This window comes from Argentina anserina, chromosome 5 (assembly GCF_933775445.1).
Source record: "Argentina anserina chromosome 5, drPotAnse1.1, whole genome shotgun sequence".
Taxonomy (NCBI): domain Eukaryota; kingdom Viridiplantae; phylum Streptophyta; class Magnoliopsida; order Rosales; family Rosaceae; genus Argentina; species Argentina anserina.
The window spans coordinates 10,801,735-10,863,107 of record NC_065876.1 but is presented as its reverse complement, the minus strand read 5'-3'; the positions used below and the strand labels follow the sequence as shown (position 1 = coordinate 10,863,107).

Genomic DNA, 61,373 nt, shown 5'->3' with positions numbered 1-61,373 from the left:
AAATTACCGGATAATTAATCTTAATTTACTATTTAAAATTTATTGTTTCACAGTAATATTATTTACTTTTTATGGTTATGTAAATTCAATTCATAATGAATAAAAAGTGACTAATCATTTAAATATCGTTGTTTTGTATGTAATTTATTACCAAAAACGTGACGAGCAACATGGAATCATGAGATCAAGATTCGCTTAATATGCAGTTTATTTGGCAGACTGACAAGTAAAATCTAAATTAGTATTGCCAGTTTTATTGAATTCCACGCAAACTGAACATCCTTCTTAGTCAACTTGGTCAATGACAATGCAATACTAGAAAACTCTTCAATGAACCTTCGGTAGTAACCTGCCAAACCAAAGAAACTACGAATCTCGGTAGGGTTCTTTGGACGACTCCAACTCTTCACTGCCTCCACTTTTGACGGGTCTACTAATACACCATCTTTTGAGACTACATGACCAAGGAACTTGATTTCTTCCTTCAAGAACTCACACTTCTCGAGTTTGACATACAATCTTGCTTCCTTTAGAGTTTGCAACACCATTCTCAGATGCACCACATGCTCCTCTTGAGACTTGGAGTATATCAGAATGTCATCCATAAACACTACAACAAACTCATCCAAGTACGGGCTAAAGATTTGGTTTATCAAACTCATAAAGATAGCCGGTGCATTTGTCAGACCAAAGGGTATGACAACAAACTCATAATGTCCATACCTGGTCCTGAAAGCCGTCTTTGATATATCTTCTTCCTTCACCCTGATTTAATGGTAACCAGATCTCAAATCAATCTTAGAGAATACCGTAGCCCCACTAAGCTGATTGAACAAGTCATCAATCCTAGGGAAGGGATACCTATTCTTGATGGTCACCTTATTTAATTCCATGTAGTCCACACATAACCACAAAGAACCATCTTTCTTTTTCACGAACAACATTGGTGCACCCCTAGGTGAGACACTAGGTCTAATGAACCCTTGGTCCAATAATTCATCTATCTGCACCTTCAACTCTTTAAGTTCGTTTTGCCCCATTCTATAAGGCGCCTTTGACACTGGTGTCGTACCAGGTACCACATCTATGCAGAAATCCACAACTCTCCGAGGAGGTAAACCTGGTATCTCCTGGAACACCTCACTATACTGATATACTACAACAATGTCTGCAATAGTTACCTTCTGATCTACAGATTCCACATGTGCTAAGACTCTTGCTCTCATGGCATTATCTGACTTGAGGCAACGATAACGAAAAACTAGTTCTCCGGGCTATGGAAAAACACTACCATGTCAAAGCAATCCATCAATGCGTGCTGCGGCCTCAACCAATCAATTCCTAAGATCACATCATAGGTACATTCTAGAATCACTATCAAAGAAGCAGAGAATTATCTACCTCCGATCACAATAGGACAAGCCTTGCAGATTGTCTCCATTTCGAGAGACACTCCAAGAGGTGAGGTGACACATAGAGAGTTTCCAAGAGGTGTAGGAATCAATCCTAACATCTCCACTACCGAACTAGCAATGAAAGAATGTGATGCTCCTGTATCAAATAGTACTCTAGCAAGGTAGTCAAAAATAGATAAGGTACATTCCACTCATGTGTCTCGCTGACCCACTAGAAACACTCTAGCTTGGCTAGCAGGTAACTGCCTATGCTGATGTTCTTGTCTACCTTGCTAAGGTCGGGTGCAGTCTCTAGCCATACGTCCCACTTTCCCACACTTAAAACAACCTGTTTTCTTCGGTTTTAGACAAGTTGTGGTGTAGTGCCCCATTACTGATGCTAATTGTCTAACAGGTGCGGTCCTAACAGATGGAGATGCAGCCTTAACAGGAGTCTGTAATAGGTCCCCTGCCTCTTCCAAGATCCACCTTTCGGTCCCGCTGACCCACTGCCTGAACTGATTGCCTTCCTTTTTCCTCGAGTATCCCTAACTTCCACATCTCCTCCACGAGTCTTATTCACCTGTTCCAAATTAAGGGCACTCTCATACATCAGCTCTTTAGTAGACAAACAAAGTGCTGATATGATGGTCTTGTACTCTTGTTTAAGTCCCCATAGAAATTTCTAGGCTAAAGAGGTCGCACCCATTGGCCTGATAAACCGATACACCTGTGCAAAACGAGCATCATACTCCGTGACGGTCATATCTCCCTGTACTAGATTAAGGAACTCAAGTTCTAATTCCTCTTGCACTGTAGCTGGGAAGTACTTTTTTCGATAGAGTGCCACAAAACCCTCCCAAGTCAGAGTGGACACATTCACAGTCCGTCTTGTACTCTTCCACCAATCCATAACATCATCCTTTAAGAAGAATGTGGCTATCATTCTCTTCTCGATCTACGAGCGCATTACCATCTCAAAGTAGGTTTCCATACTCTCGATCCAATAATTTGCCACCATGAAATGATGGCACTGACAGACTACTAATGTCCTTCATCAACTTTAGCACACGGCCCTCATCTCTAATGACAGCCTTGGGGTCAACCTGCTCATCATGTGGCGCCACCTCCTCATAAATGTTCTCCACATTGCGGACTCGACCTCCAACCCTAGCTCGGCCTCGACCTCTTGCCCGTCCTCGGCCTTGTGCACGGCCCTTCTCCAAATTCATCACCTTGAAACATTTAAACACTTCGTCAATACATGTAAAGTCTTGAACCCAAATAAAATAGATCCAATCATATATTAACTAAGATATTTAGAGAGAAGGTGAATCATCGAAGTATTATCACAACACTTCTATTTAGAGGACCAAAACTTAAGGTCTGGCTCCTAACGCTCTTGCGTACCCAGTGACATATCAATACCGAAGAGCATATGATGGGGGTCCGCTGCAGTTGAACCATCGCTCCTGGATGATATTGATAGATCACCAAATACACAAACTAGGCTGTGATACCAATTGTCACAACCCCGAAATTTCAAGTGTTAAACTCAAAAATCAAAGCCATGAAAAACTCTAAATCAATCTCAAATAAATCAAAATCATCTTATAGTCGCAGTGTGTCGCAACTGATCTCATAGTACATCTCAGTCGATTTGACTACTACAAAACCAGTTTATAATTCAAGCATTATAACAAATGGAAATGTAAAATCCTCTCAATCCTCACCACAAATAGAAATACTGAACTTCGAAATATTCAAAATAGCCCTCTAATTCTGCTAATCCACACATGCAGAACTATGCCCTACACCATCGAATAGGTGTACCGGGATTGTAAACACAAACCTGGTAAGCTTTGCAGCTCGTATGAGTAAATCAACAGTATAACACGCATAGTATACAAGAGAAAATACTGAAAACATGTAATTATAAATGCACTCATAAGTCACATGACGACATCAGGATGTCCAATAATATCTGAAAATAAAGTGCTCATGAGACATTGGGCAACCCATCTGTTTACCCAAATTACATTTATCATACGGGTACTCATAAGACTCATGTACTCATCTGTTACCACTCATGCAGTACGCCGTCAGACACTGGGCAACCCATCTGTTACCCAATATCACAAAAATATGGGTACTCATGAGACCCATGTAACCCATATGTTACCCCACATGCAGTACACCGACAGACAAACTAAAGCTCTAACTGAATCGTAACTGTCACCCGGCCAAGGCTTAGTTCCGATACTACCAATACGTCTGAAGACATAAAACGTTTTAACATGACTCAAAGTTAAAACCACGTACAATACAATTCTCACATGTTATTGTACAACAACCAAGCTTCTCATGCTCAAATAAAATAAATATTGGTGTTGTAAATAAACTCATTTGAAAATAAGAATGTGACAGTATATAATATAGCAACCCATATATATGTATCATATTTACTATTTATATACAACTCACTATATCATATACATGTCATAGTTCCGTTTTTTAAATAAAACGTAAATATGAATCACCGCCTGAGCGAAATTTCCACAATACTGAAAATAAATCCTTCACTTGTTTTGTCGATCACCTAGTTGTATAATAAAGCGGTTAGAGACGTTACGTAAAACCTCAGATGCTGAATCAGTACTACTGTTTACAGTTCAGCAAATTACGGTTTTTACGTAATTACTGTTCACTTATTACTGTTCATGTAAATACTAATCACTGAATTACTATTCAAAATTTTACTTTTACAATTACTGCTCAGAGATCACTTTTATAATTTACTATACAAAATTACTTTTATATTTTTACTGTACAGAAATGACTTTTTACATTTACGGTACAGAAATTACTTTTATAAAAATTACTGTTCAGAAACACTGTTCACGCGCCGCCGCACGTGGGGTTTACGCGCCACCTCCGACAGCCATGTGTGGTGCTCATGCGCCGCCTCAAAACCCGCGCGTGGCTTTCCCACCACCACCTAAAACTTTCTCTTCTCCTCTCCTCATCCCTTCCACGGCCTAATGTCGTCTCTTGCACCACTCACTCTCCCTCCTTCTCCTTGTCCAAAACTCCACAAATCACCACAATCTTCACACAACATGTATATCAAACGATTTAAAATATTTCCATACCTATATCGAACCCTAGAACTGCCAGGAAGTCGTCGGAGAAGCTTGAATGTTGGCGGCGGTCGAATTGGTGAAGGGGTGAGGTGGCGGCGCGATTTGAGCTCCCCAAAGCTTGCAGGTGGCACCAGTGGCGAGGATTAGCGATGATGAGCTAGCCCCCATGCTCTAGTCTCGTCGGTGAAGAGCTTGGACGGCGGTGGAAGTTGCAGGATCTTTGGGTCGTTGCTCGAATTTCACGACGGCAAGGGAGGGTGCGTCTCACCCGGGGGTTGGAGTAGTTGAGCTTACGGCGGTCTTGGGAGCGGCGGTGAGAGCCACGCTGGCCAGAGGCGTGATATTGGCAAAGGAGTTTTCTGGAGAGGGGGTCGGGGTTGAGAGAGAGGGAGGCTGCCGGGGGAGGGAGAGAGGGAGGGGTTTCTGTTTTAGAAAACCGTAGTTTCCTAAAAACTCCTTTTATACTTTTTCCAAAATTGGAAACCAACTTCCGTCGGCGATAACTTCCACATAAGGTGCGAGACGTGTCCATGAACTCGTATCAACAAGCTCTACAACTTTCGTGAATGAAGTTTTCGGAAACGAACGATGAAAATAGAAGTCAACTCTCAAGTCACAAAACGTAACTTTTTCCCAATTTAACTTTCCGAAGACGGTTCCGTTTCGTTTGACATCGTTGAGAAAACGAAACATGTGATTATTCAATTTTCCCAAGTTTAATAATTTCCAAGAATTCATATAGTTCGAACCAAAAAATTCGGGGTATTACATAAATGAAATTATATATGTTACGTGAGTAAAGTTGTCTCTGAAGATCGTGACATGTTATATGCTATGCAGATTTAAATTTATTTTTGATTGCTTAGCATGTAATTGCATCATAATGTTATGATTTATGTTTTACGCATTATATTTATACATGGTCTTTGGCACGAGTACAATAATTGTCTTAGCCTTGTGTATTATGTAACCATGATACATGCTATGCTTATTATTAAAATTTAATTACTTAGCATGTCATTAAATCGTGATGCTATGATTTAAATTTTTAAAGCATTATATATTTATACATGGTCATTGACATGTATCATGAATACGATAATTGCCTAAGTTTTGTAAATTACTTAACTACGTTAAATGATATGCTCTATTAATTTCATATGCTATGTTTATATAATTATGTTATTTAGCATATTATATGAGCATTACTATGACAACGAAATTTCATGAGAATTTTATAATTCAAAAACAAAGAGAGGACAAACATATTCTTATGATAAAGTATTTTCATGAAGCATCGAAAAATACGACCATTTCAATTATTGGTCTTGCAATCCGATTTGTATTTCTTGGAAATTAATTAAATTGTATATCTTTACTGTGATAAAGCAACTTCATAAAACTCCTAAGTGGTCATAATGTATTTTGTATGTTTAATTTCGTGTAAGTCTATTTAAAATTTTAGACTGCGAAACTAATAAGTCTCGTACTCTATTTACAGTTGGTTAAACCAACACAACATATATTGGACTCTAAAGAATTTGAGTACCAACCTTCCCCACAAGCCAACCAAGGCTTAACCATGATCAAATTATCCAAACATGTTTTCCTGCATGTCGCTTGGAAGCATAATTAAAATCTTGAATGATAAAGAAATGTCTCTCAGAAGAAAGAAATTTTCTCAGAATGAACTATGGATAATAAATAAGTAATATCCCTAAAGCAAAGGGTAAATATTATGAACATGTAGGTTTATACAAACTGATAAATGACAATTGATAACAATGTACCGTTTGAAAAATACATAGGGGATATGATATGAGCAATGGAATGCCCTCTTACAAAAAGAGTATAAAATAATGAGAGTACGACAATTTGAAAAAGTATATTCAATATCAAACTACGAAGAGAAAGCTCCTCAATTTTAAGAGCGACACAAATTTATGTCAATTCAAAATGTTTCAGACTTCGATTGCAGTCTGTCACTAATTTCCCAAGAAATAATTGTAATGGCTATTATATATGCCTAACATTTCGGTATTGAAGTACCTTTGGAATGGACAAGACCTTGATGCAATCGTTGACATACAACCAAGGTTATGAATTTTTCTCAATGAATTGAAAATATTCGAATATTAATCGAGATATACAAGGTTCGATTTTAGGGTTCGATTTTCGGGTTCGATTTTTAATATTTGACTTTGCGAAGTACCACATAAAGTAAAACAACTTTACAAAATATTAGTATGACATGAATACCTAAATGTAAAGAAATGCATCATGTGATTCCCTAAAGTAGTAGTATTGAAGAATAATAGTACTATATACGTGGTTAAACCTAATAATATTAATAAAGATCATTAATTTTAATCCTTTGGGATTCACAAAATACATACCTTATGGGATGAGCATATCGTTTTACGATTTTATCAAATTACTCTAAATAAATTGAGTTTATATTCAATTTTTATGTCCAAACTATGTCCATTGGCACTTTATGTAACAAGAGCCAACAAGAGACAATCGAACCCTCATATGTTTTAAATATTTATGTCAACGACTTTCCATATGAAAAGAATAAGTGAAATTACGATTGACATCCTTTGCATTATCTAATGATTAGCGGATGTAACCGCCTATTACAGAAGTTTATATGTCCATTTAGAAAGTATATATGAAATTGCTAAATTGAATCCCACAACATCAAAAGAAAATGAATTTCGGGATCTTGACATATTTGGGCTTTGACATATATGTGTATCTGTATATTTAAAAAATTATAAACAGACACTCATATTTTGGATAAATAGAAGTAAAAACAAACGAAACAAAGAACTGTAAAAATCCTCGAAATATAATTTTATGGAGGAATTGAAGAAATTATTTCATCCCCATATTTCATAGCCCCTTGAGGCTGAATCGTGAAATGTTTGATGCACACATATATGCACTAACATCATATTATGCTTCTTATATTCATTGTGATTACGTTTGTAAAACTAATCATTCAAAGCTTATCGATCTCTTAAAGAAATTTGGATTGAGATCATCTTATGCAAATGACATGTATTGTCAATGTGTTCAAGGATTGAATCAAACAAAAATTATTTGGATTAGTTCAACCAACGTGCGGACACTTTAAATAATTTATGGTGTTGGTTGATGTGTCGACACGCTGGTCATGTGTCATCACACCATTCACTACTAAAACTAATGTTACTTATGCTAGTTACAAACCCACTTGGTCGCACGGAAAATGACTAAAGTACTAGTCTTGGTATTGGTAAATGGTAATGCGCACCAATCTTTCCGTTTATGGTAATGTAATTTTTGCATAAACAACTTATTACTCACTAGTTCTTGGCTATCACCTTAATCATTGTCAAAGGAATTACAATCGATAACATCGAAGGATTGAAATACTTGAGCTCGCCAGGATTGACACGGATCTACAATCCTTGAGCTCAACTAGAGAACCTACGTGACAAATTGCGACGCTACATCGCATAATAGTGAAGCCAACTAATCTGAATAAATGTTCTTACTAGATACGAGCATCCAGATAGTCCACTATATTGCAAGTTTGACAAGCGATCTCTTTTTCCGCTAGATATGTGGAATATCTGTAATACCCCGAATTTTCGGGTTCAAATTGTATGAATTCTTGGAAATTATTAAACATGAAAATTGAATAAATCGCATATTTTTTTGCTTTCGTTGACGATGTCAAACGAAACGAAATCGTTTTCAGAAATTTAAAAGTTAAAAACGTTACGTTTTCGCAACACGGGAGTCGATTTTTACTCCGTCGCTCGTTTCCGAAAACTTCATTCACGAAAGTTGTAGAGCTCGTCAATACGAGTTCATGGACATATCACGCACCTTAATCAGACGTTGTATGTGGGAGTTATCATCGACGGAAGTTGGTTTCCGATTTTGAAAAAAGTATAAAAGAAGTTTTTTTAGCAAACTAGAGTTTCCTAAAACAGAAACTCTCTCTCTCTCTCTCTCTCTCTCTCCCCCGCAGCCATCCTTCTTTCTCTCCCCCGAATCTCTCGCTCCCCCAAAATCGCCTCCGGTGATCTCACGTCTCCGTCCTCCGTGGCCCTCACCGCCTGCCCCAAAGGCATCGCGCGGTCCTCATCAGCAGCCCCTGAACACGACACGCCGCCCCACGCCGCATCGGAGCTCAACCGGCGACTCGAAGATTTTGCAGAAACCGCCGCCGTCCAAGCTTCTCATCCGGCAACACCAGTGCACGGGGATAGCACGTCTCCACCGCTTCTCACCCCCGGTGCCACCTGTAAGCGGATTGGGACTCGAAATCAGCACTTCGTCCTCCATGAAATCGAGCACAGTCGGCGATTGGAGCTCCTCCGGCGACTTCCTGACTGTCCTAGGGCCCGATTTAGGTATGAAAATGTCTACCTTAGTGCGATCTACATATTTGATATTGAAATTGTTGGATTTGATGTGGTTTCAGAAGAAGAGGTGGTGGCGCGTGTGGATGGTTGTGGAGGTGCAGGGAGACGACATTAGACCGTGGAAGGGTGGAGGAGAAGAAATGAGGGAGTTTTTGGCAGTAGTAGGCAAGCCATACGTGCCAGTTTGGGTGGCCGGTAAACCCCACGCGCTGCCACGTGATGCGGCGCGTGAACAGTGTTTCTAAACAATAATTTTTGTTGTAAAAGTAATTTATGTACGGTAAATGTAAAAAGTAATTTCTTGTATGGTAAATTATAAAAAAAATAATTTATGTACATCAAAATGTAAAAAGTAATTTATGTACAGTAATAATATAAAAGTGATTTATGTACAGTAATTGTAAAAGTAATTTTTTGAATAGTAAATCGGTGATTAGTTTACTGAAACAGTAATTACAATGAAACAGTACATTGGTGTACAGTATACGTAAAGAGTATGTACATGAACAGTATTTACGTGAACAGTAATTACGTAAAAACCGTAAATTGTTGATCAGTAAACAGTAGTACTGATTCGGCATTTGAGGTTTTACGTAATGTTTCTAACCAAGTGAAAGATTTGCTTTCGGTATTGTGGAAATTACGCTCAGGAAAATAAGGTAAGTAAATCTCACTATGACGAGTCTACCGTTGGCGGTGATTCATAATTACGCTTTATTTAAAAGACTGAACTATGATATGTATATGATATAGTGGGTTGTGTATGTGTATAAATGGTAAATACGTTACATATATATAGGTTGCTATATTATACACTATCATATTCTGATTTCTAATGAGTTTATTTATAACATCAATATTTATTTTGTTTGAGCATGAGTCGCTTGGATTTTTGTACAATAACATGTTAGGATTGTATTGTACGTGGTTTTAACTTCGAGTCATGTTAAAACGTTTTTTGTCTTTGGATGTGTTGGCATATCAGAACTTAGCCTTGGCCGGGTGACAGTTATGATTCAGTTAGAGCTCTAGTCTGTCTGCCGGTGTACTGCATGAGGGGTAACATATGAGTTACCTGCTTATGAGTACCCATATTTTTGTGATATTGGGTAACATATGGGTTGCCCAATGTCTGACGGCGTACTGCATGAGTGGTAACAGATGAGTACATGGGTCTCATGAGTACCCGTATTATAAATGTAATTTGGGTAAACAGATGGGTTGCCCAATGCTCATGAGCACTTATATTTTTAGATATTATTGGACATCCAGATAGACCGTCCTGTAACTTATGAGTGCATTTATAATTAAATGTTTTCAGTATTTTCTCTTGTATACTATGCGTGTTATACTGTTGATTTACTCATACGAGCTGCAAAGCTTATCGGGTTTGTGTTTACAATCCCGGTGCACCTATTCGATGGTGTAGAGGATAGTCCTGTGACTTATGAGTGCATTTATAATTAAATATTTTCAGTATTTTCTCTTGTATATTATGTGTGTTATACTATTGATTTACTCATACGAGCTGCAAAGCTTACCGGGTTTGTGTTTACAATCCCGGTGCACCTATTCGATGGTGTAGGGCATAGTTCTGCATGTGTGGATTAGCAGAATTAGAGGGCTATTCTGAAGATTTTGAAGTTCATTATTTCTATTTGTGGTGAGGATTGAGAGAATTTTACATTTCCATTTGTTATAATGCTTGAATTATAAACTGGTTTTGTAGTAGTCAAATCGACAGAGATGTACTATGAACTCAGTTACGAAGCACTGTGACTATAAGATGATTTTGATTTATTTGAGATTATTTTAGAGTTTTTCATAGCTTCGATTTCGAGTTTAACACTCGAAATTTCGGGGTCGTGACAATATCACTTTGATGAGACAATCTTCCCGTTGTTCAGGGGAGATAAGAACAAAGAATGTTCAAGTGGAACGACATGAATTGTCGTGCTTTGTCCCCATTGTGTCTCATCTTGATCCCCACTATTGCACAAAGTGATGAGATCACATATATTAGCTGCAAATTGGCTTGCAAGGTTCAATGTCCTAAGAAGAGGACATGACGACACCCAAAAGGAATTGGGCATTGCGTTGCCACCATAGACACCATAAAGTGACATAAATGGTGTCATAGCCCGTGGCTCTAAAAAGGAAGAGGGGAGACCACCTTATGTTCGATATATACTCGATTAAAGGAAGAAAACGAGTTTAGCACAATTGGATCCATTGATCCATAATCTCAAATCCGCCTCATGAGAATTCATGGATTTTGGTTATCACTAGGGGACGCCTCAGATGTTAGAACAAATCCTTGAATATATAGAGATCTCTACCAAATACAAACCACATGAGGATGTAGGATATTGAGTCTTCATATCGAACCATACTTCGTTGAGAAATAACAACGTAGTAATTTTGGCCCAATGGAAAGAAGCGATCCAGCATGAACTAAAGTTCACTAACAAAGAGATAGGTATTTGGGCAGGTGAAGCCGACACCGCAAATGTAAACCCTATCATATATCTTTATTACGATGCGTATGAGAATTAAGAGTATAGACTCACTTTATGACGCAAGGTCTCTCACTAACGCACTAAAATCGACAACGAGGAGATATTCTTTTGTAATGGACCACAAAAAGATATTCTCGTAATGGATGTTATTGCACTCCACTACGTTATCAGTTTGGTAGTTTCCGAAAAACTGACAAATGCAGCTTATGGTAAAATAAGGTATCTCTATGTGGGATCGAAATTAAGAGATATACATGAAAGTCATAGAACAGACTTTATCCACCCAAGAAATGGTTCTAGATCACGTAGCGTTACAAAAGGAATTGAAACGTTCACAAAGTAAAATACTTGATTATGAATAGGGATCAGATGTGTTATGTCATTGCATATTCAATATGGATTTGCAGAGTCTTTTGATGAACTAAAAATATGTCGTCATTACAAATCCTAAGTTGAGAATGAAAAAGATCATTTGGAAGACAGAGTCTCAAAATGGATCTTGAAGACTATAATATTAATGATTAAACCATCAATTGGCTTTTAAGCACTCTAAAGGTTATAAGTGATGCTTCCATAGCTCTCATGATCAGTCGAAATCTTTAAAGATAGATCCGTTTTCATGTAATAGAAAGATGACGAATAAGTGTTGGGAAATGAGATTCCCTATACAAGTGCAAAACACACATTATTACACTTAACACATTAATATACTTGACTCGACCTCTCATTCGTTGTATAGCTTAGCGCCCACGCAACAACAATACCTAAAAGTTTAGGTTTATAGTCCCTATAAAGAAAAGAGAAAACGACATGATGAGAATGAATACTATCTACGTTGTTGCATATTTGGCTAAAGAAATATGTACCAAATAAGATGCATCATTAAATATGCAAAAATTATCAAAATTCTCATGATTAATGTAAAGATCAGGTGGAGGTGCAGACATCAGGGAGAGTCTAGCACATATATGTTCATTTTAAATGTAATAGGTGTGTTGTGCTATTTTCTCCTTCGACCAAGGTTTTATTTTCTCCCACTGGGTTTTGTTACTTGACAAGGTTTTTAACGAGACAACACCTTATGCACCATTATATCTTTAAACTCGGCACAAGGGGGAGTGTTGAAGGAAAAAGACCATTAGTGTGCATTCGTTAAAGTAAATAAGTGAATGAGTTAATGACGTTTATGGTTAATGGATGTAACGGATCAATCACCATTATGTAGCCTTAATTACCATTGTAATTACTATTTATTTTTATTGTAATCTTGACCTCTATATAAAAGGGATTATCAATGAGATGAGTAGACCATTCCATTTTCCCTACAACATGAAAAATTTTCTTGACATATTTAATGATAGAAAAATCAGATTTTTTAGGTAAGATTCTTAACTACGAGGATACGCAAATTCAAAGATAATTGATTAATTCAATTACATGAAAACTTTTTAGTAAGATTATTTTGTTTTGGTAATCAATTATCTCTGAATTAATGCTGAAATCATCTTTAATAAATAAATGATAAAAAATTAAATTATGGGTAGCATAGCAACAAGGTGGAAGGCTCTAAGCGGCGAGGACGACTGGACGAGTGAGATGGTCTATTGGACCCTCTCGATATAGATCTTCGCCGCTATATCATTCGTTATGGGGAAAGGGCTGGGGCGATAGCCGTGGTGAACTAGGCAGAATTGAAGAACTACAGACTTGCACGGTACGCAAGGGTAAATTTGTTCTCAATGATGTGTTTGGAGAGTGGCATTCCATATTTGTATGCAGGCCACATGTTATTGTCGTCCAAGAAATCCAACTTTCTGGGTTATGTTGCGGTAACAATAGATGAAGGAGCCAAAGTGTTGGGGAGGAGGGATGTTTTGATTTCTTGGAGAGGAACCCAATTGGTACATGAGTGGGATGTTGACAAGGAAACCGATTTAGCCTCAGCTTCTCACATTTTGGGAGAGGAGAATGATCCTTTGGTGCACCAGGGTTGGCTTTCCTATTGCACTAATATATATCAATCTTTCGTCTCCCCACAATCAACTTTCTAGTTGCAGAGATCAGGTACTTTTTCTTCTGAGTTCAACGTACTATAGCACAATCAGACTAATGTACTAGTCGCCGTACCATGTTAATTGATCAATACGTACATTGATGTAGTCATGTAGATAGAATAGCTCCAGTAATTTTAGTGCTAATATTATTTTTTTGAGGCGAGTGGTAAAACCACTTCATCTATAACATTTCTTACAAGTTTATGAACAAATTATTTCCAATGTAGTAACTTGGTTCAATTATATATAAAGTTATAAAAAAAATGTGGTCTCTGTTGTCAATGTTGAAATTTGGTACGTTCAATAATTTGTTAATTTGGTTTAGTTAGTTGTAAAATGAGGGTTTGATTATCATCCAAGTACCATAGGCAACCAAGCCTAACTATTAGAGATGTATTTATTACGTATCTACTAACACTGCAACATAATTACAAAATATATTTCAATGGATATATACAATGTAACAATGCACGTAATATTTTTAAGAATGTTCAAGTGCATTTGTTTTCACTTTCTCAGGTTTTAGCTGCACTTGAAGAAGTACTAGATGAATACAAGGGTGAAGAAATAAGCATTACCATCACTGGTCACAGCATGGGTGCTGCCATGGCAACTTTAAACGCCACCGATATTGTTCGTAAAGGATACAATAAACTGGCAGGTGAACCAAATAAGGTCGTTCCTGTCACAGCCATTGTGTTTGCTAGCCCCCGTCTAGGAACCATGGTTTTCGAAATTGTATTTTCCGGTCTCGAAAATCTTCACGTCTTGCGAGTAAAAAATGACCAAGATATAGTTGCCAAATTACCAGATTTGGAGGATTATGTTCATGTTGGAAAAGAGTTAAGAATCGACACTCTCAAGTCGCCGTTCCTGAAAGTAATTCCTGACGATCTTGTCACAGAAAATTTTTGGCAATTTGCACAATCCGGAGGCTTGCTTGCATGGAGTTGCAGGGACACAAGGAATCAAAAGAACTGATTTCAAATTGGAAGTTGATCATGATCTCGCACCGGTAAAAACAAGTTATTGATGGCCTTAAGGATGATCACAATGTAGTGGCTCGGTGGTGGACCGAGAAGAATAAGTGTATGATCCAAATGGATGATGGCTCCTGAGTGCTGGATGATCGGGAGTGTTTTGACGATGAAGCCTAACTATAGTTACTTGGCTTTAAAGCAGCAATTAACAATTGGTCTGTTGTGTTTTGTGTTAATCTTGCTTTCAACATCTTACCGACTTATGTTTGTAAATTGTAACTTTCTATGCTGATATTTTCCGAAAATGTAATGTCTTTAAATATCATTGAGTTTTCAGTTTATTTTTCTTCACAATGAATATGTCACAAATTAGTATATATATACATATCCCTGTCTCTAGATACTGTCAATTTCCCAGATGTTGTGCATGATTGAAGTGAAAAATAGTAATACAATTTGAAAGATTATACACGTAACAACGGGGTGGTGGCGCAGTTGGCTAGCGCGTAGGTCTCATAGCTGAAAATAGTGAGTTATCCTGAGGTCGAGAGTTCGAGCCTCTCTCACCCCATTTTTTGTTTAGAGTTAAAATATATATATATATATAAGGGGAGGGAGGTTGATGAGTGTCCAGGAAATAGAGCAAACTCTTGAGAGTTGTGAACATTTTACTTCCTTATCACAATGACAAAGACATATTTCAGGAATTCTACAGGAAAAGACTTGCTAGTCGTCTCTTGTTTGATCGTTGTCTTAGCAAGGACCTTGAACTAAGAATTCTGACACAGATGAAACAACAATTCGGTGCACCTTTCACTTCAAAGATGGAAGGAATGGTCATGGATTGGACATTGTCTGAGAACACTAAGATGAGGTTTCAGGAATATTTGAAAAGTAATCCAAATGTAAATCATCTGGGGATGGAATTGACAGTGACTGTTCTTACAACTGGTTTCTGGCCGAGCTATATATCATTTGATGTTAACATTCCTGAAGAGATGGTGAGATGTATAGAAGTTTTCAAAGGATTCTATGAAGCAAACACTAAGCACAGAAAGCTTACATGGCTTTATTCATTAGGCTCCTGCAACATTGTTGGGAGGTTTGTGCCAAAAAGTGTTGAATTGGTTGTATCTACCTATCAGGTTGCTCTACTCCTACTCTTTAATTCTACAGATAAATTGAGTTATCCAGAAATTGCAACTCTGTTGAACCTTAACCACGACGACCTGGTTAGAATTCTTCATTAACTCTCATGTACTCAGTACAAGATTCTTATCAAGAAGCCAAATACAATGACTATCTCGCCAAATGATGACTTTGAGTTCAATTCTAAGTTCACACATAGAATGAGGAAAATCAAGATTCCTCTCCCACGTGTGGTGGAAGAAAGGAAAGAAGTAATAGGTAATGTAAACAACGATAGGCGATATGCTATTGATGCTGCAATCGTGCGCATTATGAAGCGGCAAAAGGTTTTGGATCATCGACAATTAGTTACAGAGTGTGTTGAGCTGTTGAGACATACATTCAAGCCTGACATCAAAGCAATCAAGAAACGCATTGAAGACCTTGTCAGTCGTGACTACTTGGACAGGGATAATATTGGGCTTATATCTAATTTTCTCTAAAAATAATGCAACCGAATATAGGTACAATTTGTAATGCAAGTACTGTTGTAGTGTTCATATATCTGTGGATATGCTGCAAGTGCGAAATCATTTATGATACTAGGTGCAGCTTTTAGAGTGTTGTCGTATGGATGAATTGTATGGATGAGGATTTAAATATCTAGGATTTTTGTACATTGCACTATGAAAGCTTGCCATGATCTAAGAAATGGAAGTGAAGAAAACATTGTAGTTCTTCCATTTGCTTCCAAGGTTGTTTCTTTTTTCTTTTTCTTTTGTTTTTCTTTTTCTCCTTTTTTCAGGTTTTGTAGCTATATTATGGAAGGTATATATATTTGAGGCCATCATCAAGTAGAACAAGTTCCAGAGGAAAGTCTGACCTTAAATCTAGTCACCGTCAGACGGTGTTATACCAGCCCCCAATTATTGATTTATCCGAAGTGCTGGTCTTATGTTGGCAAATCTGGCAAGCTAGGAATGAGTTTCGGAATGTGATTATGGTTTCCCGCACCAGCCTCAACGCCATTACTGGAAATCAAGCCGGTGCAATGGTAACCACCAGATGATGATTCTTATGTTTATAGTTAACAGCTGCGTAAAACAGAACCATGGATCTGTCCGTTACTGTTCTTACAACTGGTTTCTGGCCAAGCTATAAATCATTTGATGTTAACCTTCCTGCAGAGTTGGTGAAGTGTGTTGAAGTTTTCAAAGGGTTCTATACTTCAAAAACTAAACACAGAAAGCTTACATGGATATACTCACTCGGCACTTGCAGCGTTATTGGGAAGTTTGATGCCAAAGCGATTGAATTAGTTCTGTCTACCCAGCAGGCTGCTCTTCTGCTACTATTTAATACTGCTGATGCTTTGAGCTATTCAGAGATTGCAACTCAGTTAAATCTTCATCATGATGACTTGGTCAGAATCCTTCATCCGCTGTCATGCGCGAAGTACAAGATCCTCATCAAGAAGAATTCAGATACAATATTGACAATATCGCCGAATGACACATTTGAGTTTAACTCTAAATTCAAATACACAATGAGGAGAATTAAGATTCCTCTCCCATCAGTAGTAAATGAATCTACGGAGGTGAAAGGTAGTGTTAACAAAGACAGGCGATATGCTATTGATGCTGCAATCGTGTGGATTATGAAGGAGCAGAAAATTCTAGGTCATCAATAATTGCTTCTGGGGCTTGTCGAGCAGCTGAGACAGTCTTTCAAGCCTAACATCAAAGCCATTAAGCAGCGGATTGACGATCTCATCGACCGCGAGTACCTTGAAAGGGACCAGGGAAACTATAACTTGTATAGGTACCTTGCATGATCCGATGCTATCGTATGCTGGTCTTCTAAATTTTAGATGTTTGATACATTTTCTGCTAATAATTCACCTGAAGAGTGAGTTTGAAACAAAGAACATTTATACTTTAATTCAGTAAGTTTCTGGCCTTTAATTCTCATTAAGTGACTAAATTGACTAGGACTTAGAAGCGGCTGAAATGAAAACTGCATTTTATATGTTTACAGTTGCCTTTGTTGTTGAGTATACCTTGCAATTTCGACGCGTTTCATTAAAAGAATTTAGTTTATGAGCCTTGTGCTGTAGGCATTTGATTAAAAACTTCTGCCAAATTGAATATCGTAGAGGGATGCACATAATTGACAGCTATAAGAATTCTAAATAGTACATTCAAAAACACTAAAAACTATGCATCGACATATGAAGTAAGTTAAAAGGCAAATGAGTTTCTGTTATGACCTGATCACCACCTCTCAAACATTCTCTTTTACATTTAACTCCCAGGAACAGCTTCATAGCAAAATATCTGACTCAGGGCCTTGTTGAAGTGATGGTATTCTTTAAAGCAATCGGTTCAGGCTGAAAGTGCTGAACTCCGATGGTTTTGTTTTCTCTTTGTATACAGTTGCAGTTTATGTCATCAGAGACAACTTAGGCTAGCCCTGCTATTCTGGTGCGTATGAAGCTCCCTAATGCGTGTGTTCCTAAAAAGCTCCCTACATTTCTTTAAAGGAGGATCTCATACCTAGAAAATATAGTATGCATGACGTATAATATACGGTCAAATCTTAGTTATTGAAAATAATATATATTCATGACTCACTATATATATATTTTCCTCTAATCTAAACTGTTCACACTACACTGAATATACTCACACCATACCTATATGACGTTGCTGTCAAATTCATGTTGTTTTCTACCGGACTCATTTCGTTGTAATTTTATTTTTCTTTAAAAAACAAATAGACAGTGTGAAAAACAACTACTATAATTAATACCATATCTGGAAAGTGACTGTTATGATAAAATAGAAACTACAAAAAAAGCATTCTACAGATGTAGAAAATTCCAATAGTCACTGTCTCACCTCTTCGTCTCCAAAACCCTCTCTCTCTCTCTCGCCTGCAATTTACTCAGACCACAACAACCTCTCCAGTTCGAAAAGGTAAAAATTCCATCTTCCATTTCTTCGTCTTTCATTTCGTCCTTCACAAACAGACTCGCCGATTTTTAGAATAAAATGAAACCCTTAACTGCTATGTAAATATGTAATCTTTGATTTCGTAACTGATGATGATATGTAATCCTTGATTTCCCATGATATTTACTGTTAATATATCACTTCAGTCGAAACTAATTAATTTTAATTGGGTGAAAATTGAAGCACCATGGTGAATTTTGGACAATTTTAACTTGAAATTGTATTCCAGTTGAGAATTTGTGTCGATGGCAATAGAGTACAAGTATATAGAGTTCAATGAAGGATGGGAGTTCATCCAGAAGGGGATTAAGAAGCTCAAGAGGATTGTGGAAGGCTCTACGGAGCCGGATTTCAACTCTGAAGAACGAATGACGCTTTACAATACTATCTACAACATGTGCACTCAAAGACCGCCTTTCGATTACTCGCAGCGGCTTTATGAGAAGTATGGGGAGACTTTCGAGGACTACATTACTTCCGCGGTGCTGCCTCCATTAAGAGAGGGGCAGAATGAGGTTGTAATGTTGCAGGTGCTTGTTAGGAGTTGGGAGAAGCATAAGGTTTTGGAGACATGGCTGTCGAGGTTCTTTCATTATCTGGATAGGTACTTTATTCCTAGGAAGTCGTTGCGTAGGTTGAGTGATGTTGGGAGGAACTGTTTCAGGAATATGGTTTGTCGGGACTTGAGTGTTAATGTGAGGAATGCTGTGCTTGGGCTTGTGCATAAGGAGCGGGAGGGAGAGGAAATTGACAGGGAGTTGTTGAAGAAAGTGATAGATGTGTTCGTGGAGATTGGCAGGGGGCAGATGGATGTTTACATAGAGGATCTTGAAGCGTGCTTGCTAAAAGATACAGGGGAGTACTATTCTCGGAAAACATCTGGATGGATTTTGGAGGAATATTCGTATGCAGATTACATGGTAAAAGCTGAGGAGTGCTTGAGAAAGGAGAGAGAAAGTGCTTCTCATTACCTGCCTCTAAGCAGTGAGCAGAAGTTGGTGCGCACAGTTCAACATGAGCTGTTTGAACCTCTTGCTGATGTATTAATAAGACAGAAAGTTACTGCCGAACTGGCACCTTTGTTTCAACACCTTGAAGATGCTGCAACAAAACAAGCTTCTTCTGTTGGATCCGGGATGCCAGCTCAGGTTCTTATCACAGATTTAGTTGAATTGCATGTTAAGTATACAACATGTGTCAATGATTGCTTTAGAAACTACTATCATTTTCACAAGGCCCTGAATGAGGCTTTTGAGGTATTTTGCAATAAAGCTGTTGTTGGCAGTTCGTGTGCTGAATTGCTTGCTGCATTCTGTGATGATCTTCTAAAAAAGGGTGGGGGTGAAAAATTGAGTGGTGAGCTGGGCATAGAAGAAACACTTGAGAGGGCTATTAAAACGTTGCTTCCCTACATCGGTGATAAGGATCATTTTGCAGAATTGTACAGGAAAAGACTTGCTCGCCGGCTACTGTTTGATCGGAGTGCCAACAAGGACCATGAAAAGAGCACCATAACAAAGATGAAACAGCAATGTGGTGGACAGTTTACCTCAAAGATGGAGGGAATGGTCACAGATTGGACCTTGGCTCAGGACACTCAGAAGAGCTTTGAGGAATATCTCCATTGTTACCCGAATATAAATACTGGAATGGATTTGGCAGTCACTGTCCTTACAACTGGTTCTTGGCCAAGCTATGAATCCTTTAATCTGAACCTTCCTTCAGAGATGAGGAGGTGTGTTGAAATATTCAAGGGATACTATGAAACTAAAACGAAACACAGAAAACTTACGTGGGTTTACTCATTGGGCAGTTGCCACATTATTGGCAACTTTGATACGAAAACAATTGAATTGGTTGTGTCAACCTATCAAGCAGCTCTCTTGCTACTCTTTAATGCAGCAGATAGATTGAGCTATTCAGAAATCTCATGTCAGTTAAACCTTCCCGAGAATGCCTTGGTTAGAATTCTTCATTCACTGTCATGTGGAAAGTTCAAGATCCTTATTAAGGAGCCAACTACAAAGATTATCTCCCCAAATGACACCTTTGAGTTCAACTCTATGTTCACTGACAGGCTGATAAGAATTAAGATTCTTCTCCCGCCTGTGGATCATGAAAGGAAGGAGGTAATGAAAGATGTGGATAAAGACAGGCGATATGCAATTGATGCTGCAATTGTGAGGATTATGAAGAGTCGGAAAGTGTTTGGTCACCAAGAATTAGTTATAGAATGTGTGGAGCAGTTGAGACCTATGTTCAAGCCTGACATCAAAACAATTAAGAAGCGCCTTGAAGATCTTATGACTCGTGACTACTTGGAGAGAGACAAGGAAAACCAAAAAGTGTATAGGTATGTTGTGTAATTCAAGTGTTTGAGTCTTCATAATATCTGAAGATATGCTGTAGATACATGAACATGACATATAGTTTATATTGATATTAGATTGCTGTCAATTGTTGCAGCTAAAACCAATTTTGTTTAGATTGTAGGATATGAACCATGATTGGCTGTATGGGCTTCATTGTAGATTGTAGGGATTCTAGGACTTTAAAAGTAGATAGGGTGTGTTCAGTTTACCACTGAAGCCAGTTTTGTGCAATTCAAACAACCATTATGACGTGAATTTAGTCTTTAAGTGGTTCCATCTTGTGCTGATGAAGTAGAGTTACAATCTTAGGTTTTATTTGTTAATTGAATGGACTGCAATGTTCTTGTTATCTACATGTCCATTCTTCTGATGAGAGCCACAGTTCTGATTATAATTTATGATATGAAATGTTGATATAATGATTGGTGTAAAACCTACCTATTATAAGTCATATATCTGAGCTGCTGCTGATAACTTGATATCAACTTAACTGCTTTAGTTTTGAACCTTTTTGCCTTTCCATTTGTTAGATATCATGTTATTTCCACTGATTATCTCCACTGTAGGAATACTTGAATATTCCGAAATGGGAGTTTCTATTCCATGGTTGTCTTAACCTCCACTGTTCTCACTATTTTGTTTAAACTGTTCGGAGTTATTAGCTGTTCTGAAAAAATTTCCTTGTACGATTTACTTTTTTTTATCTCTGTCAAAAAGGTTAATTATTGTGAGATATTTCATGGCGTGGTATGCCTTGTTTTCCCTCATTTCATTGCTTTCAGTTTTGGCTTGTCTGATTTGATTCTTAGGCTCTTTCCTTATTCCTTTAGCTGTATTGGGAGGCCGTCGTTTTTTTCTGAAAACTAATTTGTTAATGGTTTAGAAATACTCACTGCTATTGTATTTATACTGTACGATGATTGATTTTATGGAAGATGTATGTGACGCTATGTAGGTTGCACCATCTGAAAATTCTTTACTCTAAGAAACAGGACTGATCCAGACTATTAGAATTAGAGTTGTTCATTTGTGTGCCATGCTTTGCTCGCAAGCATTGGGTATCTAGCATGTGTAAGAAACAGAACTGATCCAGACTAATAGAGAGAATTAGAGTTGCTCATTTGTGTGCTGCCATGCTTTGCTCGCAAGCTTTGGGCAAGCGCCATTTCAGGCCATTGAATAGACAACAAAGAAGGGAAATGTGGCTATTAGAACCCATGTCTGTGATGTGGTTTAAAATGCTCAGGTAGCAGCCTATTGGCAGTGTCAAGTGGCAGCGGCGTCGATTGTATAGTATAAGTTGGGACAACACAAGGGACTATGGGGGCATTACGTGGTCACTTTAGATTGCTAGAATACACAACAGCGTCAAATTCACATCGGAAGTGCATGCGACATGGCGTCCTACACAAACAAGTCTCATTCTTGTTAGTCTTCTTTGATGAACTATTTTTACCCATTTTTTAGGCAAAATGAGGCTTATTAGTAGACATTGTTTGGTTTGATTATGAGGGTAGTCAGGCGACAGTTATCGCAGCCGAAATCAGAACACATAACTGTTACGTTAGAGGTAAAATTCATCTTCCATTTGATTATCTGTCGATCTCTACAGTTTTTACTTCAGTCAAGTAGCTCCGAGTTGATCTTAAAGTTTTGGGTTATCTACAATTAGTTATGGAGTGTGTCGAACATTTAAGACACATGTTCAAGCTTGGGATCCAAGCGATCAAGAAACGCATTGAAGATATTACTCATTCACTCGTCGTTACATGAAGAGAGTGTAAAATTATTGGAAATAGATTGGCTTAGATTTGAGTCATTTGGAATTTTATATTAGAAAAAGTGAAGAGTCATCTTTGGGTCATAAGGATTGATACCACACACACTAATGTCGAGGCCTTTTGTGTAAAACCTCATACCCGAACTCCAGGTGACTAAAGTGGGGAAAGTATCGGCATTATTAAACCTGTGTATGTAGGATTGTTGGCTGCTTCCGCACAACAATTGGTATCAGAGCTCAAGTTACACTTGGGACTTGGTGTCTCGTCGATCAAATTGGTAGAGCTCCTAGTTGAATTGGGGTCACAAGATATGGACTTGGATCGATGCTTGTGGTCAAATTGGAGCTATTCGGATCGTGAGATAATTGGTGATTGTAATAACCCTATTTTTCGGAACCAACTATTGGCTTGTTTTAAATTTATTAAATTTGTGAAATTCATTTAAATGACATTCGGTTGCTTGCGACGTTTCGAAACGAAAACGAAAACGTTCTCGGAACGTTTATTTAGAAAAACGTTTCGTTTCTGCGACATGAGTATCGACTTTTTCTCCGTCGCTCGTTTGTGAAAACTTCCTTCATGAATGTTGTAGGGCTCGTCTATACGAGTTCGTGGACATGTTACGCGTCCTAATCGGACGTCGTACGTGAAAGTAGACATAAGAGCTATGCAGACTTAAAGAGGAGACATGTGGAATTTGAGATAGGCAATCATGTGTTCTTAAAAGTGTCACTTATGAGGGGTGTAGTGAGATTTGGCAAGAAAGGAAAGTTGGCTCCGAGGTATGTTGGGCCCTTTGAGATTCTCGAGAAGGTGGGAGAACTAGCATATCGACTAGCCTTGCCTACTAGCATGTCGGGCGTTCACAATGTCTTCCACATTTCCATGTTGAGGAAATATGTACCAGATGAGTCGCATGTGATCGATCATAGCACCAATGAGGTGAAGGAAAATGTCACTTTTGTTATTGAGCCGGTTCGTATTCTGGATAGATCCACAAAGAAGCTTCGAAGGAAGGAAGTAGAGTTAGTCAAGCTGTTGTGGAGCCATCATGATGAAGGTGATGCATCTTGGGAGCCGGCGTGAGGCCGTGGGGAGGAAGAGGGGGAAGAAAGGAGGAGAAATGGAGCGGCGGTGGCGTGCTACTCGCCGGCCATAGGCTCGGCGCGTGGGCCCCACGCGCTGCCACAGTGAGTAGCGCGTGTACCCCACGCACCGCCACGTGCGGCGGCGCGTGAATAGTGTTTTTGAAACAGTAAATTTGTAAAAATTTATTTTTACGTTGGTGAATGTAAAAAGTGATTTACATACAATAATTGTGAATTTCTTTCACATACGGTAAATTACTGAGATAGTATTTACTATTGAATAGTATGTATACGTACAGAAATACGTAAACAATATGTTCTCGTACATGAATATGTAATTGATGGGTATTTGTACAATAATACGTGAATAGTAACTCAGTTAACAGTAATTTCGTAAAGTGGTCCGAGACTGTGCTCCTGGTTTCTCCCCCGCATATGTCAGATCCAGATGAAATAACATGCCCCTCAGATTCCCCCGACTAATTAACTCCCCGGTGAGAAGATCCTGAAATATCACATACATAGGAAACAAATGTCACATAACACTTAGCGTTAGTGTTCAATTGTGGGACAAATATCAAATGATGAGATAAAGCAGGTACATATAGTACATTGTGAATCTCTATTGTGGGAGTAATACGAACTGACCATTTCCCTAACACGGGTAAATCCTCACAATTAGCATTAGTAACATAAGATACTAGTGGAAGAGACAATATGATAAAATAAGATGAGTCATAAGTCATATGATCAGACGCACTAGAATCAATAATTCAAGTATCAAAACCAACAAAGTTAGAAATATTTAAAGGCATACCAATCTTACCACGACCAGCTATGGATGCGGTAGGTGTAGCGCCTCCGGCTGTATGATGATCATGGCCAACCACACCATAAAAATCTGGTTCCTGGACTAATTAAATAGTTGCTTTCGCCTTGGGACGATAAATAGGCCTCTTAGGCCTAAGGTGTGGATACAACTTTCAACAGGTCGCACGAGCATGGTTAGTATCATGACAATAAGAGCAAAGAGGGCGGGGCTGATTCCCGAAGTCTGGTGGTGGGCTTGCTGATGAAGTGTTGCCGAAGTTGCTTGCGGAAGGGATGGTGCTGGAGATCTAGCATGAACAGTAAGGCTGGAAACTACAACTTGTTCCTGATAAAGACTCTCCTACTGAGACTCATCCTTACAGATATATGTGAAAGCGGTGATTAAGCTAGAGGGTTCGATCTGTCTGAGCAATTCTCTTTTCACACTGTTATGCTTTGCATCAAGACCTTTTAGGAAATGGTGAACTCGCTCAAGCTCCTTCTCTTTTTAGTACCAAACAATATCCTCCTTATTCTTGATCATGTAAGGACGTTTCACATCAATCTCAGCCCAAATATTTTTCAGTTTGGTGAAATATTACGCCACCGGTTGCCCATCTTGTTGCATCGCCAAAACTGTGCACATTAACTCATGAACCTGTATGAAATCAAAGTCATTAGTATATAAGCCTTCCAGTGTTTGCCATATTGCCTGCGCAGTGGTACATGCCTCCACCAGATCAACTATCTCGTCATTTATATCTTTCCACAAGACTGACACGACAAAACCATCATTGTTGTCCAACTTAGTGTAGGCAACAATATCATCTTCACTAGGAGCCGTAGTTACTCCGGTTACATGCCACATCTTGTGCATGTCTTGAAGATGAGCGGCCATAATTCTCTTCCATTTACGGAAATTGGTCCCATTGAGTTTGGCGCCCCAAAAGGAACCACTTTCAGAACTTGCGGAATGTTATTGATCTGAGAACTCTATGTGTCGTCTTCAGAACCCATTGAAAATAAAAAATCAGGATTGATGCAGCGAAAACACAAAAACAAACGGATTTGAACCTGTCGAGGGTGCACCTACTCTATCGGTGAACCTATACTGACAACCAAGACCATAAAATTCGGGTTAGGTCAGGCCGAAGTTGTGTCGGCCGGGTCGGGTCGAATATGGGTCAGGTCGGGTCAGGGCAGAAATTTGTCGAAATAGCTGAAAAACGGCCGGAAAGGAGTGGGCGTCGTCGGAGGGGGCGTCGGAAGGCAGAAGCAACGCCGAAGTTGAGGAGAGTGCGGCGTCGGACGACGTTGGAGGGGAGCGCGATGGCGCAAGTGATCTGGGCAGAGGGCAGAGGGACCGTCGAAGAGCAGAGGAGACGGTAGAGGCCTGAGGGCAGCGGCGACGGCGCAAGTGATCTGGGCAGCGCAGGACGAGGAGTCGTTCCTCACCCTGAGACAACTACGTTGGTCGGAGGAAGGAAGACGCCAAGAGAGACGACGCTAGAAGCAAACGTCGACGAGGGCAGCGGACACCGACACGCAGAGCCAGAACCGGACGGGAGAAATCGGATGGGCGGACGGGCACGTCTCGGCAAAGCACCTACGTCGTTGAGACAACAGCGTCGCCAAATGTGGCTGCTTATTTCACGTGATGCAGCAGTTCCACGACAAAAACACAAACCCAAAAAAATAGAGGATGAAAAAAAATTGGCTCTGATGCCAAGTAGAAATGTATATAGATTGTTATATTACTTCATACACATAATTGTTCTATATATAATCTAACAAGAGTATAATTAACCACAAATCACTCATTGAATCACGCCCATGATTTACTCCGTCATTCACATTAACAAACTCAATTCAGCTCATAGGAGTATATGATTCTCTACACCATTGTTTACAAAATGTGTACTCAGGATCCCAACAACGATTACTGTCAAAAGCTTTATGACAAATATCGGGAGACATGTGAGGTTTACATTACTTCGACGGTGCTGCCTTCTCTAAGAGAGAAGCCTCAAGAATCGATGTTGCAGGAACTTGTCAAAAGATGGAAAAACCACAAGGTTATGGTAAGCTGGCTGTCACGCTTCTTTCATTTTCTTGATCGCTACTTCATCCTGAGGAGGTCACTTCCAACTAGGGCTATTAATCGGTTCCGGTTCCTGAAGGAACCGTTGAAACCGAACTGTTTAACAGCAGCTCGGTTCGGTTCCTAGAAAAAAATTGAAGTTATACAGTAGAACCGAACCGTTTTTAAAACAATTCGGTTCAGTTCGGTTACTAGAAAAAAAATATATAGGAACCGTTTGGAACCGTTTTGGTGGAGGAATTGCTTTAAACTAAAGTACTAGTCATACTCCATTTGGTGGAGGACATAGACTATCCCCTGTTTTGGAATTATCTTGTCTCGAATTATCAATCTTCCCTCATTTCTTGTCACCGTATATAAGTATGATATGCTCAAACTAACATCATTCTTGAATTTAAGACAATTTTTTTTGAACCGTTTCGAACCGTTTTGGAACCGGAACCGCCATGGAACCGTTAGGAATCGAACCGTTCGGTTCCTATTCTGAAAAATACAAGAACTGAACCGTTTAAATAACACGGTTCGGTTTACGGTTCCGCCTATTTTTGGCTGTTTTGGAACCGTTTACAGCCTTACTTCCAACCCTAAAAGAAGTTGGACTCAACTCCTTCAAGGATTTGGTTTATATTGAGGTGAATGCCACTGCCAGAGCTGCTGTGATTGATCTGATACACAAAGAACGCGAAGGAGAGCTGATTGACAGAGAGCTAGTGAAAAATGTGGTAGATATATTTGTTGAAATCGGAAATGGGAAAATGGATGCTTATGAAAATGACTTGGAGGCTCACATACTGGAAACCCCTCGCAATTACTATGCTCTGAAAGCATCGAGTTGCTCATTACTTGTATTCAATCAGTGAGCAGAAGCTGGTGAACAGAGTCAAATATGAGTTGCTTCTGGTTTATGAAAGCAAAGACATTAAGTAATGGATACAATTTTATTAGAATGATTCCCTCTGATTCCCAAATCAAGAGTGATTCACCTCTCCTAATTGAATCCTGATTATATGCAATCAACATTAATGTGTTCATCTCAGTTAGGAATGTTATTCATTGTAATTATATTTGCAGCAGTATATATGTGTATCAAAAGTATTCATTCAGATCAATGGAAATTCAATCTTAACATGGTATCAGCCTAAAAATAGATCCTAACCTTTCAAGTTTAGCTTCTTCTGTGTCCTTTCCCTCTGCGTCCGTCTTCCCCTTTTCCATCCTCCATGGCCGAGACCACCCCTCCCTCCCAACATACCTCTTAATTCATAAAGCTGACCGAAACCAATTATCTCTCCTGGCTTAACCAGATTCAACCATATCTCAATGGGACTGACCTTTGGGGCTATGTTGATGGCTCAGTTCCTCAGCCTACTCCTAAAACCACCACACCCTCGCTACCACCACTGAGCCCGCTAAAACCACCCTTCCTCCAGAGTACAAAGCATGGTTTAAGGTTGATCAGAAAATTGTGAATCTCCTTCGCACCACGCTGACTGCAAAAGTTCTCCAGCTCACCGTTGGGTTCAATACCTCCAAAGAGATCTGGAATTTTCTTGCTCGTAATTACTCCCAACGCTCGGCAGCTAGCACCTCCAGTCTCAAGTTGCAGCTCATTGACCTTCAGAAAGGCTCCTAAACTATTGACGATTATCTTCGTCATGCCAAATCCATTGCCGATTCGCTAACCACAATCAATAAGCCTGTCTCTGATGAAGATCTCGTGCTTGCCACCCTTCGAGGTCTTGGATCTAACTACCTTATGCTCCGCACGGCTTTAACTCAGCAAGCCTCTCTTCCTGATTTCACAGATCTCTGGGCTCGCATCCTTGCTTTTGAATCTCAGAAGTTCCGCCAGCCACTGCCATTTTCCATCACAATAGCTCTTCCCGGCGTGATAATCGTGAGTCCCAACCCCGCTATGCCCAGTTTGGTCGGAATTCCAACTCCGGCCATCACACCACTAATCCCAATAACCGCAACAATAATTGCAACAGTTCAGGCTCCTCTTCTAATACCTCACGATCCTATCCGAGTACACAACCTCAATATCACGTGACCCCAACTTCTTAGCCATTTAATTGGGCTTCCCGCCCTCCATGGGCTAATGGGCTTCTTGGATCTGCTCCTCAATGGTGCCCCAATTGTCATTCCAATCAGCATGGTGCAACACAATGTCCTCACCGGTACCAGGGTCCGTCAGCTGCTGTTCCTTTTGCTGGTGCTCATTTCATTGGTGATCCTAACTGGTATCCCGACACGGGAGCTACTCATCACATGACTGCTTTGCCTCTCAATCAGCCTCAACCTTACACTGGTCCCCACAATGTCTACATGGGTGATGGCAGTTCTATGCCTATCTCCCATACCGGTACTCTTCCTCTTCCTTTAAAATCGTATAGTTTTTCCTTATGTAATGTTTCCATATTCCATCTATTCGTAAAAATCTATTGTCTGTTGCTCGTTTCACTGAACATAATCTTGTCTTCTTCTTGTTTGCTCCTGACTTTTATCAGATATATTGTTTACGTTCTAGTCGTTTGTTGTTTCAGGGCCCATGTAAAGATGGTCTCTATCCTCTCTCCTTGTCTTCCGCATCTTCTGCTCTTCAAGCTCTTGCTTCTGTTCACTCGTCTCTTTGGCACAATCGTTTGGGTCATCCTTCGTCTTCTATTCTCACTCGTTTAGGGTGATCTATTGGTTTCAAATTGTCTTTTACTTCCTTTTGTAATAAGTGTGCTCTTAGCAAGTCACAAACATTGCCTTTTGTTGCTAATAATACTTTTTCCTCCAACTTATTCTCTATTATTCATAGTGATGTTTGGATGTCCCCTACAACATCTGTCACTGGTTTCCGATATTATGTTATGTTTACATATGAGCATTCCCGATATACCTGGGTTTATCCTATGCATCAGAAAATGAGGTCCTCACGCATTTTCAAACTCTAATGGCGTTGATCCGCAATATTTTTCTGGATCTATTCAATATCTTCAAAGTGACAACGGTACTGAATATGTGAATCATGCCTTCTCTCAATTCTGTCAGTCTTTGGGAATCCAACAATGCTTTTCTTGTCCATATACTCACCAACAAAATGGACTTGCTGAACGAAACATCGTCACATTGCCACCATTGGTCGCACTCTTCTTCTTACCTCCGGGGTTCCGCAACAATTGTGGGTTGATGCTGTAAATACTTCGGTCTATCTCATAAATCTCCTTCCTACTCTCACACTCAATTGGGACACTCCTCATTTCCGCCTCAATGGCAATCATCCTTTTTATTCATCTCTTCGAGTTTTTGGGTGTTTGTGCTTTCCTCACCTTGGTCAAAATGAATCCAACAAATTCAACAGTCGTAGTCTAGAGTGTATCTTCCTCAGTTATAGTCCCATTCATAAAGGCTATCGGTGTCTCAATCCCAAATCCAGTTGAGTCTATGTGTCGCGTCATGTTTTATTTAACGAGAATCACTTTCCATATAAAGAATTACAGGTACCACCTCCCACGGCTTCTGACTATGTGGAATTCACACTAGTTAGTACGCTGGCCCAATCTACACCTCCACAGGCCCACCTGCCGAGCCCAACATCTCCTCCATATGACTCGGTATCACCATCAAACTCCAACACAGATCCCACGCGCCCAGCGCTTTCAAGCCATTCTCCATCTTCATCTTCTTCTTCTGCTCCGACTCCTCCACCAGTGCCTCCCCCCCCCCCCCCGCCCTGTCATCCTGACCTACAGCCGGCGCCAGTCCGCCTCCAATTTTCACACCGCCGATCCCCATCCCAATCCTGCCCTGTTCCATCTCCCATTCTGTCTCAATCCGGCGAATCCCATACCGCCAATCTACAATCAGCTCCTCCTCCGCCGGCTCCCGCTCCTCATCCTCCCCATGCTCCACCCGCCCCATCTACTCATTCCATGCGTACCAGACTCAAGGACGACATCAGCAAGCCAAGAGAACGTCAAGATGGCACTGTAACGTATCTGATCCCTAAAGCTTTGATTACTACAATTGACTCTGTGGAACCTACTTGTTATTCCCAGGCCTCTAAACATGCAAAGTGGCATGATGCTATGGCTGCTGAAATTAATGCCTTGCTGAAAAATGAAACATGGTCTCTGGTTCCACCCTTAAAATCTCACCATGTGGTCGGCTGTAAATGGGTCTTCAAAATCAAGCGTAATCCTGATGGTTTTGTTGAGCGTTATAAAGCTCGGCTCGTCGCCAAAGGCTTTCACCAGAAGCACGGCATTGACTATGACGAAACCTACAGCCCAGTTATCAAACCCGCCATCATTCGTACAGTCTTATGCCTTGTTGTTTTCCGTCACTGGCCTCTTCGTCAATTAGACGTCAAGAATGCTTTCTTGCATGGTTTCTTGAATGAAGATGTGTACATGATTCAACCTCCTGGCTTTGTTGATCAATCACGTCCTCACTATGTCTGTCGTCTTCACAAAGCTCTCTATGGCCTCAAACAAGCTCCTCGCGCTTGGTTTCAGCGTATGAGTCTCTTTCTCATATCCATTGGTTTCCGACAAAGTAAGGCAGATTCCTCTTTGTTCATCTTTCAGCAGGGTGTCCACACCATATTCTTTTTGCTGTATGTGGATGATATTGTGGTTACTGGGAGCCATGATTAACTTTTACAAAGCTTCATTGATGCTTTAGGCCGTGGTTTTGATATTAAAGACCTTGGCCCTCTCCATTACTTCCTTAGTTTACAGGTGACAGGTGATTCTGGAGGTCTTCATATTAATCAACTCAAGTATGCTCATGATCTCCTTATCAAGCATGATCTGATGCATTCTAAACCTGCTGCCACCCCCATGTCGGCCAAATCAATCCTCACTGCAAATGATGGAGACTTATTTCTTAATTCTACTATCTTTCGTGAGATGGTAGGCTCATTACAGTACCTCACCATCACTCGTCCTGACATTTCCTTCGCCGTCAACTCCTTGTTTCAGTACATGAGTCAGCCTAGAGCTCCTCATCTTGTAACAGTGAAACGTGTTATGCGTTATATCAAGGGCACTCTCGATCAAGGCTTGCATTTCAGTCCACAAACTCATCTGGTACGGCTCACAGCCTATTCTGATGTCGATTGGGCAGGTTGTCAGGATTCTCGTCGTTCCACCTCCGGTTATCTGATATTCTTGGGCTCTAATCTCATTTCTTGGTGCTCCAAGAAGCAACCAACTATTGCCCGCTCTAGTGCCGAGTCAAAATACCGATCACTTGCTCATGCTAGTTCTGAAACCACATGGTTAAGCTATTTGTTGTATGAACTTGGGGCTAAAGTACACTTTCTCATTCTTCTCTACTGTGACAATCTCAATGCCACATACATGGCTTCCAATCCCGTGTTCCATGCTCGAACCAAACACAGCGATCCTGATTATCATTTTGTTCGCGAGAAAGTAGCTCTTGGCAGCCACCGTGTGTGCTTCATCCCTTCACAGGACCAACCAGCTGATCTTCTCACCAAGCCTCTCCTCAAGCCAAAGCATCTTTTCCATGCTTGCAAACTTATCCGTGCAGGCCCGCAATGTTTGAGGGGGGATATTAGAGTGATTCCCTCTGATTTCCAAATCAAGAGTGATTCACCTCTCCTAATTGAATCCTGATTATATGCAATCAACATTAATGTGTTCATCTCAGTTTAGGAATGTCAATCATCTCAGTTAGGAATGTTATTCATTGTAATTATATTTACAGCAGTATATATGTGTAACAAATGTATTCATTCAAATCAATGGAAATTCAATCTTAACACAATTTTTGTTCTATTAGCTTTCCAAGTGCAATAAAGATTTTCATTCTCAAAAGAAAAGTGTAATAAAGAATTTGATTATATCATTTTGTGAAGACTACAATTAAGGACTTATTGGTAGCTCTTTCAGTCTTTCTTTGTACTATATATATAGTTCATTACCTGTATTCAATCAGTGAGCAGAAGCTGGTGAACAGAGTCAAAGATGAGTTGCTTCTGGTTTATGAAAGCAAAGACATTAAGTAATGGATACAATTTTTGTTCTATTTGCTTTCCGAGTGCAATAAACATTTTCATTCTCAAAAAAAAAAGTGTAATAAAGAATTTGATTATATCATTTTGTGAAGACTACAATTAAGGACTTATTGGTAGCTCTTTTAGTCTTTCTTTGTACTATATATATAGTTCATACTTGTTGTTTACAATATATTTAGTATTATAATAACATGGAATTAGATGGCATTACACAAACTCAATCAAAGCAAACATTATAAAGTGAGAGAATTTGAGAATTATAGACCCTCTATTACCGTGTTGGAAAGGTTAGGGGGAAGCAAAGAAAGTGCCCGTAGATACCAGTCTACAAGAAACCTCAATTTCTTAACTGAAAAATCTACCCCAATAAACACTCCACCCAAAAGTCTGTTAAAGATCAAATCAACCCCCATTTCTTTATATTTACCAGGAATTGTTTATTTTTTCTCTCAATGTCTTCTAGTTCTAGGCGGCCAAAGCTTAAGTCTTTAGGTCTTCCCCACTTGGGAGTCTTCTTGTGTATCCTATCCTAGATTTATTCCAAGTTCTGCTTTTTCCGTGCATTACATTTTGTCCTGATATAAGTATTGTAGGAAGCCCTTGCAGTTGTGTTTCTCATTGCCAAGCTATGCATTCCTTCATCTTCTTCATCCTCTTCTGTACTTCCATCTTTCTTAAGACCGAAGCCTCCACTGAAATCTGTGAAACAAAGAAGTGTGCTACTGGGGCTCCTGAAATCCGTTTTCCTTTCCGAGTAAAAAGCCAGCACCCCCAACACTGTGGTCACTGTGGTTTTGATCTTGACTGCAGCAACAACGAAACCACAATCCACATCCCATCTTATGGTGAATTGGCTGTGAAATCTATCTCCTATGATAGCATGAAACTTGAGCTTATTGACCCCAAGAATTGTGTCCATGGAGTCTTTCTTAATCTCAATCTCTCCCTCACACCATTTCAATACTACTATGTCATGAAAGAGTACTCATATCTCAACTGTTCTGTTAGGCTACCGAGATCTTTCACAGAAATTCCCTGCTTGAGTGGCTCTGGATACCATGTTTACACTGTTAAGCCAACATTCGCCGTACCAAATTCTTGCAGGGTAGTGAAAACTGTTCCTATTCCATTCAAGTATAGTCCCTATCTGGCTGACAATAGTTTTGGTCTGGGATTAACCTGGAACTTACTTGGGCATGAAGATTCTCATGAAGCAAAAGTAGGTTCATTGCAGACTGAAAAAGAACAGGAAACGGATTGCTTCACTATGGCACATGTTAAAGGTAAATTACATCTTCCCTTTTCTTTTACTTTTTTTTTGTACAAATGGGGTCGGTCATTAGCTCAAGCAAAAGAAAGTAGAGAAGAAACTAGCCAGAGCTACAAGTCATAAACTCCCTAGCTCTAGAAAGACCAACAATATCATCCAGCAGAAATTTTTTTTCCTTTTCTTTTACTTTTTCAACTCCTTAAAAACTATATAGGAAAATTAGTAATCCACTTACATGTTATTAATACAACTAAAGTGAAAACAAAAGAAATCTAGTTCAACTCGGAAGATTAGAAACCATTACATACTTTTGAGGGAAGAGACTGTATATATGATATCTTAGGACACAACTCACACAAGTATTCACTTTCCAGAAAAGCACATACATAAAACAAAAACAAAAAAGACATAGAGCTAGAACATTATTAGCTAAGGTATAGCACAATCAGTGGCATGTATATGCACATATGATAAACAGGAATATAACGCAGCACTTCAGTATAATGAGCAACAATTTATCGACATGTTGGTTAAATTATCTAAAAGGACATCAAATGTGAGCAACAATTTTCTCATTAATCATCTATCATATGTATAAGCAAAACTGAATCCATTGTACCAGCTACCAGGTGAGAATCTGATAGATGATTCCAAATATTGTAGAATTATGTCCCACCATGTATTATATTATGTCAAGATATCATTTTCTGTAGCTGAAGGTGATTAATTGACAAACTAGACTTTGACTCACTAATCACATATAAGTTATAAACCGAAGGAAACTTCTGTTCTAGTCACTGTGTCCCCCTTCTGACCTTCCTAGCCACCTTCCCAGCCATTCAAGGAATTTTTGTCAGAGTTCTATACTATTCTATAGATTTGTACTTATGCATTGAAATGGTCTCTTATACTTGTGGTTCAATCTGTGCAGTGTGTATTGCAATTCTTATTTTTGTGGCGGCAGCAGTTATCATACGAGTAAACATGAATCAGACCAGAAAACTTCATTATCAGAAACAAAGGGAAAATCAAATTCAGGTTGAGGAACTACTAGGAGAGTACATCGCTAATATGAGTGGAAGATCAGATGAAGCTGACCTTAAGCAAAGCAACAGTCAGCATCAAACAGTTATAGATATTAAGATATTGAAGAACCAGAAAGTGCAAGTATGAGATTTAAAGCAAAACAAATATCTTGCATGTTAAGTTGCAGTTGTGATGTTGATGTTCTACACCACGCCTCCTATGGAAAGAAGATCGGGCCAATACACAAAAGGCATTAATCTAAAAGGATCCGTTGGATAATATATTTTCCGTTGTGTAATAGGATAGAGATTTCAGTACCCTATAGTTTTACCTGTTTTCAGTCGTAATAACCATCCAAAGTTGAAGCAGTCACCCCAGAATTTTATTCCAGCGTGATATGTGTCTGCAGTTAGAGTAAGCATCATCTAATTTGAAACCACAAACTGTGCTATGAGTATATGAAAATGGAAAGAACTACGATGACAGAGAGTATGTTAGGTTCTAAACATAGTGCAAATCCGATCAACAGCAAGCAAACATGATGCAATTGGCTAAAGAGAAAAGTCAATGACAGAGAGTATGTTTATTTTCTACTACTAGTCTTCAATGAACACAAATCAAAACAACAACTGTATGATAAGCCCCATTGGTCCTCCTTAGATCAAATAAAGGTATCGTCCTCTTCTTCATATTCATCTTCCCTGATATATATTAATCTTCAATAGTAATTGCATCACAAGCAACTGCACTTAAGTGGCTACGAAATCTAAATCATTGCTTTTGATTCCCTAATTCAACCATACTGCTATGAACCGAGAGTAAGGGAGAGTGAGCAAGTGACAGTTGGAGGGGAGGGAGAACAGTGCCTACAGATGGATGGATATAATTCATATAATTATTGACACAGAGGTAGTGAATAAAAGAAGTTATGTTGTTACTAATATAAATTTACTAGTTATTAGCTACTATACAAAGGCACATTTCAAAGTCAAGTATATATCAGAAATTGGTCTACAAGGGTCCTTTAGGTACCAAATTTTCAGTGATGTGCCTAAAATAGAGAAATTCTAACCAACCATATACCTTTACCTTTTTCAGGTTGTTTTTGAATAACAATGTATCCAGACATGAAGAATCCACCACTTCATTCATCTAGAAATTGTAGTAGAGGCGTGCAATAACAGCAGCTGTATCTTACAAGAAACAAATTGAGTTATTTCCTCATAAAAATCAGTGACTCAAGAGGTATAGCAGGATATAATCATTGAAATTCATGAGGGAAGGAGGGACAGAGTTGTGTACATCTCTTAGCAGTGTACTGTCTTTCCCATGGCAACAAAGCACGTACACTTTGCATAGCAACATATATTTCTGGCCCTCCTTAATTCAAATCATCTTCTTCAGTTCCAGCATCTGATATAGAGCTTTTCACATGAAACAGCTCAATACCAAATTGCAGTTGAAAGGCTCCCAGTTTGGGATTTCATTTCCAAGTACGAGGCCAATAGCCTCAGGCCTAACAATGTGATCAATTTGTTTATGAGGTTGACTGCAAAATAAAATAAAAAGAACATTCCTATAATTCACCTCTGATCTGGTCATATACCCAATCTTATCAAAAAAACTGAGCACAGTAAAGTGCACAATATAACTTTGTGAATAAGCATCTAACTCGTTTGGCTGCAGTACATCATTCTTACGTAGTGTTCATACTGATGACTCTTGTTTCTCATGCTGAAGATGCAAGATCATGGCCTTCAGGTGCAAATGCTCCATAAGCATACCTTTTCAGTACATGCAACACCAAAATTACATTATGAACAACCTTCAGTCCCCCATTGCGCAATCTACTTACTACCCAATCAGCCAAACCAATCTGACAACCTCTTTGCTTAACACTAAACCATCTGCAATTGCATTTTAAATTTTTAATCAATCAGGGCACAAACTGTTTTACCAGAAACTACACCAAAACCACAATTGGAACAAACCCCATTACTCAGTCACTTCCTTTCCTTATAAAATCAAACATGGGTTATTAAAAAAATGACAACTGAGTTAAATCAACCAAATACCAAAATCCAAGCATTAAACCCAGAAACAATCCTCCTGTACGACTCAAGAACAGATCAAACGACAGCTAACAAACAAAAACGACACACACACTGGACCTGGGTAGATTACCTTTCCAATCCAATACAAACCAACAAAACAAGGACCCTTCAATGACATTTCCAACAGAGAAAGAGAAAGAATTCACCTTTACATGTTTTAAAAGAAGTAAGAAAACCACAAAGCCTTGCGGATTTCCACAGTAAAAAAAACCCAGAGTGACCCACCTGGGTGATATTTGCAAGTAAGAACTTAAGCGTTGAAAACTAAGGAGGTAAAGTTGTTTTCTTTGTTACATGAGACTTGAGAGGGGTACATTTGGTATAACCAAAAAAGAAAGAAACAGTGTATATAATACAAAAAAAAAACTGAAGAACCAGGAAAGAGGGATTGAATTAGGGTATTGGGCACCATTTCTGAATTGGGTTATATTGCTTCTGATTAAGAGAGCTCGTTCTTCCTATATGTCTCATTTGGGATCAATCTGGGTCACAATTAATCACACCCATAATACACAACAGAAGGGATGATGCTTCTTCTTCTTCTTCTTCACCAAAGCAGTTGTAAAAGGTGAGACCTTTACTTTCATCTGTACCAGTTTCCATTGATTTGTGAGTTGAGTATTGAAATGAATCAGATACCCAATTGTTTTGTGTATAAAATTGAGGAGAGTTTCATGAGGATGAAGAACTGGGATTTTGGTGTTAAGTTTGGGTCTAGACTGCTATACGTGATTACGTGTTGTTTTTCTTATGAAATTGATAGAAGTTGGGAAAAACTTCCAGGACTGTAACTTTAGTGTTGATCAACTAAAGTTATATGCTTGTTATGTAGCTGTAGTTATGTGTATGAGTTTTATGCTTGTTATGTTGTTATAATATTTCAGTGAGTATGATAAAAAAGTTGGAAATGTATTGAGGAATTGGGATTTCATATGCATGTGATTAGTTTACGGGCAAAACTTTCATATGTGTTATCAGTATATGATGAAGTGGCTGCCCATTAAAGGTATAGTCTCTATGCATAGAAACTTTCATAGACAGATATTTCTTGGTGAGTCCGGTCACTGCTCTGGAGCCTATTCTGTCCATTTCATTGATGGGGTTGCTGTTGTATGTTTAACACACACACACACACACACACACACACACGCGTGTCTTGAAATACTAGGTAGATGTGAATATTAAGTTATTAACACATTTTGATAATATAGACACGTCCTGGTATGTAGTTTATTAAAGGTTTGTGCTCTGATTAGGATTTTTATGTACAGAGTTTGAAGACAGAAGATTTCTCAAACCATGGCGAGGGAGTCAGGTAATGCTTTAGTAATATCATCTTCTGTTGAGTGTATGAATTCCATTAACAACAAGGAGATATTGTGTAGAACCTTCTTTCATATGATTTACCACTCATAAAAGAATATATTGTAGAATTTGACCACTCATGCTAACAGTTTGTTTTTACGAAAGCATATTCGCTTGTGAACTTGTTACATTTCTCTTATGTGCTATCATTCTAGTTGCAGGATTTGGAATATTTGTGACCACAAAAACCGAACTCGAAGTTATCGAGTGGGATCAAGGATGGGACTATATGCAGAAGGGGTTTACAAAGCTAAAGAGAATTCTGGAAGGATTGTCCGACTCTCAGTTTACATCAGAAGAAAATATGATGCTTTACACAACTATCTATAACATGTGTACTCAAAAGCCCCCATATGATTATTCTTGGCAACTTTATGACAAGTACCGGGAGGTATTGGATGAATACATCACTTCAGCCGTTTTGCCTTCTCTTAGAAACAAGCATGATGAGTTTCTTCTGCTGGAGTTTGTGAAAAGATGGGAGACTCATAAAGTTATGGTGAAGTGGCTATCATTCTTCTTTAATTATCTCGACCGTTTCTTCGTCTGTCGAAGATCACTTCCAAAGCTAAGGGAAGTTGGACTTACCCGCTTCCGTGATTTGGTTTATCGGGCTGTGAAAGCTAATGTGAGAGTTTCCGTTATTGCTATTATCAATAAAGAGCGTGAAGGGGAGCAGATTGACGTGGCACTATTGAAGAATGTGGTAAATATATTTGTTGAAATGGGAATGGGACAAACTCATGTTTATGAGGAAGACTTTGAAGCTCACATGTTGAAAGATACATCTGAGTACTATTCTCGAAAAGCATCAAGTTGGATTCTAAAGGATTCGTGTCCAGATTACATTTGTAAGGCAGAGGAATGCTTGAGAAGGGAGAGAGATAGAGTATCTCATTACCTGCATTCGAGTAGTGAGCAGAAGCTGGTGGAGAAAATGCAATTCGAGTTGTTGGTGGTTTATTCAGGTCCACTGCTTGAAAAGGACCTCTCTGGATTTCATGCTTTGCTTAGAGATGATCAGGTGGATGATCTTTCAAGGCTTTATAGACTGTATAATAAGATTCCACGAGGCTTGGAACCAATTGCTAAGTTGTTTAGAGAGCATGTTATCACTGAAGGTTTAACCTTGGTCCAACAAACAGAAACTGTTTCAAATGACCACTCTTCAAATGGATCAGGAATGCAGGAACAAGTTCTTGTCAAAGAAATAGCCAAGCTGCATGGTAAGTATGTGGCATACGTCAGTGATTGCTTTGTGAACCACTCTTCCCTTCGCAGGGCTATCAAAGAAGCTTTTGAGGAAATTTGCAACAAAACTGTTGCAGGGAGTTCTTTTGCGGAATTACTTGTTGCGCTATGTGATAATATCCTCAAAACAGGTGGCCGTGAGAATTCAAGTGATGATGCTATAGAAGAAACTCTTGAGAAGGTTGTTAAGCTGCTGCATTATATCAGTGATAAAAACCTTTTTGTAGAATTCTACAGGAAAAAACTTGCTCGTCGTCTAATTTTTAATCAGAGTTCGAATGAAGACCTTGAAAAGAGTACTTTAGCAAAGCTTAAGCAGCAATGTGGTGGACAGTTTACTTCAAAAATGGAGGGGATGGTCACTGATTTGACATTGGCTCGGGAGAATCGGACTGGCTTTGAGGAATATCTTCACAGTAATCCAAATGTGAATCCTGGGATGGATTTGACAGTCACTGTTCTTACAACTGGCTTCTGGCCAAGTTATAAGTCATTTGATCTTAACCTTCCTGTAGAACTTGTGAAGTGTGTCGAAGTTTTTAAGGGATTCTATGAAACCAAAACGAAAAACAGAAGACTCACTTGGATTTACTCATTGGGCACTTGCAACATCACTGGAAGGTTTGAGACGAAAGTGATTGAATTGGTTGTATCCACCTACCAGGCTGCTCTCCTTCTGTTGTTCAATAATGCGGATAGATGGAGCTATTCAGAAATATCCACTCAGTTGAACCTTAAACATGACGACTTGGTTAGAATTCTTCATTCTTTGTCATGTGCCAAGTACAAGATCCTTGTTAAGGAGCCAAATACAAACACTATCTTGCCGGATGACACCTTTGGGTTCAACTCTAAGTTCACACACAAAATGAGAAGAATAAAGATTCCTCTCCCACCAGTAGATGAAACGAAGGAGGTGATCGAAGATGTTGACAAAGATAAGCGATATGCTATTGATGCTGCAGTTGTGCGGATAATGAAGAGCCGTAAAGCTTTGCGTCATCATGAATTAGTTGTGGAGTGCGTCGAGCAGTTGCAACATATGTTCAAGCCTGACATCCGAGCAATTAAGAAGCGGATTGAGGATCTCATAACCCGCGACTACCTGGAGAGGGACAAGGAAAACCTTAAGATGATCAGGTATCTTGCATAATTCAAGCGCTGGATTCCTCGTATAACTTTGAATAGAGTGGAAGTTCAGGAATATATGTAATTATAGTTTCTTTGAATGTTAGAATTGCTGTAAAGTATGTATATTAGAAATTATGACTTCACAGGGAGAGTGTACCTTTTTTACTGCCACCTATTACAGCCAGTTTTGTAAGATTAACCCAAGGATATTTACATGAAATGATGAGTCTGTTATTCTTTTTTTGCTCTGTTCTTTGATTTGAATCTGCATGTCATGACATACTCTAGAAGATGCACCCTTATATCAGTTATATGTATGTGCTCTCTGATTGCACCTTGATTTGCTGTTTGAGGCGTGATGTGTTTGTATGACGATTCACGATATTCTTCATGTAATTTTTGATGTTGGGTATTTCTGTTATCAGCTGAAACTGAAGCAAATAATGGAGAAAAACAGCTCCAGATACACTAGGACATGCAAATCTAGGTTTACGTATTCGTCATGTTATGGAGACAAACATTCCATGAATTCGAATCTAGAAACCATTAGCTTACTGGTGTTCCAATCTATAGATAGAAGCTCATAAATAAACTACATCAGTAAAACGTAAACCAGCTAGAGAAACAGGGCACGCGGTCAACTAAGCTAACTATCCAACTTCACGTTATGGATCTTGCATCCTACATTCATACTGAACCAAGACAACATGTTCTGCAGCTATATGACCAAATGTAATTCGGGAATTGTCTATTTATTGTTTACTAGCCAAACAGAGCAATAGAGCAAGCTACATCTTACCCAAGTTAAAACTTTTTAGAATATCTGAGAACTGCTATCTGGTGAATCTGAAATGAAAACTTCCCATGTAAAAAGTTGTGCGGTGGTTGCTCCGAATTTTGATTACAGTGGTCTATAGATCACAATGCATTGCTGTAACTGTGTAACATCGTGCTTAAAAAGACCAATGCATTATCGCTTTGTCATTTTGATTTTTCCATGAGTTAGTGTCCCTACATTGCAGGACATTGCTTCATTTTGAAGCAGATGGAAGCTTAACAACACACGAACCATCTTAATAGTGAACAACATTAACAACATTAATTATTACGCCAATAAATTCCCTTTTCCAAATGGTAATGGGATAGGATATGATAAATACTCATATTTTGACTGAACAAGGGACATCGGCAGTGATTAAATAATGCCGTGAGAGCTATATGGTGCTTGAAAATTTGAATTAAGAAAATATCGGGAAAAAGGGTCGATCTAGTTTTATTTCTTATAAAAAGCACGAGTGCGTTTCTTCTGAGTAAACAAAAAAAAATTGATAATTGTATGTCAGATAGTTGTAAATGTCATTATAAATGGCCACTGCGCTGGAAGAAACTGCTAAAAGGATTGTTTTTTTTTTTGATACAATGCTAAAAGGATTGTTGTAATAGTCAAATATAACTAGATTACAAATGAATCATCTGATAAAGGCTATACATAGAGAATACAATTGTACTACCTACAATCCTATGTACTAATTGAATAATACCACATACATAATAGGTTTGTATCATACTAACTACCTCAATTACATTCCTAAATTATATTCTATGACCTACATTGAATTCTATGAGTGTGTTCTTGTATTCAAGGGCGGAATCATTCATGGGTGAGCCTGGGTTTTTGACACTGGACTTGGAATAGAGTTTTTTGAAGAAAATCAATATAAAAATGGCAGAATCCGGCGAATGTGAGAGGAAGAAGACGACTTGCAGAGGGACTTGAATCTTCTCCTAATATTGTCTCATAAGTTAATCTAGACCGTTCATTCTTCATGGATGGCCGTGATCCCTCTTACTTTATTTTTGGTGGAAATTTTCTCATTCTCGTATATGGCGTCGTTCTCTTTCCCTTTCTCAATTTTGTTCCTTCTTAGTCTTCTGTAGGGTTTTTTGTCAAACACTTCAGTTTTCTTGATCTTTGTGTTCATATGCTATCTCAATCGGAAGTCAGATTTCATGGGTATTACAAGATGGGCACTAATCTGGGTAATCTCCATACCTTCAAAATGTTTAATTCAGAAATTTGGGTTTAATTTTGAACTTGGGGGCCTCCCATATGGGTTATTTAGTACTCTTGCTTCGGCCTCCCATTCCCACATGGGTTGTTCATCAGTCATTTGAGTTCGTTTGTGTTGATGAGCATTAGGAGTTCTAAGTCTGATTGGTACATATGAGTGAGTGAAGTTGGTATTGGTACATGTTGCAAAAAACAAATTGAAGTTTTGGGACATATGAGTGAAGGAACAAGGATGGAGGTGAGAGTTGGAGGTGCGGTCTGAGACTACTATGGAGGTGGAAGTGAGTTTATGGGGGAGGGGGTCAGGAGAGCTTCTCTTGGGAACGTAGAAGGAGATAAATCAACAAATTTTCTCTACAATTATCAAATGAACATTTTTTTTTCCTACTGACCAATTTTGCTGGATCTGGCATTGTACACTACCACGTACAACACCATAAGCTATACAATTGGAAGAACCATGTCTCTTGCATCAGTTGCATGCCATATTGCCATTGACAGTGACCTATGACAGAATCATATATCACACCTTTAACTACGTACGGACCTTGACATGCCTTAGTCCAATGCCCATACTCAGCAACCACCTTAAGCCCAAACCACAGTCGAAACCCTCCTTGCAGCTCGGTTCATGCTCTTCACAACGTCATCCCCCACTTAAGCTAACCCTCTACAAAGTGACAAGCTTGAAGTCAGGTCTGGCTCAAAAAAAAGGAGGAATAAGCGTCGTTGCGAGGATGAGTCTGTCAAAAATTGTGTAATGGTCTTGTAGTAGAGCCACACCGGCCTAGACGACATGGCAATGTACAACGAGCTTGTGGTCGGACTTATATATGACGAGGAAGGGTCATGTTCCAAGTGAATGTGAGTTTGTCGGAGATGGTGGTGTGAGTGAGGAAATGAAGGCTGAGTTGACCCAGAAGTCAGGATTAAAGGATAGAGGGGCCAAAAATATATTGGTACAAGAATACGAGGAGGAAGACGACCGTGATGCAACTGATGCAGACGTACCATGCTAATATGATTGAACTCATCGTTGTGAAGAACTCTAACTGATTGTGATCAATTAGGTTTCTTTATTAGAAAATACCAAGGAATCAAAAAACATCTTTGGCCTAGCATAACTATTGAGAAAGTGCAAGGGTCTGAGAAGGCTGCGGAGCAGTTAGGATTTGTTGTGTGCTCTGCACGCAACATCCTTGTTTTCTGTCAACTGGTTTTCTACTAGCTTTTGCAGCTAGTTCTTGTTTCCTTATTTAGGCTGCTACTTTAGAAACAGATATCCATTTAATGTGGGATTTTAGTTGGTAAGAGTAGGTTAGTTTGTTTTCTGTGTATATAAGTACTTAAATCTTGTAAATCAGTCATATTATCATCATCATATCAATACATTTGAGTTATTTTTCTCAGTATCATTTTCTTCATGTTATCAGAGCAGTGATCCTCATAGGACCTGCTTCTACACTTGCCAATTACTACCATTTTATATTTTAGCTAATCATGGCTCCTGGTAATTCTGAAATAGTTGTCACTGATGCTTTATCAGTGAGAATTAAATATGTTGATGGAGGTTCTAATCAGAGCATTGTTGCCACCAGACTTAATCAGTTCAATTTCTTGAACTGGTCGAGGAACTTGGTACTTGCAATCGGAGGAAGATCCAGGTTAAGTTGCATCAAAGAAAAAAAGACTCTAGTTGTTGGTTCTGAAAACTTTGAGAAAGAAATGAGCAAGGATCAACAAGTTCGAGCTTGGATTCTTAATTCTATAAAGCCAAGCATTGCAGAAGTTTTCAACTACCATGAGTCTGTATATGACATGTGGGAAGTATTAAAGGATTTATATGGAAGCGTCAACAATGATGCATGAGTGTTTCAACTTCAACAAGGTACAAATTCTTTTATTCAGCATCTTAGTATTATGAAATCAAAATAGAATGATATCGATCATCTTAGCCCTTTCACTACTAATGGAGTTGTTTTAAGAAAAAAGAGCTGATGAAGACAAAGTTTTTCAACTCCTAACTAGTATGGGATCTGACTATGAAGACTTGAGGAACTACCTCATGATGAGTTCTGAATTTTCAAGTCTTAACACAGTGACTACTACTGTTCACAGAGAAGAAACACGCAGAAAAGTCATAAATGTTGAAGTTGGGTCTACAAGCAATGATGCAAGAGCATTTGTTGCAAGGAAGTCTACAACAAATAATAGAGTGTACAAAGAGAAGAGACTTGATCTGAAGTGCACACACTGTGTGTCAATCGGGAGGAGCTGGCATTGGCCACCAAAAGGAAACCTATTGGATTCTCATCCAGAACTGAAGCCTCAGTGACATGAAGATCAGAAAGGACAAAAAGCTTTTGCACACAAGTCAACTCCAAAGGAAAATTTGAGTAGTGTCTCTGAGCAGATGGGTAACTATACCTCAAATCCAATTTCACTCATCAATGATTTTGCTGAGTTTATTCAAAGCAGACAATAAGGTGTGAGAGGTAGTGATAATACAACTGCTATGCTTGGGAAATTTGTTGGTTTTCTGGAAAACTCAGATCTTGCTCCAAAAAAAGATATCCCATGTATCATTACTGCTCTTTCTACTGCTTTAGATGTTAGTAGAAATGGTGATATTTGGATAGTGGATTCAAGTGCTTCAGAACACATAACCAATAATTCCTCAAATCTCAGTGATTTTAAAAAACTTACAAAGCTTTCTCATGTGTCAATTGCAAATGGACATCCTATGCAAATATGTGGAAAAGGAAAAAAAAATTCAAATACCATTGAGTCATCTCCCTTGTTTGTTCCCTCATTTCCTTTTAAAGTAATTTCAGTTGGAAAATGCACTCACCTACTAGATTGTTTAGCCATTTTCTCACCTCATAATATTATTTTCCAAGATTGTGCCACAAAAATAGAGATTGGTCAGGGATTCTTCCTAAATGGCATTTATTTCATCTTCATCACTCCACATTTGTCAACATGTTTTTTAATGAACTCCAAGTTAGCATCTCAGTAGCTATTGTGGCATAATCGACTTGATCATCCCTCATTTCCAGTTTTATCATGACTTTTTCCTCATTTTTGTAAGGTTGCTAGTGAGTGTGAAATATGTCATATGTCCAAACAGGCTAGGATTCCTTTTTCACTTTCACACTCAAGAGCAACCATGCCCCTTGAGCTTGTTCATTTAGATATATGGAAGACCTGCTTCAATGAATTCCTTTGATGGTTATCGTTTTTATGTAACTTTTATTGATGACTTCTCTCGTTCCACCATTGTGTATCTGCTAAAATACAAAAGTGAAGTGTTTAAGTGCTTTCAAGATTTTCTTAATCTGGTCAAAAATCATTTTTCTTCCAAAATTTCAATTTTAAGATCTGATAATGGCACTGAGTACACTTCTAATACCATGACTAATTATCTAAGTGAGCAAGGTATTGTGCATCAAATTAGTTGTGTTGGCACACCACAACAAAATGGAATCACATAAAGAAAGAATAGGGATTTATTGGAAAAGGCTAGAGCTTTACTCTTGTAAAATCAAGTTCCTAAGAGATTTTGGTCGCAAGAAATTTAAACAGCAGCATATATAATCAATAGGTTGCCTAGCAGTGTTCTTGATTTTAAATCACCATTTGAAGTTAGAGCATCTCCATTCGAGTAGCTATTCGTTGACACGTCATCATAACGTTAACAATTGACTCAGTATTCCACCTTCCAACCGGTTTGTTTGTTACATGTGGAAATGACTAAGGAGAAGGATTAGTCAAATTTGACTAATCCGAGCCAAACTATCAAAAATATTTATTCTCTCTCTCTCTCTCTCTCTCTCTCTCTTTTCTAGTGTTCAACATCTCTCTTTTGAAACCCAGAATACACACACAACCTCTTCAACTCATATCTCTTCTTTTCTAGAACTTAGATCTCATCTGAGGTAATGGATTAATCCTTAGATGCAACATGCCAAAATTATCAGGGTGCATGGAGATTGGAAAATTATAGGGTCAGTCCCAAAGATCAATGAGATGGGTTTTCTTGTTTGGTTTGAATTCATATTGGGTTTTCTACTTTTCTATTTACGTATAAAGATTATTATGTGAGATCGATGTTGTTAATTGGGGATAAGAAGAATTTGCATCTTCTGGGTCTGATATAAATAGGCTTGTCAATTGGTTTCAAAATTTAGATTCAGGTGGCTTATTTTCTGGGTTTATACGTGGTTACGAGACGAGTTTGTGTGGAATATTTTGATTTAAGACTAGAACTAGTGGATTGTGATTATTTCTTCCTCTGGTAAATCTACTAAAGTTTGATTTTAGGGGGGAATCTACTGGTTAATCAATCTGTATGTAATCTTGTCTCAATTTCTATCTATTGTTTTCATTTATCATTTTATCTAATTATCTTAAATTAACTGAGTTTGAGAAGATCACGGTTTGCCTTTTCTTATCTGCAAAAACTTGGAGACCAGAAGAAACTGATACAATCGTTTAAAAAAACAAAACTGATACAATTAGTAAAATAATATTCAAACTTGGTAAATTATTATTTCAACATTCAAATTAGATATTTCCATTGGAGATGAGATTAGCCAAAATATGAACATGTTATACTTGCCATGTCATATATCAAATTTTGAATTTGTCAAAACCAAATAGTTAATTGGTTGGAGATGCTCTTAAAGGCAGGAAGATTGATATTAGTCATCTCAGAATTTTTTGTTGCATATATTATGTGTATGTTCAGGCAGATAAAAGAGATAAATTGGATCCAAGATCAACTAAATGCATGTTTCTTAGATATTCATCTACATATAAAGGGTATAAATGCTACAATCCTACAACTAGGAAAATTATAGTATCTAGAGATGTTATTTTTCATGAAAATCATCCTTTTTACTATGGAAATGGTGAACAACTTAAGGGAGAGTTTCTCAGTGATTTATTTCCCTCTTCAACGTCAACTGAAACTAAGAAGATGTTGAGTAGTGTCCAACCTCAGAAAATACAGTATAAGATATTCATCCTACAAATGGTGAACTGACAGTAGATGTTGATGAAGAAAGTCATGAATCCAGAAAATCCACCTACTTCTCCTAGTTTGCCTAGGAGAAATCCTTCTCGAGATAGAAATCCTCTTGTGAAGCTGCAAGATTATGTTACCTACTCCACTAGGTATCCACTAAATCTTGGGCTCACAAAAAGTCTTCCAGTTCACTGTGCATTTCTCAACAAAATCCTTGTAGACCATGAACCAATGAGTTTCTTTGATGCAATTAAAATGCCACAGTGGCAAAAATGCTATGAATGAAGAATTACAAGCTCTTGATGATAATCAGACATGGAGCACTGTACCTCTCTCTCGTGATTAAAAACTTGTGGGAGCAAGATGGATTTATAAGCTCAAATATAACTCTGATGGATCTCTTGAGAGACATAAAGCTCGACCGGTTGCTAGAGGGTTTACTCAAACCTTTGGTGTTGACTACAAGGAGACTTTTGCTCCAGTTGCCAAAATGAACACTCTTCGTGTTCTTTTGTCTGTTGCTGTGAATTGTGGTTGGTCTTTGTCACAGATGGATGTCAAGATTTTTTTTTTTTGCATGGTGAGTTAGAAGAAGACGTTTACATGAAAATTCCTCTAGGCCACCCTCGAGAGCATGAAGCTGGGATGATTTGAAAACTTCACAAAGCTCTATATGGATTGAAGCAGTCGCTTAGAGCTTGGTATTCAAAACTTAGCTCAGTGCTTCTCTCTTCTAGATTTCAGAGAAGTCACTCTGACTTCTCTTTGTTTGTAAGAAATTGCAAGGCTGGAAAATTGGTTGTGTTGGTGTATGTTGATGATCTCATTGTTACATGTAACAATTCTGATGAGATTATGTCACTTAAGAAGGCTCTACATGATTCCTTTGCCATTAAAGATCTTGACAAATTAAAGTATTTCTTAAGCATTGAAATGGATCATTCATCAAAAGGTTTGTTCTTAAATCAGCACAAATATGTTGTTAACCTATTAGAAGAAGTAGAAATGACAAACTGCAAGCCTGCAAAAACTCCACTAGGAAGCAAAATTGATTTCGACACCCAAGCTATTGCTCTTCAGAATGTAAGTACATACCAGCGGCTTATTGGCAAACTGATTTATCTTACAATCACCAGTCCTGATTTAACTTATGTCGTGAGTTTAGTAAGTCAATTCATGCATTCTCCTAACTCATATCATCTTGGCATTGTCAAACACATCTTGAGCTATCTCAAAGGTTCACTCAGTAGAGGCATTGCAATGCAGAAGAATGATCATTTTCAAATTGTTGGGTATTCTAATTCTGATTGGGCAGGAAATTCATTGGATAGAAAGTCCACTACATGGTACTACACTTTTTTTGGTGGCAATCTTGTTACTTGAAAGAGTAAAAAGCAGTCTGGATGTAGCAAGAAGCAGTGCATAGGCAGAATATAGAGCCATGGCCTCTATTGCTTGTGAGTTAATCTGGTTGAAAGCCTTGTTACATGATTTGGGAATTCATCATTCATCTCATATGATGTTGTATTGTGATAATCGAGTTGCAATGCACTAATCATGTATTCCATGAATGCACCAAACATATAGAAGTCGATTGCCATTTCATCTGAAATCAAGTGCAGGCCAAAGTCATCGAAACATTGTACACCAGATCATGGGATCAACTTGCAGACATCTTTACCAAGATTCTTGCATCTATACAGTTTGATCGTCTTCTTTCAAGCTTGGATCCAGATGTTCCCTCGATCCAGCTTGAGAGGGAGTATTGAGAGAGTGCAAGGGTTTAAGAAGGTTGCGGAGCAGTTAGGATTTGTTGCGTGCTCTGCAAGCAACATCCTTGTTTTAGTGTCAACTGGTTTTCTGCTAACTTTTGCAGCTAGTTCTTGTTTCCATATTTAAGCTGCTACTTTAGAAATACATATCCAGTTTATATGGGATTTTAGTTGGTAAGAATTTAGTTTGTTTTATGTGTATAAGTACTTAAAGCTTGTAATTCAGTCATATTATTGAGTTATTTATAACCAAAGGACCTAGCATATCTATACTATTATTAACAAAGGCAAACAAGTTTTGTTATCCAAAACGTACGTGTGAGTAATCCTAGGTTATAAATTGACTTAAATAAGCTTTTATTGAAAAATAAAAATAACCTATTATACACAAAATTAACAATATTAAAGCGTCACGATAATTTATCAACACAACTATATTTCACCTGAGAAAAAAAATAATACGAAACCATTCTAGAGTTTTGCGACGTGGCGGTGCTTCACCTCTGGTGAGGCGGTGTTTGTGGGTTATGAAGCAACGACACTCATCCTCGGGAGGAGTGATGTTTGCAGTCTCTGAGATTAGCACCGGTGAAGGATCCTTTGGCCGAACTCGACTATTCCGGCAACGCTCATCCTTTGGAGGGGTGAAGCTCAAGATTGTGGGGCAGTGGAGTGGTACTGTTTTCGTTTAGTGAAGGCGACTTTCTTTGGGCATTGGCAAAAGTTCCTGAGTATGGTGGGACAACGTCCTGTGAGGGAAGATCTAACATCGACGACAATGGCAATCTTTATATTTTAGTGTGTTGGTGTTACCCGGATTTGATTTGAGTTGGTCCTAAGGTTAAAAGTAGGTTGGGTTTAGAACCCAATGGTGGAGGGTCGAGTTCGACCACCGGAACTTGACAACGGTGGCAGCTGTGTCATTCAGCCGAGACAACGGCCCTTGGCAAGTCAATCTGAAGGGAGAAGTGAGAGGAGAGATGGGTTTTGGGCTTGTGGGCTTGTGGGCCTCACTTAAGCTTGGGTCAGTTTTCAGGGCATCAGCTGAGCTAACTTGTTTTCTTCTCTAGCTCTTCGTTTAGTTTTGTTCTCTACTAAGGATGTTGGGGTGGAGGTTCTTATTCCAGCCCCGAAGGAGGACACTGGTGCCAATGGCACGGAGTAACCTATTGCTCCTAAAAAAACCAGATGCCTACACTTTGGAGTTAGGGTTTCACTTGACACTTGGATCTTAAAGGTACACCTTGTCGCAAGCCTGGAGATCTTTGTGTTGAGTCCTAGCTTCGATGTGTAGGTTATTGCTTTGTTTCGGTTTTGAGTTTTTTAAATTTGTTTTGATTCGAACTTTGGTTTGTTTTTTCTTTGAAGTTGTTAGAAATAATGAGCTTGTTTTATACGTTGTGTTGAACTTGCTCATGTTTGACCTAGCAATAGTTTGTCGATATTAACTTGATGCCTAATAAAATTATTCATTTTCCTTAAAAAAAAACGTGTATTTCACATTTTGTTCCAAAGCACTCAACATCAATGTTACATTAGCGGTAACATCGATTAGTGGATCGGTATTCTCACCAAGCAACGGACTATATCACTTTCCGATCAACCATATCCCTAAAACGACGGCAATAATTATAGATGACGTGGCATTATCCAAGCCGTTTTCTCTCTTTCGACGGCCGATATACAATCCTCTGTGTATCCGGCACCAATAAAACCAAGTAGACAATATCCCAAACAACCTGACACAGCCCATTTCCTCATTGGTGGCTTTTATCAGTTTATAGTTGAGCAATTAAAATTCCTCCGGTTACTTACACGAGCAAACCTGATCATTTTACCTCAATAAATTCTGAGCACTCCGCTCCGCCCATACGTACCTCCGTATTTTCTGCTTCATCCACCAATCCCACACCGCCAACTGTCCCTTATTCTAATCAAAGATCAATTCTTTTAATTCTTACACACAGTGATTGGTGTAGAGAAATATCAAGATTTTTTCAGAGATAGATTACACTTAGTACCCAATACGATCATGAAGGTTGATTCACTCTCTTCCATTGGCTTCGTCTTCATCTTGGCCTTAGTGTTCATCCCTTGTTCAGTTTCAGTACCCTTCATAGTACTTCATGGTGATTTCTGGACTCTATTGTTTGCAGTTTATCAGCTGAAAGATTCAATCTTTATGCAAATGAATCTGTTTTTGTATCTGGGTTTTGCTTATCTAATCTGGGCTCTTTATATTGTTATGTTTTCTGTATAATTTGACTACTGTTGATCAATGTTCTGTATTGCAGTAATGCTGCTTCTTGTGGGCATTGGTGTGATTTAGAGATTCTTAAGAACTAATGGGAACTTGGGTTTTATTAGTTTGATGTGGTATTGAAGGAGTTCATATAGACACCAACGTCTGATTGTCACTTGTCAGTATGTCTATACATATGTAACGTGTTGATTTAATTATCAAAAATTGGTCTCCAGTTTTTTTCTTTTTTCTCCAAACTCGAATTCTTGTCTGTTGTGCAAAAATTTTAATAAATGAACTGATTAGTCAAACCGGTATTATGAAGATGATCACGCTTAGTAACTTTGGTCTCAGTTTACCTATTCCCCTGATAGAGTACAGAACCTTACCCCAAGTTGTATCCTATGTGCTTCTACTATGGAGAAACACTTGAGATCTGGTTGAAGTTTACGTCTTTACTGTGTTTTAGGTTGAAGTTTGATTTTGTCATGAACATTGAATTTATATAATTACTGTGAAGTTATATCAGGAGAAAATTCAGTTGAAAAGCTGACATTGTGCTGAATTATGAACTTTTAACGGCCAAGGAGAGGAAAACCAGCAGCAGCATGGCTTTTGTCATCTGCTGTGCTTTCCTCAACATGCAACCTTTGACTGCAGCCAACTGTTTTCATTCACCGGGATAATTTTGCACCAAGATTCCTTAATCTGCATAGCCATTTAAAAATTGTAGGGTATAATGTATAACTTGAATGCATTCCAAGTCTCTCCCTCTCGCATCCTGTTTGGGATAGTTTATGTTCTTGTAATAGGAGTTATTTTTATCATAATACTAGTTTAACTTGGAAGTTACATAACATTTCTGTTTTCTTTACTCCTTCTGGTGCTTCATCGTGGATAGGTATTGGAGATCAGTGTGCCAATAGAGGAGTTAAACAATTTACAGAGCGACTGAGGGACTTTTCCGGTGTGAAAGGATATTGCATGTAAGTACATTCTTTCGTCATATATATATATATATATATATATATATATATATATATATATATCTCCTGATTGTTCTAATTTGTGCACTGCAAGAGAATTTCTATCTGTTTATGCCGCACTTTGCTTTTTATAATTTTGATCTAGTTATGCCTATTACACAGTTTAATCTATATGGTTGCCAGAACAAATGAATTTATAATACCAATTTTGGCACTTATCTTTTATAGAACAAAATGAAATTATACTTAAACGTGGTTATTAAAGTCTCTTTTTAGGTACTTTGGGCCAGATGTATTTTTGTCTCTCAGTTCTTTTCTGGGCATCCTTGACTTGTCAGTTTAGTTATTGTACTTGTAATGATGCTGCTTATTTTTACTACCTTCTTACAGAGAAGTTGGGGCTGGAACATGGGATTCTTGGTTTGTGCCTCTTGAGGAACAGGTAAACTGCAAACAACATTTTTCATCTTTGAAATGATATTATTCATGTCTTCTAATTAAACATTTCCCCAAATGTTTGCAGACCAGAATTGTGTGTGAGAAGGTACTAACCTCTATCACTTACACATACATAGTTGGCCAGGGCTTTGAAATGTTTCATCACTTTTAACGTTGATCTACTGTAACCATAGGTTAAAGAAATGGATGAACTCAGAGAAGGTTACAATATTGTTGGTCTCTCCCAGGTAATTGTTATCATCAGCTTTCTGGTAACTATTATTTTGATACAGCATGTTCTAATTCTCTACACTTTGATTAATTCACAATATGATTGCAGTTAAAAGTTAAACCTCAAGAATATATCCAACATACAATGTGGCCTCTCTCTCATTAAACCGAACTGGGAGGCTCATGTGTTGTAAATAAAGTGCTGCCTTGATCTTGGTCCAGTGAATGGATCTTATCAAATCGGGCAGCTTGTATAAAGTGTAAGATTTTCAAAAAGTAAATAGTTACTCATACCTTCTTTTTAAATTTGGCAGGGAAATTTAATAGGCAGAGGTGTTGTAGAATTTTGCGACAATGGACCTCCGGTAAGACTTATCAACCAACATTCCAACTTCTCATTTCGTTCAACTAACTACATAAATTGGTATTATAGTTGTGGCTGAACCTTAGTTACCTTATACATTGTGCTACATTCTTTCAAACTCATCTGGATAAAGCACGTGAAATGGTGTTCACAAATTAGTCAGGATATTCATTCAGTATGTAGTTTTGTTATTGTGAATAGGATTTATTCATGAAAAAAAAAACTTCAGAGTCAATGATTGATTGTCATAGTTTTTTCTCTCATTGTCAAGATTCCACGTTCAAACTTTACCATTTGCAACATGAAAATTGTACTATATCTATTTGATGCAGGTTAAGAACTTTGTCTCTTTAGGAGGGCCTCATGCGGGTATTGCTTCTGTGCCTCTCTGCGGTGTAAGTTTTGCACTACGTTATGGCTCTCAACTCACTATATAAACTATCGCATCTGATTTACTGGATATCTTCTGGTTTTTAGAGTACCTATGAACTATAATTGGACTGATTTAGGGTGTGTTTATGGTATGTGAGCTTGATAGTTTCTCATCTGGGACAAGCTTGGAGGTGTGTTACATGGGGGTTGTGAATTGTTTTTTTTTTTTTTGGAGAAATATGGGATTTCTGCTTCTGATGTGAATCAGGGCTGTCTGAAGTGCCATGATTGCTTAACTTAACATAATATTTTATAAACTTGTATAATTGTCCACTTCAAGAATGGCACCTCCAACATATATTTCCACTAATCATACTGAAGGTGCCGACCTTTCAGGTGATGTCTATTTGAAGTAATTCCACTTCATATGTAATGCTCATTCCTCAAATCAGACATATAATAAAAAGTTAAAAACAGATAACATTTCTGCGGAAAGCATGACATCTTTGGCTTCTTTTGATATGTCATTTTACCAGCTTACTTGAACTCGTTTTGTGACTTTGCAGTCTGGCATAATTTGCATTATTGCAAACAAGCTAATCAAAGGGGAGATATATAGTGACTATATCCAAGTATGCATCCTCTGCTAATTCTTTCATCCTCAGCTGATGTCAATTTACAATTTCTTCAGTATGTTTTTGGTGAAGCCTGGCCTTTTTTAATCTTGATTTAAATGTCCAGGAACACTTGGCTCCCAGTGGTTATATTAAATTGCCAAATGTAAGTAGGTAACCTTTTTTTTTTTTGTGGAGAATTAGAGACATTTAAGGCTTTTTACAGCAATATTCTTACAGAATTAATACATAGAAGTAACCTTGCAATCATAAGCTTACCGAATTATTGTACATCCTGCTTATTTGTCTCTTTCCCTTTTTAAATGGACTTATAATTAACTTGAAACAAAGTTGTTTCTGCTCACTCGTTGAAGCAGTGCTCACATAACTCAAGTTTCCAATTGTCATATAAAGCTAGTTACATACGCATTCATATTCTCTTACAATTCATGTAATTATCTCAGTTTTGTTATGATGATGGCTAACCTAAGCATCTGACTCACCAATGTGTGTTTCCAGGCTATGACTGATTATTTAGGGAGGTGTAGGTTTCTTCCAAAACTCAACAATGAACTCCCTGATGAGAGAAACTCTACTTACAAGGAAAGATTTAGTAGCTTACAAAACCTGGTCCTTATTATGGTATGTTGGAAAAAAAATGTATATAACGTTAGTTGAATACTTAAATCGCTTGTTACATTTATAGAATCATTTACTTTAGCTAAAGAATATCGTATCATCTTTGTATTGTCCACAGTTTGAGCATGACAATGTTTTGGTACCTAGAGAAACCTCGTGGTTTGGATATTACCACGATGATGCCTTCAACTCAATTGTAGGTCCACAGAAGGTAATTATACAATCGATGCCGTTGAAGTTAGTCACAAATTTTCTTCCTGTGAAATTGACCTCGTATTTAGAAATTAACTATCCTATTACAATACAATACCTTTATAAGTAGCCACAGATGTATTTGTTTTATCACTTTGATCTGAATTTCTATTCTCATGCAGACTGATCTGTACACTGAAGACTGGATTGGTTTGCGAACATTGGATGAATCTGGAAGGGTCAAATACATTAGTGTTTCAGGAGGTCATCTTGGAATCTCAAAAAGTGATATGAAGAATCACGTAGTGCCTTACTTGGTAAGTTCAACCAGGCCAAAGAATGGATACAGCAAGGTTTATGGGCTTTAGCATGGAGTTGTGGAAAGCAATGAGGAAATCGTGTGATTCTCAGTTGATGAGAAAGCAGATAAGCTGAACTTGTTCAGTAGATTTGTTTTGTATACGAAATCAACTGAAACTAATTGCTGAAAGGAACTATAAAACAAAATTATAGCGGTCGATGGGGCTGCATCGTACAGAAGTGCAATCTAGTTTTGATTCAAACTTGATACTAATCAACAGTGCCAAAACCAGTCATTGTTGTCACTAGAAACCATGGCATCTCTGATATGCTGATCAAGAAAGTAGAATGACCAAAACGCATATCATACATATGATCTAAACTTGTTCTTTCATCTATGGTTTGTGTTTGTACAAGTGTTTCAGACTTTCCTTGGAAATTCTGGTGACATGTTCGTACTTGTGTCTCGGGTCTTTCTAAAGTAATGCCAAGGGGGTAAGGAGCACAGAACTGTGAAAATAATAGGATCCTGTGGATTAAAATCTTGCATTGCAAACTAAAAGATACAAACAAGGTTTAAGCTCAACTCTCTTTCATTCGATTACTAACTCAATTTACAGGACGGAGAAAAAGCGAGTTTATTGCAGAGCTTAACATAACGTTATTTCCCATATTTTCTGTACAAGGAAAATATAAAACACTTGGCAAACATATTTCTTGTATTTACAATTTAGTGAGGTTTTCCTCAGTAAACTTGTATGTCCACACTAATGCCTCCCAGATGATCAGCTGTAATCGAGCAGCTACTTTCCCTGCCCAACTTCTCTGCTGAAATCTTCTTTTGAGCATGGCAGCGGAGCCACAGGCATGAAATCCTTGTGAGAGCTGCCTGACCAGCTACTCGAACCCGATAGACCACACTTAAGTCGGCCCATATCTGATTTCCCACAGCACCTGCCTCAATAGTAGCATCATATCCTTCAAGATCTGATTCGGTCACCACAACTACAGAGCCCTCGTCAAATGCAAGCAGATCATGTGAGGGAGCTGAACATGGGGGATTCAGTATCAGATTTGTCAAATTGCTGTAAACCACAGCTTTTTTCACCAAGAAATAGTAGTATTCCTGAACAGCCTGCATAACAACAATTAAAGAAGTGTCAGGAAGTACGATAAATCATTTCAGACATCAATGTAAATCCATTTCAGTACACTTCTATCAACCTGACCGACAACGTGATGTCTCCAGTATAGAGCAGTAATTCGAGATACTCGCAGGTTTACTAGCGATATAGAACAAAAATTTCAACTCTATATACAAACACTAGCGTGATTCACACCCAGAAATTGCACTCAACAGTTGTTTCCATATTATTATGATCACCCAAAAACAACTATTAACACAAAAAATGTATAAATGAAAATTAAATAATTGGAAAGAAGATGACCATTACAGCAGAGGCAAAAGGTAAATGTATAGATCCATGTTCTGAAAACCAACAGGCAAAACACACCCAGACAATAAGAGCAGTAATCATGTAAGCTACCTGCCACTGAGCAGACGCCAAAAGCACACGTGGCCGAATTGACTTCAAATATTCATAGGCAGAATCAGGGGTCATCTGCCTGTGATGGACCTATAAAAGAAGGAAAGATCAGAAAGCTGGCAATCTTAAGTAATTTTTTTACTATTTCTGAATCACACTAACCAAGTAGCAGATAACAATGGTCGTGCTGCGGCCCCTTCCAGCTTTACAGTGAACATATGTAGTTGTCCCATTTGATGCATTTTCTTCAAAACAAAAACAAAACAAAACAAAAAAGAAATATACCATCAGATTATAGTCCACAGATGTCCTCATATAGATTAAAATAACAAAGCAAATATAGGCAGAAGTATCAGAACTCCTAAGCCCTTTCACAAAATAAAACATAGTACTGCTATGAAGCCCATCAAATAATTTGTAAGCCCCTCAAATTTAAATCACAACAAGCTACTCCATCATATGCCTCCACCATTGCAAAACAGATTATTAGATACACTCACACCCAAGTTGCAAGAACGCTTACCACTAATGAAGTTTACAGCTCGACAAATATCATTCGGCGATGGTGCAAAGCAGTAGTCTCTTGTAGGAATCACCATATGCCTAATGCCATTGGACTGCAAAAAAATTAATAAGAACGTTAGATACACCTAATAATAATATACCAGCAAGCATACTGTAAGGAAGGTATGTGAAACAAATGAATCACAAACCTGATAAAGAGACGTTGGAACCAAAGTCTCGTATGGCTCATTAAGTGTGATAACTCCACGAACTCCGACCTCCTTTAAGCGAGGCACATCAGTAGGGAACGGAACTGCACCTAACAATACAAACTGAAAACAGAACTGTTAAAATCATGGATTTATCTACATAGGTCAACGGTTCACGAGCGATATAAACTGAACTAAACACATGCTGCAAGTCTAAAACAACACAACACCAGTATAACCGCCTCAACAGTCGCATAAATCACTCGATCACATACATTATAATTTCGCTCATTCAATCTTCAATCACATATCCAATTGACATAAGAAAACGAATTTCACAATAAACCATAAAATGCATACATAACCAATCAAATCAAGACCATAATTCAACTCAAACCATACACGAAAACTACTCGAAAGACCAGATAGTACCTCATCGACCTTATCCCACCAGCGAAACTCAGCCTGAAGCTTATTCCGAATGACATTGTAAAGCAAAGTCGGATAAAACAGCGCCCGAGCCCCGGCGCCGATCAACACCCTCTTGACATCCGAACCTACGACGCCGCTCCGATCACTCCCATGCCCTAACTCCACTCCTTCTCCACCTTCGCCTCCTTTCAACTCCTCAATATACATAGCCTCTCAAGTCAAACCCTAACCAGATCACTCCTAATCGCACCGTAAATCTCCAAAACGCCCCTAATTTTCCACACTATTTACACAATATCCAGCATCAAACAGAAACCCTAGATCGTTCCAGAAAATCACAGAATCAAGAGAGAGAGAGCCTGTAGCGTCTACAAGAGCGGGAGAGATGAAGGATCGGGAGCAGACTCGAGTTGAAGAGAGAGAAATTCTGAACCCTGAGGGGAATCGCGACCATATTTCGCGAAAACAGGGTCGATCGGACGGCGGCGATGAGATCGAGAAAAGCGAGGGAATCAAAGAGGGACTGGAAGTTCAGGGGGAAACCTAACCCTAGAGAATTGAGATTGCTTAGGATGAGAGGATAGCACGAGATTCTAGTCCACCTTTTTTTGCTCTAACAAACTCTCTTCGCTTCTATCTATGAAATAAGAGAAAACCGAAAGAGGAGAGAGGGAGGGGGGGGGGTAGAATCACGAGCGGGTGACATAAACCGAAACCTTCGGAGATGGCGAGGGATTGACACGTGGATTATATGGAAGCATTTTGGAAATTATTTTTCTCCTGATATTTTGTGGAGTTTTGGAGGTAATGGTGGGGTTTTGCCGACATGTATGGGATTTTGGATAATAAGATATTACAATTAAATTTTGTGAAATTAGAAAAATTCTTAATTTAGTCTATCCACACCAAAAAGGTAATTTCTGTGAAGGTTAGAATTGTGATTAGATAGTGAAATTCCCTAGGGTGTTGCAGTGGTAACTGGTAAGGCAGTTTTTTTCAAACGAGTGGTGAGAGAGGTCCTCATGACTTGGCCCTAGTGTTGTGGGATGTGAATTTGTGAATGAGTGCGAGTCAAATTTCTCTCTTTTTCTTATAGTAGGAAGCATTGACTTTAAATTAATTAGAGAGGAAAACATTGTAAGATTAGGTAGCCAATGAAGCTCTTACCAACATTGAAAGCAGATGAAGTACTTTTTTTTTTATACTTGCAAGCAAAGTGAGAATTCATATGAACGGCAATTTAAGTTGCTTAAGGAAGTAGAGTGACAGGAGAGCTTTGTCAAATTCGAGTTCTTCCAGTCTGAAATACCTCGCCTGACCTCATATGGATACTTAAAAAGCCACACCAAAAGAGAGTTGGAGTCCTTCTCTCTGTAACATTCTCATCCTCAATTTAGGAGCTACTGTACCAACAACCCAAAAAAACACCAACAAAACCAACTGGAGTTGGTAATTTCCAGTTAGAATCCCTTAAAATATTGATTGGAGTCTTATCTTACCCACCAAGAGCCTCTGCATAAGAAAGAGGCCCACCCCCTTGGGTAAATCCAGATGAAGGAAGAAAGCAAAAGTATGGTGGAGATGGAGATGGAGAATACAAATGCAGATAAAGATGCTGAACAAAGGGACCAGAAAACAAGTAGGCTTTGATGGAATTCTAGAACAAACAAAAGCACATTATGTCAAGTTCTCCTTGTGAATGAAACTCATGTAATCATCCTCATCATCCAAAACAATTAGGACAAAGATGTAGGTCACACACTGATGTCTAAAATTATAAGAGGTCCAAATACTAAATGCCTCACTAAGATCAACAAACTGGAAATTTCCATGACAAAGCCACCGGCCTCTAGTAAGCTAAGACATCATAGATGTACCTTTTGTAGGAAACCACAGATATGGAAGTTTCACAACCGTCCATTTTTTTACAGCCATTGCTTCTGGTATCTGACTGGGATGACGGGGAGTTTCTGTATCGATTGCTTTATTTTCTATATATACTCTAACTTGCTCTATTCATTTTTCAGTGCCATAGAAGCATGAAAGTGTCAACAAGCAAGACTAGTTTCTACTAGCGTAGTGGTACTAGAATACTAGATCGATCATCACTTATCTCATCTGGAAAATACCACAAATACCGAAACTATGGATGCTTCGCGTTGGGAGATTTTCATTTAATTATCTATTTCTGACAGATAAGATAGACAACTTCAATATGAGTTTCATCGCATGATTATGAGGGCAAATAATAGATTTCATATACAGTTAGCATTGATCATCCAGTGACCTTGGTTAAAATCCATGTGATAATCCTAACCAACAAGGCAATGAGCCCCAGTAGCTAATAAGAGAAACTTTTGGTTGATGAGGTGCACCTGGATATGATGAAATTTCAAGTACTACTGTTGGTGCTTGCTATCAAATTGAAG

General features: G+C 38.5%; 5 protein-coding genes, 1 non-coding gene and 3 pseudogenes across 7 annotated transcripts; 8 read left to right on the top strand and 1 right to left on the bottom strand.

Moving 5' to 3' along the window:
* Positions 1 to 13,016: 13,016 nt before the first annotated feature.
* LOC126793666 (phospholipase A1-IIgamma-like) lies at positions 13,017 to 14,652 on the top strand (annotated as a pseudogene).
* Positions 14,653 to 14,994: 342 nt separating this feature from the next.
* On the top strand, positions 14,995 to 15,085 carry TRNAM-CAU (transfer RNA methionine (anticodon CAU)). The gene is given in 2 exon segments: positions 14,995 to 15,032; positions 15,050 to 15,085. It is a non-coding gene; the product is annotated as a tRNA-Met (tRNA).
* A 202-nt stretch (positions 15,086 to 15,287) lies between these two features.
* On the top strand, positions 15,288 to 16,145 carry LOC126795492 (cullin-1-like; annotated as a pseudogene).
* A 608-nt stretch (positions 16,146 to 16,753) lies between these two features.
* On the top strand, positions 16,754 to 17,476 carry LOC126793685 (cullin-1-like; annotated as a pseudogene).
* A 1,094-nt stretch (positions 17,477 to 18,570) lies between these two features.
* On the top strand, positions 18,571 to 21,277 carry LOC126793637 (cullin-1-like). The gene is made up of 2 exons (XM_050520218.1): positions 18,571 to 18,620; positions 18,886 to 21,277. The coding sequence occupies exon 2, from the start codon at positions 18,902 to 18,904 to the stop codon at positions 21,020 to 21,022; it is 2,121 nt and encodes a 706-aa protein (XP_050376175.1). The 5' UTR covers positions 18,571 to 18,620; positions 18,886 to 18,901; the 3' UTR covers positions 21,023 to 21,277.
* An 11,984-nt stretch (positions 21,278 to 33,261) lies between these two features.
* LOC126793677 (putative RING-H2 finger protein ATL21A) lies at positions 33,262 to 35,687 on the top strand. Its single transcript, XM_050520273.1, has 2 exons — positions 33,262 to 34,128; positions 35,047 to 35,687. Exons 1-2 carry the CDS (start codon positions 33,474 to 33,476, stop codon positions 35,286 to 35,288), a joined length of 897 nt encoding a protein of 298 aa, XP_050376230.1. The 5' UTR covers positions 33,262 to 33,473; the 3' UTR covers positions 35,289 to 35,687.
* A 1,970-nt stretch (positions 35,688 to 37,657) lies between these two features.
* LOC126793636 (cullin-1-like) lies at positions 37,658 to 41,238 on the top strand. Of its 2 annotated transcripts, none has more exons than XM_050520216.1 (3): positions 37,658 to 37,823; positions 38,527 to 38,570; positions 38,782 to 41,238. In XM_050520216.1, exons 2-3 carry the CDS (start codon positions 38,555 to 38,557, stop codon positions 41,022 to 41,024), a joined length of 2,259 nt encoding a protein of 752 aa, XP_050376173.1. In that variant the 5' UTR covers positions 37,658 to 37,823; positions 38,527 to 38,554; the 3' UTR covers positions 41,025 to 41,238. The 2 variants fall into 2 exon arrangements, with proteins under 2 accessions (XP_050376173.1, XP_050376172.1); XM_050520215.1 differs by having other exon boundaries at positions 38,776 to 41,238.
* A 10,570-nt stretch (positions 41,239 to 51,808) lies between these two features.
* On the top strand, positions 51,809 to 56,492 carry LOC126793676 (uncharacterized). The gene is made up of 12 exons (XM_050520271.1): positions 51,809 to 52,003; positions 53,018 to 53,102; positions 53,493 to 53,544; positions 53,626 to 53,646; positions 53,735 to 53,788; positions 54,086 to 54,136; positions 54,468 to 54,530; positions 55,074 to 55,139; positions 55,249 to 55,287; positions 55,641 to 55,763; positions 55,879 to 55,971; positions 56,135 to 56,492. The coding sequence occupies exons 1-12, from the start codon at positions 51,907 to 51,909 to the stop codon at positions 56,318 to 56,320; spliced, it is 930 nt and encodes a 309-aa protein (XP_050376228.1). The 5' UTR covers positions 51,809 to 51,906; the 3' UTR covers positions 56,321 to 56,492.
* A 288-nt stretch (positions 56,493 to 56,780) lies between these two features.
* On the bottom strand, positions 56,781 to 59,560 carry LOC126793671 (phosphatidylglycerophosphate phosphatase PTPMT1-like). The gene is made up of 6 exons (XM_050520266.1): positions 58,945 to 59,560; positions 58,513 to 58,635; positions 58,323 to 58,416; positions 57,962 to 58,044; positions 57,800 to 57,889; positions 56,781 to 57,387 (listed from the first exon to the last, which is right to left on the bottom strand). Exons 1-6 carry the CDS (start codon positions 59,149 to 59,151, stop codon positions 56,998 to 57,000), a joined length of 987 nt encoding a protein of 328 aa, XP_050376223.1. The 5' UTR covers positions 59,152 to 59,560; the 3' UTR covers positions 56,781 to 56,997.
* Between the last annotated feature and the right edge of the window lie 1,813 nt (positions 59,561 to 61,373).

What these genes read in the sequence shown, in the direction of transcription:
- LOC126793637 (XM_050520218.1), top strand. Translation starts at nt 18,902, where the DNA reads ATGGCAATAGAGTACAAGTATATAGAGTTCAATGAAGGATGGGAGTTC.
- LOC126793671 (XM_050520266.1), bottom strand. Translation starts at nt 59,151, where the DNA reads ATGTATATTGAGGAGTTGAAAGGAGGCGAAGGTGGAGAAGGAGTGGAG. An exon ending in AGCTGTAAACTTCATTAGTG is followed by an intron (nt 58,045 to 58,322) that starts GTAAGCGTTCTT and finishes TTTGTTTTGAAG; the next exon opens with AAAATGCATCAAATGGGACA. An exon ending in CCATTGTTATCTGCTACTTG is followed by an intron (nt 57,890 to 57,961) that starts GTTAGTGTGATT and finishes CTTCTTTTATAG; the next exon opens with GTCCATCACAGGCAGATGAC.
- LOC126793676 (XM_050520271.1), top strand. Translation starts at nt 51,907, where the DNA reads ATGAAGGTTGATTCACTCTCTTCCATTGGCTTCGTCTTCATCTTGGCC. An exon ending in CCAGAATTGTGTGTGAGAAG is followed by an intron (nt 53,647 to 53,734) that starts GTACTAACCTCT and finishes CTGTAACCATAG; the next exon opens with GTTAAAGAAATGGATGAACT. An exon ending in AAAACCTGGTCCTTATTATG is followed by an intron (nt 55,764 to 55,878) that starts GTATGTTGGAAA and finishes TATTGTCCACAG; the next exon opens with TTTGAGCATGACAATGTTTT.
- LOC126793677 (XM_050520273.1), top strand. Translation starts at nt 33,474, where the DNA reads ATGCATTCCTTCATCTTCTTCATCCTCTTCTGTACTTCCATCTTTCTT. An exon ending in CACTATGGCACATGTTAAAG is followed by an intron (nt 34,129 to 35,046) that starts GTAAATTACATC and finishes CAATCTGTGCAG; the next exon opens with TGTGTATTGCAATTCTTATT.